At 40.7% G+C, this 72,089-nt stretch overlaps 3 protein-coding genes across 3 annotated transcripts; all 3 read left to right on the top strand.

Annotated features, from left to right (window-relative positions):
* Nucleotides 1–10,961: 10,961 nt before the first annotated feature.
* Nucleotides 10,962–14,218, top strand: LOC306948059 (lymphotactin-like; the record flags this gene model as incomplete). Its single annotated transcript, XM_079537531.1, has 3 exons — nucleotides 10,962–11,031; nucleotides 13,280–13,397; nucleotides 14,113–14,218. The coding sequence occupies 3 exons, from the start codon at nucleotides 10,962–10,964 to the stop codon at nucleotides 14,216–14,218; spliced, it is 294 nt and encodes a 97-aa protein (XP_079393657.1).
* An 11,250-nt stretch (nucleotides 14,219–25,468) lies between these two features.
* LOC306958363 (lymphotactin-like) lies at nucleotides 25,469–28,879 on the top strand (the record flags this gene model as incomplete). The annotated part of the gene is made up of 3 exons (XM_079549870.1): nucleotides 25,469–25,538; nucleotides 27,928–28,045; nucleotides 28,666–28,879. The coding sequence occupies 3 exons, from the start codon at nucleotides 25,469–25,471 to the stop codon at nucleotides 28,877–28,879; spliced, it is 402 nt and encodes a 133-aa protein (XP_079405996.1).
* An 11,175-nt stretch (nucleotides 28,880–40,054) lies between these two features.
* LOC306952791 (lymphotactin-like) lies at nucleotides 40,055–43,339 on the top strand (the record flags this gene model as incomplete). Its single annotated transcript, XM_079543547.1, has 3 exons — nucleotides 40,055–40,124; nucleotides 42,513–42,630; nucleotides 43,234–43,339. The coding sequence occupies 3 exons, from the start codon at nucleotides 40,055–40,057 to the stop codon at nucleotides 43,337–43,339; spliced, it is 294 nt and encodes a 97-aa protein (XP_079399673.1).
* Between the last annotated feature and the right edge of the window lie 28,750 nt (nucleotides 43,340–72,089).

Genomic DNA, 72,089 nt, shown 5'->3' with positions numbered 1-72,089 from the left:
AATAGGTACAACAAAACAACAACCTTTGTGCATTAAGTGCTGTTCAACAGTGTACTTGTTCACACTGTACCTGTGCCAAACAGGTACCAGGAGGGCCTGATCTCTTGTCATTATATTAAGGGAAATGGAAAAAACACCTTTGGAGAAGATCAGCCCTGTAGTAAAAAGCACCTTAGATATATCTGGATAAACAATTTAAGTCACTCAGTTCACTCAGAAAGAAGACTGTTATGTGGCTGATCAAGGAAAACATTATCATTATTATTGCTTTACCAAGATCAAGCAACTTACCCACCTTCTAACTGGGAAATTAAAATCCCTCACGCACAGGGATTTGTTACCCTTCCAATATGTTCACCCCAAAAATTCTGTCCAACAGAAAACAGCAGACTTCACACAGTCAAACCAAATTAGCTGTCAGGTTAACCAAATCCACTGTTAGCCTCACTATACACAACTCTGCAAAGCAGCCCAGATATCCCAGCACTGCAGGACCTGACGTCCAGACAGATCCCAGTACTCTGGTGTAATAACACCTTGTCTGCACTGAAGAGTTTAGACACTGGTGACAAGTAGTGAATTTGGCTGCATGGTGGTAGCAAAGGCAGGCTGGTGTTGGTGCTGGGGCACAGTCCAGTCCAATTTCCAGACAACACTTCAGTAGGTTTTGGCAGGATATCAAACAGCCAGTCCATGCTTGTGGAAAATCTTGCTAGTTTAAGAAGGAAAGGAAAACTGGAATTTGTTCTTCACAAGTGTGCCTGAAAACCAGATGTAGAGCATAGAAATAAGACTCAAAAGGAGATGTTCCTCAACAGCTGCTAAAAAGAGTTTTTGTATCTAGTTATTGTTAGACGAAAGTAAGGCCTTGCAAAACCAGCCTCGACAGTTATGCCTGTTTCTTTCCAAGAGCACGTTATCTCTGTCTAGTACACCATGCTGATTTTTAACTATCTCTGTTCTGCTTCACCAGCTTCCTGCTTTGCTTGGCTCCAGCTAGAGTGACCCACACAAAGTGGGCAGAGCACAGGGAACCTCCAAAGCACAACTGCCATCAGGATTATGAAGGCACAAAACCTGATTCTCACCTGTTTGAACTCTTTCCTCCTTCCTTCTACTGTGAAGGTGGCCAAGCAAGGACATGCCCAAAGTCAGCTAAAACTGGATTGCTGTAATAGCAAGTTCTACTAGAGGAAAATATGATTTAGTAGTTTTTCAGGCCTACAAGGACTGGCAAAGCTCCTGGCCTGACCTCCTGCATGCCAAAGACTGCTGCAGAAGTGCTGAGATGGCTCCTCCTTGTAACCTGCAGCGAGGCATTGGCAGGCCAGGGCAGGTTCCTGACCAGGAAGAATGAAGGTTGTCACAGCAGGTGATGCACGTGCTTTCCTTACAAGAGCAAGCAACTCAGTTTGCCCTTGAAATTCATTCATTAAGTCACACTTCCCCAAGGCAACTTGGCCTCTAAATCTTGAAAATCTCCTCTCCTTTCTCCAACACTTCTGCCCAGGGAGAGGAAGCTTAATGCTTGCCTGCCAGTTTCTTCTCTCTGCAATCTCAGTTCCCCCCTTGTTGCTTACATTAGCTAATTCCCCTGACCTTATGACTCAGCTTTCAGCTTTCTCTTTCCCTGAGGCAAAGCTTACATCATCAGACAAAGAATAGGTAATAAGTGAGTAGAAAAACTCAATTTATTTGGACCGGCTACTTCCATCTTCTTTCTCCAGCAATATTCCCTTAATGCATCACGTTCTCCCTCTTTCCTTTACACTTACCTGCTCTAGACCAAGAGGCTGAGTTCTTACAGAAGAATAGCAAAATGAAACCACATTATTGCCATATTCATGACACAACTACCTGCATTATACACCTTGATCTGAAGGAAGGGAGAATAGAAGTAGCAGCAGCCTCCATGACCCATCTGTCTCACCCCATTCATCCCCAGTCCAGTCAAACTGATCTTCAGCAAGAGCAGTGTTCCCTCATGAAGAAGATACACATGACTAAGATGTATTTAATCAGAGGGTACAGAAGGAGAGATCAGATGGGAGCAAGAGAGAGCTTAAAGGCTAAGTAACAAATCATGACTGTGAGGCTCAACCAAGTGGCTGATGGATTGAGCAAGGTACAAATTTGGAGAATGAGCCAGAGTTCGCTAACTTCTTAGCTCCAGTTTCCCATGAGGGAACCCTTCAGTTCTTTAAGGAGCACCTGATCTACACTTCTGTCTTCACTTCCAAACAATAAAAACATACAATTCTCACCTAAATGTTAAAAACCATAGCTAACTGCCACAGAAAAAAACTGATATTGCTAACTCAACGCAAGAGTCACAGTAGCTATTTCCTAGAGCCTTTGAGACCAAAGGCTATAGAATTTTTCTTGCTTCTAACAACAGTGCCTTATCCATGGCAGAGTAGAGGCCAAGAGAAGTCTAGCTGTCAGACAATCCTCTTCACAGCCAATCTGAGGAACAGTGCACTGCTACAGCACAAATTCTCTTCTTTGCTAGACCTTTCTTCTTTTGACATGGAGGATGCTAATTATGCTTTCCAATATTCTTCCAACTTTTTGAGAACCTCATGAGAGGAGCACTATACAAAAACAGCATCATAACTTATGATGAATTTGCTGGTTGCACATGGTGAGAGGATGCAAAATACCTCATAGAACTATAGAATTGTTTGAGTGAGAAGGGCCCTTTAGAGGTCATCTAGTTCAACTCCCTTGCAATGAACAGGATGAAGTCACAGGTGGACTAACAAAAAAAGAGCAAGAACAAGGTAGGAACTAGGATAGACAGGGCAGTTCTTAAATAGGTCACCTATTCTTGTGTGTGCCTTAAATTATAAAATTAGCAGCCTTCTTTTCTGTGTTTGAAATGAGGCCTGGGCAGCCTGCTCAGTGTGTTCCTGCTTGAGCAGAGGAGTTGGACCAGATGACATCCAGAGGTCCCTTCCAACTCAGCCATTCTGTGATTCTGCAAAAATAACTGTTTCTGTCAAAGGAAGAAGTGTAGAGGATGGAAGAAACCAGTGTCCCATGCCAATAAATAAGATCATACGTATAGAGCAAATGAGTTAATGGAAACTAGACCTGGCACAAGCACGTAAGCTTACTGGACCCTGTGGCGGGTTTGCGTGTGAGAGGAGAGTGATGGCAATCACCAGGTCTGGCATGCCTTGTTACACTGAGCAGAGTGCTGCACATATGGACATACTGAACCATAGAGGAGGAATAAAATGGCCCTTGGCAATGCCAATATCTGCTGAATTATGTGCAAGAAATGTAACAGCCATGGGAGGGAGCTCTTAATTTATGGCTGCCTTAGACATGGTAGGATTTTCTGCAGCCCTTGAGTTGAGAGATAAACTTAGGTCACAAAGGAAAAGTGAAACAGTATTTAACAGCCACAGCCCACTGTTTGAAATTACAAAGTATAACATGAATGCTAATTTGAGGAAGGTTAAGGGGGGAATTTTCCCATCCTCTCTTGCCTACCACACTGCATCACACACTGCAGTGAGCTCAAGTAAAGAATACAGACTCGAGCATTTGTCTAACACACGCTTTCCCACTCATAGTGATTATGAGGGGAAAAACCCAGAGAATGAATAAACCCCAAGGAGTCTTTCAGAAAGTTCAGAGTGGAACATTGTCAAGAGTAGGTGTCTGCTGCAGGCCTGTGTGAGCTGAGTTCTTTTTTCCTCACCATTGTCATCTAAGCCTTCATTTGCACTGTTATTCCATCACTGATACTGGCTCACTGAGAAAATGACTAAGGAAACAGAAAAGCCATATGAAAGGAAAATACTTCTTCTCAGTCTGTATTGCTTGAAAGGTACAGCTGCATGACCACCATGTTTTATTTCGTAGAGCAAGAGTAGATTAGGATCAGGTGCTGTGATCAGTTTTAAAATATATTTCAACACTTCACAGAACAGGATGTGGCCCAAAATCATCAGATTATAGTAACTAGCATGAAGAAAGGCAATGCACCTCAGCAGTGGTGTGGTTAGAAAGTGTGATAGTTCTTCATCTGAGAGACAAAGTACAAAAGTACTTCTTCAAAATGTTGTGCCTACTTGAACTGCTTTTGAAGGAAGAAAAATTATCCTCATTAAAGAGAAAAATAAATCCCTTAAATTTCTCTTGCAAAAATGCTGGAATGGTCCTTTTGTATCTCCATCACTCCTTAAAATTTAGCAAATTTGTTAAACTCTATCTCAGGAACTTGTGTAGATTTGGTTATTAAAAATGCTAATAATTATTGTTTTAAACAAATGAAACTATCTACATGCTGAAAAAATAAATAGGACAGAATCCCAAGGATTCCTTTTCGGAAATTTCAGAAAACAAATGTTGCATTATTCGTCTGTAGTTTTTTTTGTTTGTTTGTTTTTTGTTTGTTTTTAAATTCCAATTCAATTGGCCAATTTCAACTGAAGTTAGAAGAAATAAATCCCTACAAGTTTTCAAAAATAGTAGTGTCTGAATGGGAGAAAGACTCAACATGGTGCCTCCATTGTGGGGAAATGGCAGCAATGAAAGGGCATTCGCTGTCTGGCAGTAGGCAGCAGGTCTGTCAACACAGATGAACTGGACAGCCACAGGACTGCAGAGAGCATGCATGGTTTTCTCTAGCTGCTGTAAACAAATGCTGAGAAATTAGAATAATTCTTGGGTGGAAACAAGAGGAGTTAGCATGAGTTAGCCCTCAATTCCAAACATTCATTAAAACAGTTTCAACTGCAAAATTATTCCCTGGCAGTGTATGGAAAACCCTGTGTACTTGTAATACTACATGCACAACAGGTGAGACAGAGACATGCAAACACCACTTATCTGTGTTCTTATATCTCCAATTCCCCTTTTCCCCAATAACTTCAGTTCAATATATTCCCTTTGGTGACCCTCATGGAGCAAAGAAATCCAAGCTCCTGTTGACCGGCCAGGCTCTCTCCAGAGTGTGAGATACAGCTGAGGAAACTGTTCCTACTGAGAAAACATAAGAACCTGAGTTTCTTCAGTTTTCTGTGGAAAGCTCATGTTTACCTAGAAGCAGCCCATTCGTTTAGATCTGTATCCAGGGTCCACAGACATAGACAGTCTGTGGTCATACAAAAAGTCTCAATGTTCTCCTGAACACTAAGAGAGTAAGACTTGGTTTCCACACCCGTGATCCTACACAGATAAGGCATGCACAGAAAGAAATGCTAAACAAAAACTGTATTCTATGTCTTACTTGAGAAGGAAGAAAGAGGAAGCAGAAACAACAACAACAACAAAAAAGGAAGGAAAAAAATAAAGCAGTCTGAGAATATTCCACAGATTCTGAGAGGTATGTAGCCCAATTCTATAAAGGTATTTAAATATGGTACATGCTGAAAGAAGAGTCAGAGCCACCTCTATGATTCCACAGAGCAACATCCTTGCACAGCATTCAGACTTCTTCCTGGCATGGATTTCATGAAGAATTTTAACAGAAATCTTGCAGATGACAAAGAGAGATTAAAGATACTTCTAATGAAATAGTCTGACCTATGTACCAGATCATACAATAATGCGAAATCAGAAACTATATCATGCATGCAAATAAGAAGATAGAGAAACCGAGAATGAGATGTAATAGGAAAAAAATGATGGCAAGCACAAGCTACTTGAATTAAATGTAGAGGTGAAGGAAAAAATTCACTTACTATTCCAAAGTACACTGACAATTGAAGGATACCTTTTAAATAATTCATTTAAACTACAATCCTAAAAATTTATTTTTCGATTACTCATCTGCAATAAGAGAGCAGACTGAAGTAGATGTTCTTTTGAAATTTTAAGCTAATAAACAGCAGGAAAAAAAAAAAAAAGGCCAATAAAAAGCAATTAACATCTACAACTTTACAGTAACCCTCTAAGGAAAATTTGTAGCATTTTCAATTATGTAAGTGAAGAAGAGTATACATACGCACAGAGAAAAGATAAAGGCACCTAAATCTTTTTTTGACTGGGATATTTATAGTCAAGATTTTTCAGAACTATGTGTCTAAGCTGAGATTCTTCGGTTAGCTCAGTGACCCTCTGGGGCATCTTCCAGTTCCAGGGGCTGTGGAATAGTCACTAAAGATACTCATTTCTAGGACTGCCTGATGGACTTATTTGTGAAGATCTTGGCCTGACTCTGAAAGATAAGGACAGTATGAGAAGATGCAGTATGTCAGATTCATACCCTGGTAAGGAAATTCTGACATCAGGGTCAACGTGCAGCTCATTGCATATTCTTTTTCCTTCACTGGGTTTGCTGACATGAATTAGGGTATGTACAAAAATTGCTATAGTTAAAATGAACTCCTAAAACTAAGAACTAAGTGCATTCACTAGCTGGTTAGGAGCTGTACAAGAGTAGGGTCTGACTTTGCCTCCTGCTCTGCATGATGGTTCTCACATGTCCTTCTCATTCTTCTGTGTCGTTATATTTGTGAAACGGAGATAAGCTGATCTGCCTAAATAGGGGCTGGATGGCTGTGGAGAGCCCTTGAGCAAGAGTTTGCTATTGCTCTCCTCTCCCAGGGCTGTGTTTCATCTTGATTGTTGCACTTGCTGGCAGAGCTTACACAGTCAATGGTGATCTGAAGCCGATCTCTCTTCTCTTCCACATGAGAACCTGACCCAGCTGCTCCATGTCTTCATTGTGCCCGGTAATATTTACTACCTTAGTCAATACAAACAGTGAAATATTTCAGATTGGAAAATCAGCATCTTAGAGTCTCTAACCAAAAGTATTTTATTCTGCAGAGACGAAGGCTGTGGGAGTCAAGTCTTTTTAGACAGAGCAAAAGCTTAAAACTAACTGTCAAGCATCATGAACAAACTCTAAACCAAAACATGGCCAGCAGAGAGCAGTGATCCATTGCCTCATGTCCAGACAGCTGTACAGTATGTAAACTCTGTGACAGGTGGCTCATGATAATTTTCTTCTCTGCCTTGAGAGAAGCCACCAGTAATGAAACTCCATACCATAGTTATCCTGGTCACAGTCTGGCTTGGCATCTTCACTCTGCACACTGTGGAATGTAACTATAGCCTAAGAGTAGGAAAAGAACTGCTCTACACTGCACTACTGAAGAGCTTAGGGAGGATTCACTCTCAAGATAGAGCTGATTCATGAGATCAGACTTGCAAGAAATCTAGATCAGAGCTGCAAGGAAAGGGGCTAGAGCAGAATGGGATTTACAGGAGATATCAGTCCAATATTGCTGGATATGGGACACCTTGTGGCGTGATACTTGCCTGCTGCCTGAGTCTCCTGGGCCTGCTACTGAGACCTGCCTGTTTTTCCTGGACCCACTGTTGGTTGCTAATGTTTACCTACTTGCTGCATAAGGCCAGCCATTCTGTCACCATCTACACCTGCGCTCTTACTCCTGCCATGGCCATGGACTGTCAGAATAGAGCACAATGAGACGCTGCTGTATCCTTGGTGGTGACTATCCCCACTTTACATACTTTTTGATCTTTTCCTATCATTCCTATTGCCTGCCTTCCCAATCGCCCTGATTTGTAATAATCACCAACCTTTACCTTCCTCATTACTTAAATTGATAATAAACTGGTCAGATAACATTTGACCTCACTTCTGTCTCAGTCTCACTCCAGGTATATCAAAGAATACCCCCTCTCGCTTTGATAATTGGAGTGACACAGTATGTACTTGTACTGAACTACAAGAAAACATATAGCACTGCTTCTGACTAATGCAAGCTCAGAAGAGATATTCCTTCAGGCAAACAAGAATTTTTTAATCAGGAATTAGCAGTTCTGCAAGTAACCATCCATGGGCCATGTGGCAGTCCCTTACAGGATAACATGAATTTGCTGATTGCACACTGCAATTACTTCAAACACAGAAAAGTGCACAGGTAATAAGACTGTCAAAAAAAGTAGCTCTCCTATCCTTCACTTGGAAAGCAGGGACAGTAATACTGAACCACATTCAGATGATATTTCAAAATCTATCCAGTAAAAATGCACTACTTCATACGGGCACCTACATGTAGATGATTTAACCATGAATATTCCAATGACATTTTAGAGACAGTAGGATGTGTCATAAAAGACACCTTGAGCTCTCTTGTATCACTGGTATTGTCTGCACATTCATGAGACGCTCCTGTTCAACCCATACCTGGAAATCAGCTGGAGCTCATAATTTAGAGGAAGGTTTTGTGGTTAAAATGTGAATACAGTACTGACTGCCTATATGTAGCTATAGTAGTGTGCAAAACGTCAGACCTGTAGCCAAGAGTTTGGGAAGCATCGTGGTCAAATTAATCACCTTAATCCACAATTCAGACTGTACAATCAAAACAATCGTATGGCTTTATCACAAGCTGGAAATAATCTTTTCACTCCAGCAAGCTCTGAAAGCATCCTATGTTAGGTGAACCACACAAGAGTCAATCATGCCCAGGAGAATGATCATTAGCATTCAACTTACTTAGAGCTGAGAAGCAGTAATAGGAAAAGTCCAGTGGGAACTTATTAGTATTCTTCTTAATATGAATTAGCAGCAAGAAACTAGAAAGACCAGACATCTGATCTTGCACTTAGCTTTTACAGAACCGCAAATATATTAGATTGTGGGGAAAAGTGAGTTTATTCACAAGGTTTGGGGACTCCATATTATCAAACTCTTCTCTAAAACAGACTTTACTGGACATAAATCAGGTTCACCGGACAGCCCTGAAGGCCACAGCAAATAAGAAATATGAAGATCGGGAAAATTTGCCACAAAGCAATTTTTCCATCCCACCTCAAGAATGGTGAAAAAAATGAAGAACAAACAGGCTTTCTAATGCTACCTCAGGGATGAATCTACAAACTGCAAGAGCAATTGTAAGGGACTCTTTTTCTGAGCTGGTTCTCTTTCCGTACAGCTGGTGACCCTTTCACTCAGAGCTGTGGGTGCAGTATCAGTGAGTCTATATATTCAGGTATGCACCATACCAGTGAGAAGTGGGGGAGCATCCCTTCTCTTTGCACAGAAAAAAATGTGGTCATCAATGACAAGGTTGCTACCTTGCGTCTCAAAGCTGCCACATACCAACAAGTTGAAATATCTCATCCTAGGAGTTATTTCAGGCAGCGTTCAGCAGCAGTGCTTGGACAAAGAGTTAACATTAAGTTTCCCCAGCAGCACTGCTCAGGTCAGTGCTACTCCTCCTCTCTGTGGCATTACACACTGACTTCAGGTGCACTGGGTAGAAGCTTTGGCTTCAAAGCTTTGGGTTCAATTTTCCATTTTGGTGCAACTTATGTTGGTATTACAGGTAGATTTAACAGCCATTCAAACCAAGCAGCAAGTATCTTACATCTGCTTACAATCTACTTTTTCCATTAATTTTCCTTAGATTGCATAACACAGATGAAAGAATCAAACTGTAAGGAACAAATATTGTGCATGTATGGGCCAGTAAACCAAGCAGCATGTTCTTAAAGAAGCTGTAAGAGCTACAAGTTGTTCCTGGTCTTACAGGTCAGCCACTACAACGTAGGAGCCAAACACGTGAGCTCACTTCTTTGCTCCATCTTAATTTTTCTGAGCAATCTTGGGGAAGGACTGTACTTCCCCCTGTAGAGCAATTTAGACTGAGGTGACCAAGAACTTGAAAAGCTGGAAGTAGCTTGCTGAGAGGAAACAACAGACTCCCATCTGCTCCAGGCACTGTGCTGACAGCTGTTCTAAACCACTGCCTTCTGTCTCATGCATCAGGCACCTGGTTCTCACCTATTGATACCAGGCCCAGCTGGGTCTCTGAAGGCGTGAAAAGTGTGGCTTCTCTAGTGGGAAGGAAGACTTCTCCTCAGAGGCTCCAGATAACGATGTCAGCTCAGGTCCTGCCACATGTGGTGCCTGGAGTTTCACAGCATGCTAGGAAAACATGCAAAACCTCTGACACGCAACAATGCTGTCCAAGACCACCTGACCACAGCATAGGAAGGACACACAGCACAGGGTAATTTGACTGCACAGACCGTGTAAAAGGACACCTCTGACAGAGGCATAAGTGGAAAAACAAGTTGACAGGCCTGCTACTGACGCCACGTTTACACAGAAGCGTAGTGAACCTTTTTCCTCTCTCCTGTGAACTGTGCCTGATGGCTTGGTTATTTTTCTATCTCCTTTCTTTGTAACAGAGTGTAATATGAAAAGACTTAGGCTTAATGAATTCTTATTCCTCTTTGAGGCCACCCCTAACATAGATCTGGAAGGCTAGCAGGAGAGTGGAACTGGCTCTCTATAACAGTAAGCTCATTCTTCTTTTTCCAGAGCATTCGTTGTATCTGCTTTGAATCGAAATTGCAGAGAAAACAGAAGATTTGGCAAGCTAAAACACACACGTGACATGGGATTGACAGCACTCCAAAGCTGCATCTTAAGTTATACATTAAAGTGATGAACAATCTACGGCTACTACGGAAAAAGCCAAATTGTTCCTGTTTCCATCATCCATTAGCTCACAATTCCCTTTTCAAGCAGTCCACTGGTCAAAGTGGTAAGCCTGAATGTTATTCTGTACCTCTGTGGTCAGCCTTAGCTGCAGCAATGTAACTTGAGGCATGAAAGTACAGGAACATTTTTTAAAGGTTTCCACTACAGAGCAAGAGCTCTCACTTTTTGCAGCTTGAAACGAACCCAACTTGCAGCACAGAAGCAAGTGCAACCACAGTGGGGTTTGAGCAGGAAAAGCCTTCACAGGGGGGCTAGTGAAGGATGGGTGGGGAAAGGAGGTGGTTCTGTCACCAGAAAAAGTACTGACACTCAATTTTTTCCACTTGCACTCAACCCCACCATGACGCCCCAAGAGTGAACACAAGAACTGACCACTGAACAACAATATATAAGCTCCGTGAGAGGTGCCTCACCATAACCACTTTCTTCTCTGCCTCGAGAGAAGCCACCAGCAATGAAACTCCACATCACAGTTATCCTGGTCACAGTCTGGCTTGGCGTCTTTGCTCTGCACAAGGCAGAAGGTAAGTGTACAACCTAAGAAAGGAATTGCTCCTCACTGCACTATTGGTCTGAAGAGTCAGGCAGGATTCATTCTCACGCAGAGCTGATGCATGTGATCAAACTTGCAAGAAATCCGAATTAGAGCTGCAAGGAAAGGTGCTAAAGCAGAAGGGGATTTATGGGAGATTTCATCTGATGTTGTGTTGATTAGTAGGTTGGCTTCTACCTCAATGCCAGGAGAGTTTTCTATGCCTTATAATCCTTACAGAGTTTCGGTGCCTTCTCTCTCAAAACCGTGAAAGCTTGAAGATGCAATGCAATGTGACAGATGCCCCGTCCTTGAAGACGTTCAAGGTCAGACTAGAAAGGGCTCTGAGCAACCTGATGTAGCTGTAGGTGTCCCTGTTCATTGCAGGGAGTTGGACTAGATGGCCTTTAATGGTCCCTAAGTTCCCTCCAGCTCAATTTTGTGATTCTATTACATATATTATCTCAATTTTTATTTAAACTCATGAACAATTTTGATGCCCTGAGATGTTAGAAGTTATTCCAGTTCTGCATGTTGAATATTTCCTTCTTTCTAAACAAGTATTTTGGAGTGAACAGATAAGAACAAAAAATGCAAAGAAAACAGGGTATTTATACAAGGTTTTCTCTCCTCCAGGTTTCATATAATTTAATATCTTGTTGGAGATCACTTACGTGCAGTGAAATGAACCATGTTTATTAGTCTCATACTGAATGAGTTTACAACTAGTGATGTCTATGTCCATGGCTTCTGGATTAGGCCATGTGTATCATGTAAACGTACTACATGTAGCACACTTACACAATTAGCTTCAGGCAAAAGAGCTCAGAAAAATCACGGAAAACACTCATGCAAGCCATCTGCAAACCCACAAAAGCACGCAAATATAAAAACACATCACAAAACCACATGAAAACCAAACTGAGACCTGCTAAGCATTCATAAAACGACGTATCCACACACTGAGTATGATATCTTAGTGCCTCTAGAGCTGGATCTTTCTACATTCTCATAGTTTGATTAATGCTGCTGCTGTTCATCTCAGCAACACGTGGCTAAGTGCTACCAACTGACAGTTCGTACTGCCATGCTCCAGGATACGTGGTTTGGTTTTGTTCTCAGTTTTAGAGAAGTTCTGTGGGTATTCTTTGCGTTATTTTTCATTCCTTTTTCCTGGAAATGATGCAGTAGAAGGGATACTAAGGCTGTAGTATAAGGGATATTTTCAGGGATTATAAAAACCGTCCAACTACCTTTGAGCTCTTTAATGCTACATTTTACAAAAGCAATTTGAGGGCTGTGGTAAGGTATGTTCTTGTACTGAACTGCAAAAAACATACGGCACTGCTTGTGACTAATGCAAGCTCAGTAGAATCTTCTTCAGCCAAACAAAACCCCAAGAGTCAGCAGTTCTGCCAGTACCCATGCACTGGCCATGCTGCAGCATCTCTGCAGGCTGTGTTTGCTGAATGCACATTGCAATTATTTCAAATTTTAAAAAAAGCTGACAGATAGTAAGACTATCCAAGGAAGATGTGACGGTTAGCAAATGGTACCTGAACTACTTTTGGGCTTCTCAAGCCAGCTTCTCTATACATTCCTCAAGAAGAAACCTCAGAATATAGTCACGTTCTCTTTGTCCTGTTGTGCCTTTCCAAACCTATCTATCTTTGATGGGTGAAGGAAAACCAAAAGCAGAAGCTTCCAGTAATATATATGTGCTTCACTTAAGCAGCCATTTCTTATTGCCACTATGTAATGTCACAGCTGTGCAGAGAACGTTCCACAGAATACGTCCTAGTTATTAAACACAACTGCATTTCCCTGAAACACGTGCAAATGTTGGAGGAAGGAGGGGATTGGTTAGCACTCTACTAGGTCTGATACTAGATTTGCAGCAAGCGTGCAATGCAGTCAGCATTCTGCCAGATCAATCTCCTACCTTTCAAAAGTTAGTATATGTGTATCGAAGTGTTTTGGTGTGTTTTTAAATGCTACCTTTGGATGCCCATTGAGAAAGAAGAAGCTTTACTTACTTTTCCTTCACATGGATAGCAGGGACAGTAATGCTGAACCACATTCAGATGATATTTCAAAATCTACCCAGTAAAGACGCTCACGTTCAAACCATAGCTGGAAATCAGCTGGAGCTCATAGCTTAGAGTTTAATTTAGTTTTGTGGTTAAAATGTGAATACAGTATTGACTGCCTTTGTCAATCATCTGTTCTTCCCCTTGCAGGGAGTGTTGCAAGTCAGTCAATGCGCAAATTCTCCTGTGTAAATCTGTCTGCACAGAAAGTGGACATCAGAAGCATCATCAGCTATGAAAAGCACAAAGTTCCAGTAGAAGCTGTCATGTAAGTACCTAATGCACAGCCCACTTCCAAACTCAACTATGCAAACAAGCTTCCATCAAAAAGGGAAAAGATATCAGAAGACACATCACAGCCCAGCTTGCAGACTCAGGCTCGTTCAGGTCACTATTCTAGTTCCCTGTCAAGCAGTCAATCATCTACCCAGAAGGGGAGAGACAAAAGGTATTTGATGACAAATGCTGCTCACAAAAGGTGGCAGAAGTCTCATTATACAACTACATCTTTCTGCCCAAAAGGTAGAAGAAATCTTAGCGAGGGCTTAAGGCAGATGTGAGCAAATGTTGCTCACAAAAGCTGGCAGAATAACTGTAACGCCTGGTAGGAGATGTGTTTGGCCTCTGTATTGCACATATAGTTTCTAATCAAATCCAGGACACCTATTCCTAGGAAAGAACTCAGCATCACAATTTCACATAAATTCTCAGATTATAAGGAATGCTACATTTTAAATTAATTACCAGCATGCATGCATGTAATCACATACATTACATACTTGCCCATGCCATGAATAGGGAACTGATATTGCTAGCTGCCATTACGCCAAGTAACCGTTTTAAACTCTAGCATGTGATATGGTTTTACCACACTCATACTCATGTCAGCAGTAAAAAAAAAAAAACAACAAAAAAAAACAGAATAGCAAAGCTGGCTTTGGAGACCAGAACTTAATGGGTGCCTGGCTTTCCTTCCTCTGCAGGTTTATCACCACAAATGGTATCAAGATCTGTGTGCACCCAGATCAGAAATGGGTGCGGTTAGCTATGAAAAAAATAGACCAAAGACGTACTAACAGAAGAAGATAATCCTGTCCTTGGCAGGCACCTGAGGCCAACAAAATGGAAGAGTCATCACTGCCACATACAACAGGGAAGAAAGCCTTGGTATCCACTTGTAATCCCTACTGGCAATAAATTCTCTGAACGAAAGTGGACTCGCAGGAATCTATTAATCACTGGTTGAATGTCTGCTGACTTCTTGTTATAGCTGCACTCTGTTACACCACTTATTGTCTGAAATGCTTGTCAATATTTATTTATAACTGAATGTAGGTATCTTCTCATCTTTGCTGTCATGACTAGTATAGGATTTAAGGGTAATCCGCAGATGGTTTGACATGTTTTAGGGAAGAAAATTACTTCTCACAGAGATGGAAAAGAGCAGCCCTCCAGAATGATGGGGGGGTCAATGTTCTCACTGTGTGCCGAGATTCAGAAGGCTCTATATGATTTTACGGTTACTCAAACTTTCATAAACTATAAGAAATAGTGTCAGGCAATCACCTGAGCAGTGGAGTATTCACAAGGAGATCCTTGGGCTTTCTATTCGTACATGTATTATTGCACTGTTAGCTCTGATTTTAGACTCAGGTCATGGAGATGTATGTGTACTTTCACCAAGGGATGACTGGAGCAAATTCAGGGCAAGTTTAAGAATGCAATGCTAGTCAGACTCGTACTTGGGAAGACTTATCCTACTCTCTGACATTCATTAGGTTATTTCAGTTACATCTTCATTTGAAACAGAACTCGGGAAAAATAAGGAATCTTGGAATAAGCAAGAACAAACCGTGGCTGGAGTCAGTGCTTCACCCACTCATACGAATTCCCTGCCCAGAAAACAAAGTATTTGTACATGTCTACTGACGTTTTAAACTCAATATATTCTACTAATGAATTTCAATACTTTTAATAAAGTTACTCGAAGCCTCAAATCAGACCATACATTTGTCTGCTTGCATGTAGTGTGGACTGTTGAAACACGTACTGCGTTGACAGCTCAACAGTGAAGTCATTTGGGCAAGCCAGCAAGAGCTGACACTGCTTCCCCCTCAAACAATCTGACTCTGGGCTTCCTATATCATATTTCAGCTGTAAAACCCTTGACATGAGACAACACCTCATCAAAAGTTTGGGTACTTCAAGTCACGCCTCAAACAACCCAATGACGACCCTCACATTATCAGAAGCAAATACACAGGAGCTCTGGGTAAAGAGAGAAAACTGGTGTGCAGAGAACTTGAGCGCTGGAGGACAGCTATAAGCACAGAGACTTCAGGCACAAACTTTCCACTGTATTACCCACGTGCATGTAGCCTGTATTGTGCCTAAAACACGGGCTTTTCATTACAGAACCTCTCAGCGATACACATGAAATTACAGCACACCCAAACAACGCTACAGAAATAAGATCACGTTCCTCTAAAAGCCAGCCCTGAGTGCTTCCAGCTCTGGTCAGATTTGCACATAGAATTTCTCTCCTGTGGCTCACGTCTCGCCATGGCTCAGTCCTATGAAGGGAAATGCGTTCACATTTCATTATGCAGGACAGAAGGTTTTAAAGCAGTGCTACTGCTCAGGTAGGAAAAAGGATGACTGCATACATCACACTGCACAACAGAGATGAAGTCCTCAGTATCTGCACTAGAACATAGAACAAATCTTACAACAGGCCTAGTAAGAAGAGCTTTACAGGTTTAAAGCAGTACTGAGATGTTTCTGGAACATGCCAACATATAAATCAGCTTTCCATCATTTTGAATTGCCTAAGAGAAGACTCCAGTCCCTCATACTGTAGACAACAGAATCACTTACGTTCTCTTCACCATTATCAGAACATTAGCAGTCTACAAAACAAGGTTACCTTTGAAAGTATCTCTGTGGTATGTTGTCTCAGACAAATACAACCCGCTCCCACTTATGAGAGCAGAACTGACTTAAAATACTATTCTGGCAAGCAGGACTTTAAAGCTCGTACTCAGTAGAATCTTATCACAGAATTAAGCTTTAGTTGAAAATATTATTTTTTATTTTGAGAACCGTAACTTGAGGATATATTAATTAAACATCACACAGAAATTAATATTTTATATCTGCTCATCTTCATCACAGTTCATGAACTAATTAATAAGTGCTTCTAAGAATGAATCATCCTCCTTAATTGCACCTTGTTTGTTACAAATTGCAAGATCTGTAATGATCCTTCTGCTGTTCTTGGGAGAAAACTATGGCTAGCCAGTACATTCCACATCTATTTCTTCCAAGTCACCAAAGACTTCTCTCTCTTTCTCTGCCTATTTCACCCCTGTCCTTACCGTAGTTCCAGGTCTGTGCTATTTTTGTCATCTCTAGCTACATATAACCTCAAGGTTTATTTGTACTAGTACTGCTCCTGCCTAGTTCTTTTCCCAGAGGCTCTCAAACTGCTTCTGGAAAATAGTACTAAAACCTCTTCTCACACACACACACACACAAAAAGGCAAGAACAAAATGAAGACCTAGAGTGCTGCCACTGTGTTGGAGGCAAGTAAGGGCCACGTTCCTTAGAAAAAATAGGAGGCTCCAAGGTACCTTTCAAGATCTGGAGCTGTGGTTGCCCTGATGACCTCCTTGCACCTGCCTGCCCACTCATTTCTTCCCCAAGTGAGGTAGGGAACATGGTGACTGCTTCCGTTTCTGCTCATCCTCTGCTAGACATAGTTCAGTAATATGAATATTGATTTTCTTTGACTCCTTTTGTAAGAACTGTGGTTCCTTTTGTCAGAGGGGACTCTCCAAATACATACGGCAGAGCAGCGGGCAACAATGTTTGAAACAACCATTTGTCTTCTGCCACACCAAAGGGACAGAAGGGATGTTCTTTGAAAAGACCTTTAGCAGAGAAAAAAACAGCAGACAACACGGTGGACTCAAGTACACTAAACATTTATAGCATCACCATCTTCAGAGAGGGTAAGGACACACTCTGTCTGTGCATGGTGGCTTTTTGCATAAAAAATTCTTGGGCAGCAAATTTTTGTAACTGCAGTGATACTGTTTTCACTGTTTATAATTATGGAATTGGAAAGATAAATTTACAGTAACAACCAGCTCTCACTGAAAGCATCATTATAACAATCTCAAACTCTCAGTGATGAGCTGATTCCTTGATCATGTTTTTTTGCATACCTTCAGTCTCCATTATTTGTGTTTTCACGAGTTGATCATATTTTAACAGGTTGGTCAAGACTCTATGTAAGAAAAAGAGAAGTATTTCTGTACAGATATTAATGCATCAGTGAGGCTACTCTGCCAAATACTGTTCCATGACATGATGTTCACAGTAATTGAGGAGATACAAATATTTTCCTTTTCTCTTCCCTGTGAAGCAATGCATCACATGGATTTTGGAAACTCAAACCCTGTATTTAAATCAGAAATGAATTAGTTACTTAACCCAAGTTACTGAGGTTTGCTGCAGAAGACACTAATTCAAATTTTATGGTAAGCCAGTACAGTAGAAGGCGAGGGGAAAGGTAGGGAAATAACAAATAGAAGAGCAGTGGTGAGGGGTTGTTGCAGAGAAAGCAATATGTATTAGCTGCCATTGTGTTTTTCTGAAGTCTTTTAAATACTCACTTTCTCCCTTGAGTTATTGCCTCTGTTTGTTGCATGCGTCTTAGGGCAAGTTTCTCATTCCCTTGAGGTAGTAGAGGCTTAAAAGATGTGCTGCAAACCTAGAGGTCCTAAGCTTCCACTAGTGAATTTTTAGGAACCAGTAACACCAGTACACTGCTAGTGGTTGTCAGTAATTCAGAATGCAAGTTTTAGCTGGGCATTTGATTTCCATGGAGTGGTAAGAATGCATAGTGCTACAATGGGCATCATTGCTGCTCACTCCAGTCAACTTGTCTGCTCTCTAGGTATGAATAAGGCCCTTCTTGCAGCAATACTCATCCTGTTTCAAGGGCACTCTGCTGTTTTCTCTTTCTGCCTGTTGTGATGTCTGTGCACTTACTAAGAGCTATTTATGTCTGCTGTTTCCCACCCCTTCCTATCAAGCCATCCATGCCTTCAACTTGTACTTTGGTTTAGGAGATCTGAGAATAAGGGAACAGACCTGTTGAGACAGCTCCTACAGAAGCTGCACAGATTTCAGAAATATTCTGTTTTCATGGCATTGTTTACCTTCCCCATTTCAATTAGGAGTTAAAAGCAGCATAGAAGAAACAGAATGCATCTAATGCCCAAGTAGTGAAGAAGAACTATTTTTCCTAATCCTTCTAACTGTCTGGTCAAGAAAACATAAAAAAAATTGAGCCCACAGGTTCACACTAACAAAAAACAGTGTTTCCACATTTGTACAATCTGCCTGCATGCTTCAACATTTCAAACAGGAAAGAAAGTATGGCAAGCAAACTCTTCTGCTAATCATTTCACCATAGTTAGAGAGAGTATACATCAGGCTGTAAGAGATCTCATGTAGAGCATGACTAGAGCAAACCATTCACCTGATCTTCAGGAAGGCTGAAAAGCATGTTTTTGAAACAGTGAGTAACTATCCCAATACCAAGTATGTGATTGCAATTTAAACAAACGTCCCAAATTCAAGAAGTTCATTTGAGACATTTCCAGAGCATGTGCTCTGGTTGGAGTTCCACTTCTTTCCTCTGCTCTGTTCCTTCAAAGAGATCACAGAAAACAGTCTCTAAAATCAAGGAGGGAAAAGGCCATAAAAGCCATTTTACTTTTAGTATCCCAATAACTGAGACAGATCTGAAAACTTCCCCTTTGTCTCTTGTTTCCTGAGCCTTCAAGTAGGTTTCTCAGGGGGGAAAATCTTTCTTTCCAAACTGCTGCCAGCTCCCACAAGCCAGCCACTCTGAGACTGGTAGAGTTACCTTATCCTCAGTGTTGGTGACCTACATTGCTTAGCACCTTTCTGTGCTGTGCGATAAGAAAATGACTGTTACTAGGGCTCCAATCTGATTCCAGGCATAATCCTACCAATAAACAAACTCTGAACAGGAATTGCCACAGCATGAGCTGCCAATTCATGTGATACTATCCTTAGGGTGCCCTTTTTAGTGTCCTGGACTGATGGGGTTTGATTTATTAAGGCCTTCTAGCACAGCATCTTTCATGAGGACTTGTAAAATATGGCAGACCTCCATTTCAAGATTGTTACCATGCTAGAAAAAAGTTATCTGGTAATTATTTACTGCATAGTAACTGATACTTTTAGTCATAGTTTGTATCAAGAAGAAAAACGGAGTCCCATTGAACGTTTTATAACTCACAATACCTTAAAGTGATTTTTAATATTTTTTTCATCTGTTTTCCAATTTGCAAAGTCATCCACTATGGAGGATGGCTTCATGAATGGATTAAAACTGGATTGAAATTCAGTCCAGCTCAAAGCCTAGTAATTACACAGGAATAGCCTTGAGAAATGTTAGTGTGTAGTCACTTCAACAAATGCTGATAGCTACAGTCTGAAATGCTAAACTCTCTCCCAAAGTCAAAGAAAAAGAGATGTTTCCAAGATGATGAAAGGATCTAATTCTCAGACTAAACTCAAGATTGATCAAATCAGAGATTTCAGATAATAGCCTAAAATCTACAATTTCATTCTGTTGGCTAAAGAGTGACACTGATGCACTTACACCCACTTTTTTGATGACTAAATTTAGGTGAGATAAAACTCTTCTGACTATTGTCTTTTTTTTGATAAAGCTGAAATTTGTAACTAAAGATTTTACTTCCTGATTTTCTACATAAAAAGATATATTGAATATCTTAATATTCACTAGATCTCATTGATCTACTAAGTTGCTTTTAAAAATTAACAGTGTAAGAATTTTGGTTTAAGACATGTATTTTATAGGTTTGGATTTAACTTGTTAAATGAAAAGTTCCCCTCCTTTCAATTGGAGGGAAAAAAACTAGGATAAACTTCACTTTTAAACTCAGTCTTTTCTCATTCCTCCCTTTTGCGACTACTCACAGTGAATGAAATTCAGCCTTTAAATCTATAACCATAAGAAATAGTTGACAGAGAAGATATTGGAAAAAAGCTTTATGACTGCAACAAAAGACTTTAGTAGACTATAACTGGCTTATTTCATCTCAAAAATCATTTAAGAGATCTCAGTACTTCAGCTGACAGCCTGGATTTACAGAAACAAATCTGCAAACTCTCCAAAATGTTTTGTTTTGAAGCCCCACAAACTTCCCTGTGGCTGTCTATTTCTGCCCCCACAAAAAAGGCATGATTCCCAGTGTGACTTGTGGAGATGATTATGTCCTGCAGTGTCTTCCCCACTTTTCCTCAGGTGCCCACGCACTTTGTGGTATCAGACTGAGCTGCCCGGAGGCCAGGAGAAAGTAGGAATGCTTTGATGAATGCCATTCCACAAAGTGAATGTGCAGTGCCCCTTCCAGAGCTGTTTCTAAAGATATCACTGAGAGTGACTGCTGACTTACACAGCCTAGGGTGGTTGGGGCACCTCATTCCCATTTCCATTAACAAGAATATCTTTTCCCGAATGCATGCTCTCTTTTTCTTTCAGTAATTTCCTGGTCAAAGAGTTAACCTTGCTATTCTGTGTCTCTGCGGGGCACTTTACGTACAATATTCAAAATCGAGGTAGCGCAGTACAGCAGAAAAGTAGCTAAAATAAAACTTACTTCAGAGAACGTCAACCACAACACGGCTTGAGCAGGAAGAACCTTTCACAAGGTGGCCGCCAACAGGTAATGGACAGGAAGGAGGTGGTTCTCTGTCACCAAAATTCACATTTTCTTCGTATGTAACCCGCTCCCACCACAAGTAGCCATTTTGGCAAAAAGAGACATGACCACTAGATAGCAACACAAACTCCATTAAAAGGGGCTCACGTTAATCCCTTTCTTATTTGCATTAAAATAGATACCACCAGAAATTAAACTCCGTATCACAGCTATCCTGGCTACTTTTTGGCTTGGTAGCTTCACTGTGCACAACAACGAGATACACAGGTCTTTAAGCCAAAAGGAAGACAGGAATTCCCAACACCATTGCACCAGCAGTCTGATAAGAGCAAACTCTCAGCTACAAAACACAGTTTTTCAACATAGTCACCACCATTAACTATGAATTCTTGCCACCAATAAACAAGAGCCTGCTTCTCATCCTTTAAAAAACTCCATAGCTGTCTGGAACATGACTTGTCTTTCACATCACTGTCTCTACTGGCGAAACACACCATCCACTGCCTCACTATGCTCACATCCACCGTCTGGTCTCCATAAATGTTCACCAACTGCCAAAGAACATCGTCAATGGGTGCTTTTTTTTTTTTTTTTTTTTTTCCTGATTGTAGGATTGCTTCATACACATTTCCATGTCAGGTGCCATTTTGTCAGATGGCCCCTCTGCTGCCATCTGTCACATAGTAACAAAATATAAAGAAATGTTTGTGGGAAGGCTCAAGCTCTGCTGTCATACCACAAACATCTGCCTCTGATGTTGTCAGCCAACACAATAAAAGAGAAGACATTACTTTTGGAGCAGCCATCATGGTACACAAACTACAAACACCAACTATGTGGAACCGCTATTCACTAGGTAGGAAGGAAGTCTCTGTACAAACACAGGCTCCGTTCAACACTACATTTCCACTTGAATTTTTGGGGAATAACTACTATGGAATGTTAATATAACTCTCCAGCTGTAATTGCACCTTGTGACAGAATGCCTGCATCATACCGGCCATTGCTAGAGGTGTGGAAGGATGGGGTTTGTTGTGCAAAACAACAGCTCTTTGAGTAAATTCATGCTTGCTGAATAAGCCAGAACAGCTCCTTGCAACCACAGCATATTATTTCACTCATAAAGAGTGAAATAAACTCATAAAGACTACACTACAAAACAGAGCCAAGGCAAGCTATTGAGCCTCCATTATGTATAACGTTATCCTACTGAAGTTCCCAGCAACTACACTAGAAAAAATAGATGTTATGGGAAGCCCAGTAAGATGAGCTTTACAGGTTGAAAGCAATGCTGAGATATTTCTGGAGTATGGGAATATATAAGCCTATTCATTTCATTTTGAATTGCTGAATGGCTGTGGAGAACCCTTGAGCATCTTGAGTCTCTGTGTGGAGGAAAAGTTTGAAGTTCTCTCTTAAACATCTTGAACAAGCTCTAACCCAAAACACGTGGACAGCACAGACTAGTGCCCCACTGCAACATGCCAAGCCGGCCGAGCTCTGGGAAACAGCTTGAGTAGCACTCTAGGAAAAGCCTCAAGGCTGCAGACCCCAGTCAGAAACGGTTGTTCCTGCAACCCTAAAGGTCTTAATTTTGGTATTTATTAGTCACATTCCAGAACCTTGCCTTCAGTTGTAGGTGACTGGTTTTCTCCCCGCATTTTATAAGAAGCCTAAGATATGAATTTAAGGCCTGTTATTTTCTATAGATGTGAAGGCTCCAAAGGTTAGGTACTGATACATCTGTACATCCATATCTGCACTATCCACTGAATATCCACTGTAGGCATCTGCTCTCTCTAGCCAAAAAGGACACTTGTTACCCATGAGATACAGCAGAGAGGGAAGGGCAGCTATAGTAGTGTGCAAAACGTCAGACCTGTAGCCAAGAGTTTGGGAAGCATCGTGGTCAAATTAATCACCTTAATCCACAATTCAGACTGTACAATCAAAACAATCGTACTTATCCATGGCTTTATCATAAGCTAGAAATAATCTTTTCACTCCAGCAAGCTCTGAAAGCATCCTATGTTAGGTGAACCACACAAGAGTCAATCATGCCCAGGAGAATGATCATTAGCATTCAACTTACTTAGAGCTGAGAAGCAGTAATAGGAAATGTCCAGTGGGAACTTATTAGTACTCTTCTTAATACGAATTAGCAGCAAGAAATTAGAAAGAAAAGTGGGGAAAAATGAGTTCCATGCAACATTGCATCATCAGAGATCACTAAATATTCACAAGGTTTGGGGACTCCATATTATCAAACTCTTCTCTAAAACAGACTTTACTGGACATAAATCAGGTTCACCGGACAGCCCTGAAGGCCACAGCAAATAAGAAATATGAAGATCGGGAAAATTTGCCACAAAGCAATTTTTCCATCCCACCTCAAGAATGGTGAAAAAAATGAAGAACAAACAGGCTTTCTAATGCTACCTCAGGGATGAATCTACAAACTGCAAGAGCAATTGTAAGGGACTCTTTTTCTGAGCTGGTTCTCTTTCCGTACAGCTGGTGACCCTTTCACTCAGAGCTGTGGGTGCAGTATCAGTGAGTCTATATATTCAGGTATGCACCATACCAGTGAGAAGTGGGGGAGCATCCCTTCTCTTTGCACAGAAAAAAATGTGGTCATCAATGACAAGGTTGCTACCTTGCGTCTCAAAGCTGCCACATACCAACAAGTTGAAATATCTCATCCTAGGAGTTATTTCAGGCAGCGTTCAGCAGCAGTGCTTGGACAAAGAGTTAACATTAAGTTTCCCCAGCAGCACTGCTCAGGTCAGTGCTACTCCTCCTCTCTGTGGCATTACACACTGACTTCAGGTGCACTGGGTAGAAGCTTTGGCTTCAAAGCTTTGGGTTCAATTTTCCATTTTGGTGCAACTTATGTTGGTATTACAGGTAGATTTAACAGCCATTCAAACCAAGCAGCAAGTATCTTACATCTGCTTACAATCTACTTTTTCCATTAATTTTCCTTAGATTGCATAACACAGATGAAAGAATCAAACTGTAAGGAACAAATATTGTGCATGTATGGGCCAGTAAACCAAGCAGCATGTTCTTAAAGAAGCTGTAAGAGCTACAAGTTGTTCCTGGTCTTACAGGTCAGCCACTACAACGTAGGAGCCAAACACGTGAGCTCACTTCTTTGCTCCATCTTAATTTTTCTGAGCAATCTTGGGGAAGGACTGTACTTCCCCCTGTAGAGCAATTTAGACTGAGGTGACCAAGAACTTGAAAAGCTGGAAGTAGCTTGCTGAGAGGAAACAACAGACTCCCATCTGCTCCAGGCACTGTGCTGACAGCTGTTCTAAACCACTGCCTTCTGTCTCATGCATCAGGCACCTGGTTCTCACCTATTGATACCAGGCCCAGCTGGGTCTCTGAAGGCGTGAAAAGTGTGGCTTCTCTAGTGGGAAGGAAGACTTCTCCTCAGAGGCTCCAGATAACGATGTCAGCTCAGGTCCTGCCACATGTGGTGCCTGGAGTTTCACAGCATGCTAGGAAAACATGCAAAACCTCTGACACGCAACAATGCTGTCCAAGACCACCTGACCACAGCATAGGAAGGACACACAGCACAGGGTAATTTGACTGCACAGACCGTGTAAAAGGACACCTCTGACAGAGGCATAAGTGGAAAAACAAGTTGACAGGCCTGCTACTGACGCCACGTTTACACAGAAGCGTAGTGAACCTTTTTCCTCTCTCCTGTGAACTGTGCCTGATGGCTTGGTTATTTTTCTATCTCCTTTCTTTGTAACAGAGTGTAATATGAAAAGACTTAGGCTTAATGAATTCTTATTCCTCTTTGAGGCCACCCCTAACATAGATCTGGAAGGCTAGCAGGAGAGTGGAACTGGCTCTCTATAACAGTAAGCTCATTCTTCTTTTTCCAGAGCATTCGTTGTATCTGCTTTGAATCGAAATTGCAGAGAAAACAGAAGATTTGGCAAGCTAAAACACACACGTGACATGGGATTGACAGCACTCCAAAGCTGCATCTTAAGTTATACATTAAAGTGATGAACAATCTACGGCTACTACGGAAAAAGCCAAATTGTTCCTGTTTCCATCATCCATTAGCTCACAATTCCCTTTTCAAGCAGTCCACTGGTCAAAGTGGTAAGCCTGAATGTTATTCTGTACCTCTGTGGTCAGCCTTAGCTGCAGCAATGTAACTTGAGGCATGAAAGTACAGGAACATTTTTTAAAGGTTTCCACTACAGAGCAAGAGCTCTCACTTTTTGCAGCTTGAAACGAACCCAACTTGCAGCACAGAAGCAAGTGCAACCACAGTGGGGTTTGAGCAGGAAAAGCCTTCACAGGGGGGCTAGTGAAGGATGGGTGGGGAAAGGAGGTGGTTCTGTCACCAGAAAAAGTACTGACACTCAATTTTTTCCACTTGCACTCAACCCCACCATGACGCCCCAAGAGTGAACACAAGAACTGACCACTGAACAACAATATATAAGCTCCGTGAGAGGTGCCTCACCATAACCACTTTCTTCTCTGCCTCGAGAGAAGCCACCAGCAATGAAACTCCACACCACAGTTATCCTGGTCACCGTCTGGCTTGGCGTCTTTGCTCTGCACAAGGCAGAAGGTAAGTGTACAACCTAAGAAAGGAATTGCTCCTCACTGCACTATTGGTCTGAAGAGTCAGGCAGGATTCATTCTCACGCAGAGCTGATGCATGTGATCAAACTTGCAAGAAATCCGAATTAGAGCTGCAAGGAAAGGTGCTAAAGCAGAAGGGGATTTATGGGAGATTTCATCTGATGTTGTGTTGATTAGTAGGTTGGCTTCTACCTCAATGCCAGGAGAGTTTTCTATGCCTTATAATCCTTACAGAGTTTCTGTGCCTTCTCTCTCAAAACCGTGAAAGCTTGAAGATGCAATGCAATGTGACAGATGCCCCGTCCTTGAAGACGTTCAAGGTCAGACTAGAAAGGGCTCTGAGCAACCTGATGTAGCTGTAGGTGTCCCTGTTCATTGCAGGGAGTTGGACTAGATGGCCTTTAATGGTCCCTAAGTTCCCTCCAGCTCAATTTTGTGATTCTATTACATATATTATCTCAATTTTTATTTAAACTCATGAACAATTTTGATGCCCTGAGATGTTAGAAGTTATTCCAGTTCTGCATGTTGAATATTTCCTTCTTTCTAAACAAGTATTTTGGAGTGAACAGATAAGAACAAAAAAATGCAAAGAAAACAGGGTATTTATACAAGGTTTTCTCTCCTCCAGGTTTCATATAATTTAATATCTTGTTGGAGATCACTTACGTGCAGTGAAATGAACCATGTTTATTAGTCTCATACTGAATGAGTTTACAACTAGTGATGTCTATGTCCATGGCTTCTGGATTAGGCCATGTGTATCATGTAAACGTACTACATGTAGCACACTTACACAATTAGCTTCAGGCAAAAGAGCTCAGAAAAATCACGGAAAACACTCATGCAAGCCATCTGCAAACCCACAAAAGCACGCAAATATAAAAACACATCACAAAACCACATGAAAACCAAACTGAGACCTGCTAAGCATTCATAAAACGACGTATCCACACGCTGAGTATGATATCTTAGTGCCTCTAGAGCTGGATCTTTCTACATTCTCATAGTTTGATTAATGCTGCTGCTGTTCATCTCAGCAACACGTGGCTAAGTGCTACCAACTGACAGTTCGTACTGCCATGCTCCAGGATACGTGGTTTGGTTTTGTTCTCAGTTTTAGAGAAGTTCTGTGGGTATTCTTTGCGTTATTTTTCATTCCTTTTTCCTGGAAATGATGCAGTAGAAGGGATACTAAGGCTGTAGTATAAGGGATATTTTCAGGGATTATAAAAACCGTCCAACTACCTTTGAGCTCTTTAATGCTACATTTTACAAAAGCAATTTGAGGGCTGTGGTAAGGTATGTTCTTGTACTGAACTGCAAAAAACATACGGCACTGCTTGTGACTAATGCAAGCTCAGAAGAAACTTCTTCAGCCAAACAAAACCCCAAGAGTCAGCAGTTCTGCCAGTACCCATGCACTGGCCATGCTGCAGCATCTCTGCAGGCTGTGTTTGCTGAATGCACATTGCAATTATTTCAAATTTTAAAAAAAGCTGACAGATAGTAAGACTATCCAAGGAAGATGTGACGGTTAGCAAATGGTACCTGAACTACTTTTGGGCTTCTCAAGCCAGCTTCTCTATACATTCCTCAAGAAGAAACCTCAGAATATAGTCACGTTCTCTTTGTCCTGTTGTGCCTTTCCAAACCTATCTATCTTCGATGGGTGAAGGAAAACCAAAAGCAGAAGCTTCCAGTAATATATATGTGCTTCACTTAAGCAGCCATTTCTTATTGCCACTATGTAATGTCACAGCTGTGCAGAGAACGTTCCACAGAATACGTCCTAGTTATTAAACACAACTGCATTTCCCTGAAACACGTGCAAATGTTGGAGGAAGGAGGGGATTGGTTAGCACTCTTATTGGGTCTGATAATAGATTTGCAGCAAGCGTGCAATGCAGTCAGCATTCTGCCAGTTCAATCTCCTACCTTTCAAAAGTTAGTATATGTGTATCGAAGTGTTTTGGTGTGTTTTTAAATGCTAGCTTTGGATGCCCATTGAGAAAGAAGAAGCTTTACTTACTTTTCCTTCACATGGATAGCAGGGACAGTAATGCTGAACCACATTCAGATGATATTTCAAAATCTATCCAGTAAAGATGCACTACTTCATACGGGCACCTATATGTACGATGATTTAACACGAAGATTCCAGTGACATTTTAGAGACAGTAGGATGTGTCACAAAAGACACCTTGAGCTCTCTTGTATCACTGGAATTGTCTGCACATTCATGAGACGCTCACATTCAAACCATAGCTGGAAATCAGCTGGAGCTCATAGCTTAGAGTTTAATTTAGTTTTGTGGTTAAAATGTGAATACAGTATTGACTGCCTTTGTCAATCATCTGTTCTTCCCCTTGCAGGGAGCGTTGCAAGTAAGTCAATGCGCAAATTCTCCTGTGTAAATCTGTCTGCACAGAAAGTGGACATCAGAAGCATCATCAGCTATGAAAAGCACAAAGTTCCAGTAGAAGCTGTCATGTAAGTACCTAATGCACAGCCCACTTCCAAACTCAACTATGCAAACAAGCTTCCATCAAAAAGGGAAAAGATATCAGAAGACACATCACAGCCCAGCTTGCAGACTCAGGCTCATTCAGGTCACTGTTCTAGTTCCCTGTGAAGGAGCCATTCACCTACCCAGAAGGGGAGAGGCAAAAGGTGGAATAACAGAGAGTCTGAAGACAAATGTTGCTCATGAAAGCTGGCAGAATAACTGTAACGCCTGGTAGGAGATGTGTTTGGCCTCTGTATTGCACATATAGTTTCTAATCAAATCCAGGACACCTATTCCTAGGAAAGAACTCAGCATCACAATTTCACATAAATTCTCAGATTATAAGGAATGCTACATTTTAAATTAATTACCAGCATGCATGCATGTAATCACATACATTACATACTTGCCCGTGCCATGAATAGGGAACTGATATTGCTAGCTGCCAAGCAACCATTTTAAACTCTAGCATGTGATACGGTTTTACCACACTCGTCCTCATGTCTGCAGTAAAAAAAAAAACAAAAAAAAACAAACCACAGAACAGCAAAGCTGGCTTTGGAGACCAGAACTTAATGGGTGCCTGGCTTTCATTCCCCTGCAGGTTTACCACCACAAATGGTATCAAGATCTGTGTGCACCCAGATCAGAAATGGGTGCGGTTAGCTATGAAAAAAATAGACCAAAGACGTACTAACAGAAGAACACAATCCTATCCTGGGCAGGCACCTGAGGCCAACAAAATGGAAGAGTCATCACTGCCACATACAACAGGGAAGAAAGCCTTGGTATCCACTTGTAGTCCCTACTGGCAATAAATTCTCTGAACAAAAATGGACTCACTGGAATCTATTAATCACTGGTTGAATGTCTGCTGACTTCTTCATGTTATAGCTGGACTCTGTTACACCACTTATTGTCTGAAATGCTTGTCAATATTTATTTATAACTGAATGTAGGTATCTTCTCATCTTTGCTGTCATGACTAGTATAGGATTTAAGGGTAATCCGCAGATGGTTTGACATGTTTAGGGAAGAAAATTACTTCTCACAGAGATGGAAAAGAGCAGCCCTCCAGAATGATGGGGGGTCAATGTTCTGCATTGTGTGCCGAGATTCAGAAGGCTCTATATGATTTTATATTTTACTCAAACTTTCATAAACTATAAGAAATAGTGTCAGGCAATCACCTGAGCAGTGGAGTATTCACAAGGAGATCCTTGGGCTTTCTATTCATACATGTAGTATTGCACTGTTAGCTCTGATTTTAGACTCAGGTCATGGAGATGTATGTGTACTTTCACCAAGGGATGACTGGAGCAAATTCAGGGCAAGTTTAAGAATGCAACGCTATTCAGACTTGTGCATGGGAAGACTTATCCTACCCTCTCACATTCATTAGGTTATTTCAGTTACATCTTCATTTGAAACAGAACTCGGGAAAAATAAGGAATCTTGGAATAAGCAAGAACAAACCGTGGCTGGAGTCAGTGCTTCACCCACTCATACGAATTCCCTGCCCAGAAAACAAAGTATTTGTACATGTCTACTAATGTTTTAAACTCAATATATTCTACTAATGAATTTCAATACTTTTAATAAAGTTACTCGAAGCCTCAAATCAGACCATACATTTGTCTGCTTGCATGTAGTGTGGACTGTTGAAACACGTACTGCGTTGACAGCTCAACAGTGAAGTCATTTGGGCAAGCCAGCAAGAGCTGACACTGCTTCCCCCTCAAACAATCTGACTCTGGGCTTCCTATATCATATTTCAGCTGTAAAACCCTTGACATGAGACAACACCTCATCAAAAGTTTGGGTACTTCAAGTCACGCCTCAAACAACCCAATGACGACCCTCACATTATCAGAAGCAAATACACAGGAGCTCTGGGTAAAGAGAGAAAACTGGTGTGCAGAGAACTTGAGCGCTGGAGGACAGCTATAAGCACAGAGACTTCAGGCACAAACTTTCCACTGTATTACCCACGTGCATGTAGCCTGTATTGTGCCTAAAACACGGGCTTTTCATTACAGAACCTCTCAGCGATACACATGAAATTACAGCACACCCAAACAACGCTACAGAAATAAGATCACGTTCCTCTAAAAGCCAGCCCTGAGTGCTTCCAGCTCTGGTCAGATTTGCACATAGAATTTCTCTCCTGTGGCTCACGTCTCGCCATGGCTCAGTCCTATGAAGGGAAATGCGTTCACATTTCATTATGCAGGACAGAAGGTTTTAAAGCAGTGCTACTGCTCAGGTAGGAAAAAGGATGACTGCATACATCACACTGCACAACAGAGATGAAGTCCTCAGTATCTGCACTAGAACATAGAACAAATCTTACAACAGGCCTAGTAAGAAGAGCTTTACAGGTTTAAAGCAGTACTGAGATGTTTCTGGAACATGCCAACATATAAATCAGCTTTCCATCATTTTGAATTGCCTAAGAGAAGACTCCAGTCCCTCATACTGTAGACAACAGAATCACTTATGTTCTCTTCACCATTATCAGAACATTAGCAGTCTACAAAACAAGGTTACCTTTGAAAGTATCTCTGTGGTATGTTGTCTCAGACAAATACAACCCGCTCCCACTTATGAGAGCAGAACTGACTTAAAATACTATTCTGGCAAGCAGGACTTTAAAGCTCGTACTCAGTAGAATCTTATCACAGAATTAAGCTTTAGTTGAAAATATTATTTTTTATTTTGAGAACCGTAACTTGAGGATATATTAATTAAACATCACACAGAAATTAATATTTTATATCTGCTCATCTTCATCACAGTTCATGAACTAATTAATAAGTGCTTCTAAGAATGAATCATCCTCCTTAATTGCACCTTGTTTGTTACAAATTGCAAGATCTGTAATGATCCTTCTGCTGTTCTTGGGAGAAAACTATGGCTAGCCAGTACATTCCACATCTATTTCTTCCAAGTCACCAAAGACTTCTCTCTCTTTCTCTGCCTATTTCACCCCTGTCCTTACCGTAGTTCCAGGTCTGTGCTATTTTTGTCATCTCTAGCTACATATAACCTCAAGGTTTATTTGTACTAGTACTGCTCCTGCCTAGTTCTTTTCCCAGAGGCTCTCAAACTGCTTCTGGAAAATAGTACTAAAACCTCTTCTCACACACACACACACACACACACACACAAAAAGGCAAGAACAAAATGAAGACCTAGAGTGCTGCCACTGTGTTGGAGGCAAGTAAGGGCCACGTTCCTTAGAAAAAATAGGAGGCTCCAAGGTACCTTTGAAGATCTGGAGCTGTGGTTGCCCTGATGACCTCCTTGCACCTGCCTGCCCACTCATTTCTTCCCCAAGTGAGGTAGGGAACATGGTGACTGCTTCCGTTTCTGCTCATCCTCTGCTAGACATAGTTCAGTAATATGAATATTGATTTTCTTTGACTCCTTTTGTAAGAACTGTGGTTCCTTTTGTCAGAGGGGACTCTCCAAATACATACGGCAGAGCAGCGGGCAACAATGTTTGAAACAACCATTTGTCTTCTGCCACACCAAAGGGACAGAAGGGATGTTCTTTGAAAAGACCTTTAGCAGAGAAAAAAACAGCAGACAACACGGTGGACTCAAGTACACTAAACATTTATAGCATCACCATCTTCAGAGAGGGTAAGGACACACTCTGTCTGTGCATGGTGGCTTTTTGCATAAAAAATTCTTGGGCAGCAAATTTTTGTAACTGCAGTGATACTGTTTTCACTGTTTATAATTATGGAATTGGAAAGATAAATTTACAGTAACAACCAGCTCTCACTGAAAGCATCATTATAACAATCTCAAACTCTCAGTGATGAGCTGATTCCTTGATCATGTTTTTTTGCATACCTTCAGTCTCCATTATTTGTGTTTTCACGAGTTGATCATATTTTAACAGGTTGGTCAAGACTCTATGTAAGAAAAAGAGAAGTATTTCTGTACAGATATTAATGCATCAGTGAGGCTACTCTGCCAAATACTGTTCCATGACATGATGTTCACAGTAATTGAGGAGATACAAATATTTTCCTTTTCTCTTCCCTGTGAAGCAATGCATCACATGGATTTTGGAAACTCAAACCCTGTATTTAAATCAGAAATGAATTAGTTACTTAACCCAAGTTACTGAGGTTTGCTGCAGAAGACACTAATTCAAATTTTATGGTAAGCCAGTACAGTAGAAGGCGAGGGGAAAGGTAGGGAAATAACAAATAGAAGAGCAGTGGTGAGGGGTTGTTGCAGAGAAAGCAATATGTATTAGCTGCCATTGTGTTTTTCTGAAGTCTTTTAAATACTCACTTTCTCCCTTGAGTTATTGCCTCTGTTTGTTGCATGCGTCTTAGGGCAAGTTTCTCATTCCCTTGAGGTAGTAGAGGCTTAAAAGATGTGCTGCAAACCTAGAGGTCCTAAGCTTCCACTAGTGAATTTTTAGGAACCAGTAACACCAGTACACTGCTAGTGGTTGTCAGTAATTCAGAATGCAAGTTTTAGCTGGGCATTTGATTTCCATGGAGTGGTAAGAATGCATAGTGCTACAATGGGCATCATTGCTGCTCACTCCAGTCAACTTGTCTGCTCTCTAGGTATGAATAAGGCCCTTCTTGCAGCAATACTCATCCTGTTTCAAGGGCACTCTGCTGTTTTCTCTTTCTGCCTGTTGTGATGTCTGTGCACTTACTAAGAGCTATTTATGTCTGCTGTTTCCCACCCCTTCCTATCAAGCCATCCATGCCTTCAACTTGTACTTTGGTTTAGGAGATCTGAGAATAAGGGAACAGACCTGTTGAGACAGCTCCTACAGAAGCTGCACAGATTTCAGAAATATTCTGTTTTCATGGCATTGTTTACCTTCCCCATTTCAATTAGGAGTTAAAAGCAGCATAGAAGAAACAGAATGCATCTAATGCCCAAGTAGTGAAGAAGAACTATTTTTCCTAATCCTTCTAACTGTCTGGTCAAGAAAACATAAAAAAAATTGAGCCCACAGGTTCACACTAACAAAAAACAGTGTTTCCACATTTGTACAATCTGCCTGCATGCTTCAACATTTCAAACAGGAAAGAAAGTATGGCAAGCAAACTCTTCTGCTAATCATTTCACCATAGTTAGAGAGAGTATACATCAGGCTGTAAGAGATCTCATATAGAGCATGACTAGAGCAAACCATTCACCTGATCTTCAGGAAGGCTGAAAAGCATGTTTTTGAAACAGTGAGTAACTATCCCAATACCAAGTATGTGATTGCAATTTAAACAAACGTCCCAAATTCAAGAAGTTCATTTGAGACATTTCCAGAGCATGTGCTCTGGTTGGAGTTCCACTTCTTTCCTCTGCTCTGTTCCTTCAAAGAGATCACAGAAAACAGTCTCTAAAATCAAGGAGGGAAAAGGCCATAAAAGCCATTTTACTTTTAGTATCCCAATAACTGAGACAGATCTGAAAACTTCCCCTTTGTCTCTTGTTTCCTGAGCCTTCAAGTAGGTTTCTCAGGGGGGAAAATCTTTCTTTCCAAACAACTGCTGCATGATTTCCATCCTGCTGCCAGCTCCCACAAGCCAGCCACTCTGAGACTGGTAGAGTTACCTTATCCTCAGTGTTGGTGACCTACATTGCTTAGCATCTTTCTGTGCTGTGCGATAAGAAAATGACTGTTACTAGGGCTCCAATCTGATTCCAGGCATAATCCTACCAATAAACAAACTCTGAACAGGAATTGCCACAGCATGAGCTGCCAATTCATGTGATACTATCCTTAGGGTGCCCTTTTTAGTGTCCTGGACTGATGGGGTTTGATTTATTAAGGCCTTCTAGCACAGCATCTTTCATGAGGACTTGTAAAATATGGCAGACCTCCATTTCAAGATTGTTACCATGCTAGAAAAAAGTTATCTGGTAATTATTTACTGCATAGTAACTGATACTTTTAGTCATAGTTTGTATCAAGAAGAAAAACGGAGTCCCATTGAACGTTTTATAACTCACAATACCTTAAAGTGATTTTTAATATTTTTTTCATCTGTTTTCCAATTTGCAAAGTCATCCACTATGGAGGATGGCTTCATGAATGGATTAAAACTGGATTGAAATTCAGTCCAGCTCAAAGCCTAGTAATTACACAGGAATAGCCTTGAGAAATGTTAGTGTGTAGTCACTTCAACAAATGCTGATAGCTACAGTCTGAAATGCTAAACTCTCTCCCAAAGTCAAAGAAAAAGAGATGTTTCCAAGATGATGAAAGGATCTAATTCTCAGACTAAACTCAAGATTGATCAAATCAGAGATTTCAGATAATAGCCTAAAATCTACAATTTCATTCTGTTGGCTAAAGAGTGACACTGATGCACTTACACCCACTTTTTTGATGACTAAATTTAGGTGAGATAAAACTCTTCTGACTATTGTCTTTTTTTTGATAAAGCTGAAATTTGTAACTAAAGATTTTACTTCCTGATTTTCTACATAAAAAGATATATTGAATATCTTAATATTCACTAGATCTCATTGATCTACTAAGTTGCTTTTAAAAATTAACAGTGTAAGAATTTTGGTTTAAGACATGTATTTTATAGGTTTGGATTTAACTTGTTAAATGAAAAGTTCCCCTCCTTTCAATTGGAGGGAAAAAAACTAGGATAAACTTCACTTTTAAACTCAGTCTTTTCTCATTCCTCCCTTTTGCGACTACTCACAGTGAATGAAATTCAGCCTTTAAATCTATAACCATAAGAAATAGTTGACAGAGAAGATATTGGAAAAAAGCTTTATGACTGCAACAAAAGACTTTAGTAGACTATAACTGGCTTATTTCATCTCAAAAATCATTTAAGAGATCTCAGTACTTCAGCTGACAGCCTGGATTTACAGAAACAAATCTGCAAACTCTCCAAAATGTTTTGTTTTGAAGCCCCACAAACTTCCCTGTGGCTGTCTATTTCTGCCCCCACAAAAAAGGCATGATTCCCAGTGTGACTTGTGGAGATGATTATGTCCTGCAGTGTCTTCCCCACTTTTCCTCAGGTGCCCACGCACTTTGTGGTATCAGACTGAGCTGCCCGGAGGCCAGGAGAAAGTAGGAAAGCTTTGATGAATGCCATTCCACAAAGTGAATGTGCAGTGCCCCTTCCAGAGCTGTTTCTAAAGATATCACTGAGAGTGACTGCTGACTTACACAGCCTGGGGTGGTTGGTGCACCTCATTCCCATTTCCATTAACAAGAATATCTTTTCCCGAATGCATGCTCTCTTTTTCTTTCAGTAATTTCCTGGTCAAAGAGTTAACCTTGCTATTCTGTGTCTCTGCGGGGCACTTTACGTACAATATTCAAAATCGAGGTAGCGCAGTACAGCAGAAAAGTAGCTAAAATAAAACTTACTTCAGAGAACGTCAACCACAACACGGCTTGAGCAGGAAGAACCTTTCACAAGGTGGCCGCCAACAGGTAATGGACAGGAAGGAGGTGGTTCTCTGTCACCAAAATTCACATTTTCTTCGTATGTAACCCGCTCCCACCACAAGTAGCCATTTTGGCAAAAAGAGACATGACCACTAGATAGCAACACAAACTCCATTAAAAGGGGCTCACGTTAATCCCTTTCTTATTTGCATTAAAATAGATACCACCAGAAATTAAACTCCGTATCACAGCTATCCTGGCTACTTTTTGGCTTGGTAGCTTCACTGTGCACAACAACGAGATACACAGGTCTTTAAGCCAAAAGGAAGACAGGAATTCCCAACACCATTGCACCAGCAGTCTGATAAGAGCAAACTCTCAGCTACAAAACACAGTTTTTCAACATAGTCACCACCATTAACTATGAATTCTTGCCACCAATAAACAAGAGCCTGCTTCTCATCCTTTAAAAAACTCCATAGCTGTCTGGAACATGACTTGTCTTTCACATCACTGTCTCCACTGGCGAAACACACCATCCACTGCCTCACTATGCTCACATCCACCGTCTGGTCTCCATAAATGTTCACCAACTGCCAAAGAACATCGTCAATGGGTGCTTTTTTTTTTTTTTTTTTTTTCCTGATTGTAGGATTGCTTCATACACATTTCCATGTCAGGTGCCATTTTGTCAGATGGCCTCTCTACTGCCATCTGTCACATAGTAACAAAATATAAAGAAATGTTTGTGGGAAGGCTCAAGCTCTGCTGTCATACCACAAACATCTGCCTCTGATGTTGTCAGCCAACACAATAAAAGAGAAGACATTACTTTTGGAGCAGCCATCATGGTACACAAACTACAAACACCAACTATGTGGAACCGCTATTCACTAGGTAGGAAGGAAGTCTCTGTACAAACACAGGCTCCGTTCAACACTACATTTCCACTTGAATTTTTGGGGAATAACTACTATGGAATGTTAATATAACTCTCCAGCTGTAATTGCACCTTGTGACAGAATGCCTGCATCATACCGGCCATTGCTAGAGGTGTGGAAGGATGGGGTTTGTTGTGCAAAACAACAGCTCTTTGAGTAAATTCATGCTTGCTGAATAAGCCAGAACAGCTCCTTGCAACCACAGCATATTATTTCACTCATAAAGAGTGAAATAAACTCATAAAGACTACACTACAAAACAGAGCCAAGGCAAGCTATTGAGCCTCCATTATGTATAACGTTATCCTACTGAAGTTCCCAGCAACTACACTAGAAAAAATAGATGTTATGGGAAGCCCAGTAAGATGAGCTTTACAGGTTGAAAGCAATGCTGAGATATTTCTGGAGTATGGGAATATATAAGCCTATTCATTTCATTTTGAATTGCTGAATGGCTGTGGAGAACCCTTGAGCATCTTGAGTCTCTGTGTGGAGGAAAAGTTTGAAATTCTCTCTTAAACATCTTGAATAAGCTCTAACCCAAAACACGTGGACAGCACAGACTAGTGCCCCACTGCAACATGCCAAGCCGGCCGAGCTCTGGGAAACAGCTTGAGTAGCACTCTAGGAAAAGCCTCAAGGCTGCAGACCCCAGTCAGAAACGGTTGTTCCTGCAACCCTAAAGGTCTTAATTTTGGTATTTATTAGTCACATTCCAGAACCTTGCCTTCAGTTGTAGGTGACTGGTTTTCTCCCTGCATTTTATAAGAAGCCTAAGATATGAATTTAAGGCCTGTTATTTTCTATAGATGTGAAGGCTCCAAAGGTTAGGTACTGATACATCTGTACATCCATATCTGCACTATCCACTGAATATCCACTGTAGGCATCTGCTCTCTCTAGCCAAAAAGGACACTTGTTACCCATGAGATACAGCAGAGAGGGAAGGGCAGCTATAGTAGTGTGCAAAACGTTAGACCTGTAGCCAAGAGTTTGGGAAGCATCGTGGTCAAATTAATCACCTTAATCCACAATTCAGACTGTACAATCAAAACAATCGTACTTATCCATGGCTTTATCATAAGCTAGAAATAATCTTTTCACTCCAGCAAGCTCTGAAAGCATCCTATGTTAGGTGAACCACACAAGAGTCAATCACACCCAGGAGAATGATCATTAGCATTCAACTTACTTAGAGCTGAGAAGCAGTAATAGGAAATGTCCAGTGGGAACTTATTAGTACTCTTCTTAATACGAATTAGCAGCAAGAAATTAGAAAGAAAAGTGGGGAAAAATGAGTTCCATGCAACATTGCATCATCAGAGATCACTAAATATTCACAAGGTTTGGGGACTCCATATTATCAAACTCTTCTCTAAAACAGACTTTACTGGACATAAATCAGGTTCACCGGACAGCCCTGAAGGCCACAGCAAATAAGAAATATGAAGATCGGGAAAATTTGCCACAAAGCAATTTTTCCATCCCACCTCAAGAATGGTGAAAAAAATGAAGAACAAACAGGCTTTCTAATGCTACCTCAGGGATGAATCTACAAACTGCAAGAGCAATTGTAAGGGACTCTTTTTCTGAGCTGGTTCTCTTTCCGTACAGCTGGTGACCCTTTCACTCAGAGCTGTGGGTGCAGTATCAGTGAGTCTATATATTCAGGTATGCACCATACCAGTGAGAAGTGGGGGAGCATCCCTTCTCTTTGCACAGAAAAAAATGTGGTCATCAATGACAAGGTTGCTACCTTACGTCTCAAAGCTGCCACACACCAACAAGTTGAAATATCTCATCCTAGGAGTTATTTCAGGCAGCGTTCAGCAGCAGTGCTTGGACAAAGAGTTAACATTAAGTTTCCCCAGCAGCACTGCTCAGGTCAGTGCTACTCCTCCTCTCTGTGGCATTACACACTGACTTCAGGTGCACTGGGTAGAAGCTTTGGCTTCAAAGCTTTGGGTTCAATTTTCCATTTTGGTGCAACTTATGTTGGTATTACAGGTAGATTTAACAGCCATTCAAACCAAGCAGCAAGTATCTTACATCTGCTTACAATCTACTTTTTCCATTAATTTTCCTTAGATTGCATAACACAGATGAAAGAATCAAACTGTAAGGAACAAATATTGTGCATGTATGGGCCAGTAAACCAAGCAGCATGTTCTTAAAGAAGCTGTAAGAGCTACAAGTTGTTCCTGGTCTTACAGGTCAGCCACTACAACGTAGGAGCCAAACACGTGAGCTCACTTCTTTGCTCCATCTTAATTTTTCTGAGCAATCTTGGGGAAGGACTGTACTTCCCCCTGTAGAGCAATTTAGACTGAGGTGACCAAGAACTTGAAAAGCTGGAAGTAGCTTGCTGAGAGGAAACAACAGACTCCCATCTGCTCCAGGCACTGTGCTGACAGCTGTTCTAAACCACTGCCTTCTGTCTCATGCATCAGGCACCTGGTTCTCACCTATTGATACCAGGCCCAGCTGGGTCTCTGAAGGCGTGAAAAGTGTGGCTTCTCTAGTGGGAAGGAAGACTTCTCCTCAGAGGCTCCAGATAACGATGTCAGCTCAGGTCCTGCCACATGTGGTGCCTGGAGTTTCACAGCATGCTAGGAAAACATGCAAAACCTCTGACACGCAACAATGCTGTCTAAGACCACCTGACCACAGCATAGGAAGGACACACAGCACAGGGTAATTTGACTGCACAGACCGTGTAAAAGGACACCTCTGACAGAGGCATAAATGGAAAAACAAGTTGACAGGCCTGCTACTGACACCACGTTTACACAGAAGCGTAGTGAACCTTTTTCCTCTCTCCTGTGAACTGTGCCTGATGGCTTGGTTATTTTTCTATCTCCTTTCTTTGTAACAGAGTGTAATATGAAAAGACTTAGGCTTAATGAATTCTTATTCCTCTTTGAGGCCACTGTAACATAGATCTTGAAGGCTAGCAGGAGAGTGGAACTGGCTCTCTATAACAGTAAGCTCATTCTTCTTTTTCCAGAGCATTCGTTGTATCTGCTTTGAATCGAAATTGCAGAGAAAACAGAAGATTTGGCAAGCTAAAACACACACATGACATGGGATTGACAGCACTCCAAAGCTGCATCTTAAGTTATACATTAAAGTGATGAACAATCTACGGCTACTACGGAAAAAGCCAAATTGTTCCTGTTTCCATCATCCATTTGCTCACAATTCCCTTTTCAAGCAGTCCACTGGTCAAAGTGGTAAGCCTGAATGTTATTCTGTACCTCTGTGGTCAGCCTTAGCTGCAGCAATGTATCTTGAGGCATGAAAGTACAGGAACATTTTTTAAAGGTTTCCACTACAGAGCAAGAGCTCTCACTTTTTGCAGCTTGAAATGAACCCAACTTGCAGCACAGAAGCAAGTGCAACCACAGTGGGGTTTGAGCAGGAAAAGCCTTCACAGGGGGGCTAGTGAAGGATGGGTGGGGAAAGGAGGTGGTTCTGTCACCAGAAAAAGTACTGACACTCAATTTTTTCCACTTGCACTCAACCCCACCATGACGCCCCAAGAGTGAACACAAGAACTGACCACTGAACAACAATATATAAGCTCCGTGAGAGGTGCCTCACCATAACCACTTTCTTCTCTGCCTCGAGAGAAGCCACCAGCAATGAAACTCCACACCACAGTTATCCTGGTCACAGTCTGGCTTGGCGTCTTTGCTCTGCACAAGGCAGAAGGTAAGTGTACAACCTAAGAAAGGAATTGCTCCTCACTGCACTATTGGTCTGAAGAGTCAGGCAGGATTCATTCTCACGCAGAGCTGATGCATGTGATCAAACTTGCAAGAAATCCGAATTAGAGCTGCAAGGAAAGGTGCTAAAGCAGAAGGAGATTTATGGGAGATTTCATCTGATGTTGTGTTGATTAGTAGGTTGGCTTCTACCTCAATGCCAGGAGAGTTTTCTATGCCTTATAATCCTTACAGAGTTTCTGTGCCTTCTCTCTCAAAACCGTGAAAGCTTGAAGATGCAATGCAATGTGACAGATGCCCCGTCCTTGAAGACGTTCAAGGTCAGACTAGAAAGGGCTCTGAGCAACCTGATGTAGCTGTAGGTGTCCCTGTTCATTGCAGGGAGTTGGACTAGATGGCCTTTAATGGTCCCTAAGTTCCCTCCAGCTCAATTTTGTGATTCTATTACATATATTATCTCAATTTTTATTTAAACTCATGAACAATTTTGATGCCCTGAGATGTTAGAAGTTATTCCAGTTCTGCATGTTGAATATTTCCTTCTTTCTAAACAAGTATTTTGGAGTGAACAGATAAGAACAAAAAAATGCAAAGAAAACAGGGTATTTATACAAGGTTTTCTCTCCTCCAGGTTTCATATAATTTAATATCTTGTTGGAGATCACTTACGTGCAGTGAAATGAACCATGTTTATTAGTCTCATACTGAATGAGTTTACAACTAGTGATGTCTATGTCCATGGCTTCTGGATTAGGCCATGTGTATCATGTAAACGTACTACATGTAGCACACTTACACAATTAGCTTCAGGCAAAAGAGCTCAGAAAAATCACGGAAAACACTCATGCAAGCCATCTGCAAACCCACAAAAGCACGCAAATATAAAAACACATCACAAAACCACATGAAAACCAAACTGAGACCTGCTAAGCATTCATAAAACGACGTATCCACACGCTGAGTATGATATCTTAGTGCCTCTAGAGCTGGATCTTTCTACATTCTCATAGTTTGATTAATGCTGCTGCTGTTCATCTCAGCAACACGTGGCTAAGTGCTACCAACTGACAGTTCGTACTGCCATGCTCCAGGATACGTGGTTTGGTTTTGTTCTCAGTTTTAGAGAAGCTCTGCAGGTATTCTTTGCGTTATTTTTTATTCATTTTTCCTGGAAATGATGCAGTAGAAGGGATACTAAGGCTGTAGTATAAGGGATATTTTCAGGGATTATAAAAACCGTCCAACTACCTTTGAGCTCTTTAATGCTACATTTTACAAAAGCAATTTGAGGGCTGTGGTAAGGTATGTTCTTGTACTGAACTGCAAAAAACATACGGCACTGCTTGTGACTAATGCAAGCACAGTAGAATCTTCTTCAGCCAAACAAAACCCCAAGAGTCAGCAGTTCTGCCAGCACCCATGCACTGGCCATGCTGCAGCATCTCTGCAGGCTGTGTTTGCTGAATGCACATTGCAATTATTTCAAATTTTAAAAAAAGCTGACAGATAGTAAGACTATCCAAGGAAGATGTGACGGTTAGCAAATGGTACCTGAACTACTTTTGGGCTTCTCAAGCCAGCTTCTCTATACATTCCTCAAGAAGAAACCTCAGAATATAGTCATGTTCTCTTTGTCCTGTTGTGCCTTTCCAAACCTATCTATCTTTGATGGGTGAAGGAAAACCAAAAGCAGAAGCTTCCAGTAATATATATGTGCTTCACTTAAGCAGCCATTTCTTATTGCCACTATGTAATGTCACAGCTGTGCAGAGAACGTTCCACAGAATACGTCCTAGTTATTAAACACAACTGCATTTCCCTGAAACACGTGCAAATGTTGGAGGAAGGAGGGGATTGGTTAGCACTCTACTAGGTCTGATACTAGATTTGCAGCAAGCGTGCAATGCAGTCAGCATTCTGCCAGATCAATCTCCTACCTTTCAAAAGTTAGTATATGTGTATCGAAGTGTTTTGGTGTGTTTTTAAATGCTAGCTTTGGATGCCCATTGAGAAAGAAGAAGCTTTACTTACTTTTCCTTCACATGGATAGCAGGGACAGTAATGCTGAACCACATTCAGATGATATTTCAAAATCTATCCAGTAAAGATGCACTACTTCATACGGGCACCAATATGTACGATGATTTAACACGAAGATTCCAGTGACATTTTAGAGACAGTAGGATGTGTCACAAAAGACACCTTGAGCTCTCTTGTATCACTGGAATTGTCTGCACATTCATGAGACGCTCACATTCAAACCATAGCTGGAAATCAGCTGGAGCTCATAGCTTAGAGTTTAATTTAGTTTTGTGGTTAAAATGTGAATAAAGTATTGACTGCCTTTGTCAATCATCTGTTCTTCCCCTTGCAGGGAGCGTTGCAAGTCAGTCAATGCGCAAATTCTCCTGTGTAAATCTGTCTGCACAGAAAGTGGACATCAGAAGCATCATCAGCTATGAAAAGCAGAAAGTTCCAGTAGAAGCTGTCGTGTAAGTACCTAATGCACAGCCCACTTCCAAACTCAACTATGCAAACAAGCTTCCATCAAAAAGGGAAAAGGTATCAGAAGACACATCACAGCCCAGCTTGCAGACTCAGGCTCATTCAGGTCACTGTTCTAGTTCCCTGTGAAGGAGCCATTCACCTACCCTGAAGGGGAGAGGCAAAAGGTGGAATAACAGAGAGTCTGAAGACAAATGTTGCTCATGAAAGCTGGCAGAATAACTGTAACGCCTGGTAGGAGATGTGTTTGGCCTCTGTATTGCACATGTAGTTTCTAATCAAATCCAGGACACCTATTCCTAGGAAAGAACTCAGCATCACAATTTCACATAAATTCTCAGATTATAAGGAATGCTACATTTTAAATTAATTATCAGCATGCATGCTTACCCATGCCATGAATAAGGAACTGATATTGCTAGCTGCCAAGCAACCATTTTAAACACTAGCATGTGATACGGTTTTACCACACTCGTCCTCATGTCTGCAGTAAAAAAAACAAAAACAACAACAAAAAAAAAACCACAGAACAGCAAAGCTGGCTTTGGAGACCAGAACTTAATGGGTGCCTGGCTTTCATTCCCCTGCAGGTTTACCACCACAAATGGTATCAACATCTGTGTGCACCCAGATCAGAAATGGGTGCGGTTAGCTATGAAAAAAATAGACCGAAGAAGTACTAACAGAAGAAGATAATCCTGTCCTTGGCAGGCACCTGAGGCCAACAAAATGGAAGAGTCATCACTGCCACATACAACAGGGAAGAAAGCCTTGGTATCCACTTGTAACTCCTCCTGGCAATAAATTGTCTGAACAAAAGTGGACTCGCAAGAATCTATTAATCACTGGTTGAATGTCTGCTGACTTCTTGTTATAGCTGCACTCTGTTACACCACTAATTGTCTGAAATGCTTGTCAATATTTATTTATAACTGAATGTAGGTATCTTCTCATCTTTGCTGTCATAACTTGTATAGGATTTAAGGGTAATCCACAGATGGTTTGACATGTTTTAGGGAAGAAAATCACTTCTCACAGAGATGGAAAAGAGCAGCCCTCCAGAATGATGGGGGGCCAATGTTCTGCATTGTGTGCCGAGATTCAGAAGGCTCTATATGATTTTATATTTTACTCAAACTTTCATAAACTATAAGAAATAGTGTCAGGCAATCACCTGAGCAGTGGAGTATTCACAAGGAGATCCTTGGGCTTTCTATTCGTACATGTATTATTGCACTGTTAGCTCTGATTTTAGACTCAGGTCATGGAGATGTATGTGTACTTTCACCAAGGGATGACTGGAGCAAATTCAGGGCAAGTTTAAGAATGCAATGCTAGTCAGACTCGTACTTGGGAAGACTTATCCTACTCTCTGACATTCATTAGGTTATTTCAGTTACACCTTCATTTGAAACAGAACTCGGGAAAAATAAGGAATCTTGGAATAAGCAAGAACAAACCACGGCTGGAGTCAGTGCTTCACCCACTCATACGAATTCCCTGCCCAGAAAACAAAGTATTTGTACATGTCTACTGACGTTTTAAACTCAATATATTCTACTAATGAATTTCAATACTTTTAATAAAGTTACTCGAAGCCTCAAATCAGACCATACATTTGTCTGCTTGCATGTAGTGTGGACTGTTGAAACACGTACTGCGTTGACAGCTCAACAGTGAAGTCATTTGGGCAAGCCAGCAAGAGCTGACACTGCTTCCCCCTCAAACAATCTGACTCTGGGCTTCCTATATCATATTTCAGCTGTAAAACCCTTTACATGAGACAACACCTCATCAAAAGTTTGGGTACTTCAAGTCACGCCTCAAACAACCCAATGACGACCCTCACATTATCAGAAGCAAATACACAGGAGCTCTGGGTAAAGAGAGAAAACTGGTGTGCAGAGAACTTGAGCGCTGGAGGACAGCTATAAGCACAGAGACTTCAGGCACAAACTTTCCACTGTATTACCCACGTGCATGTAGCCTGTATTGTGCCTAAAACACGGGCTTTTCATTACAGAACCTCTCAGCGATACACATGAAATTACAGCACACCCAAACAACGCTACAGAAATAAGATCACGTTCCTCTAAAAGCCAGCCCTGAGTGCTTCCAGCTCTGGTCAGATTTGCACATAGAATTTCTCTCCTGTGGCTCACGTCTCGCCATGGCTCAGTCCTATGAAGGGAAATGCGTTCACATTTCATTATGCAGGACAGAAGGTTTTAAAGCAGTGCTACTGCTCAGGTAGGAAAAAGGATGACTGCATACATCACACTGCACAACAGAGATGAAGTCCTCAGTATCTGCACTAGAACATAGAACAAATCTTACAACAGGCCTAGTAAGAAGAGCTTTACAGGTTTAAAGCAGTACTGAGATGTTTCTGGAACATGCCAACATATAAATCAGCTTTCCATCATTTTGAATTGCCTAAGAGAAGACTCCAGTCCCTCATACTGTAGACAACAGAATCACTTATGTTCTCTTCACCATTATCAGAACATTAGCAGTCTACAAAACAAGGTTACCTTTGAAAGTATCTCTGTGGTATGTTGTCTCAGACAAATACAACCCGCTCCCACTTATGAGAGCAGAACTGACTTAAAATACTATTCTGGCAAGCAGGACTTTAAAGCTCGTACTCAGTAGAATCTTATCACAGAATTAAGCTTTAGTTGAAAATATTATTTTTTATTTTGAGAACCGTAACTTGAGGATATATTAATTAAACATCACACAGAAATTAATATTTTATATCTGCTCATCTTCATCACAGTTCATGAACTAATTAATAAGTGCTTCTAAGAATGAATCATCCTCCTTAATTGCACCTTGTTTGTTACAAATTGCAAGATCTGTAATGATCCTTCTGCTGTTCTTGGGAGAAAACTGTGGCTAGCCAGTACATTCCACATCTATTTCTTCCAAGTCACCAAAGACTTCTCTCTCTTTCTCTGCCTTACTGTAGTTCCAGGTCTGTGCTATTTTTGTCATCTGTAGCTACATATAACCTCAAGGTTTATTTGTACTAGTACTGCTCCTGCCTAGTTCTTTTCCCAGAGGCTCTCAAACTGCTTCTGGAAAATAGTACTAAAACCTCTTCTCACACACACACACACACACACACACACAAAAAGGCAAGAACAAAATGAAGACCTAGAGTGCTGCCACTGTGTTGGAGGCAAGTAAGGGCCACGTTCCTTAGAAAAAATAGGAGGCTCCAAGGTACCTTTGAAGATCTGGAGCTGTGGTTGCCCTGATGACCTCCTTGCACCTGCCTGCCCACTCATTTCTTCCCCAAGTGAGGTAGGGAACATGGTGACTGCTTCTGTTTCTGCTCATCCTCTGCTAGACATAGTCCAGTAATATGAACATTGATTTTCTTTGACTCCTTTTGTAAGAACTGTGGTTCCTTTTGTCAGAGGGGACTCTCCAAATACACACGGCAGAGCAGCGGGCAACAATGTTTGAAACAACTCAATCATTTGTCCTCTGCCACACCAGAAACAAATCTGCAAACTCTCCAAAATGTTTTGTTTTGAAGCCCCACAAACTTCCCTGTGGCTGTCTATTTCTGCCCCCACAAAAAAGGCATGATTCCCAGTGTGACTTGTGGAGATGATTATGTCCTGCAGTGTCTTCCCCACTTTTCGTCAGGTGCCCACGCACTTTGTGGTATCAGACTGAGCTGCCCGGAGGCCAGGAGAAAGTAGGAAAGCTTTGATGAATGCCATTCCACAAAGTGAATGTGCAGTGCCCCTTCCAGAGCTGTTTCTAAAGATATCACTGAGAGTGACTGCTGACTTACACAGCCTGGGGTGGTTGGGGCACCTCATTCCCATTTCCATTAACAAGAATATCTTTTCCCGAATGCATGCTCTCTTTTTCTTTCAGTAATTTCCTGGTCAAAGAGTTAACCTTGCTATTCTGTGTCTCTGCGGGGCACTTTACGTACAATATTCAAAATCGAGGTAGCGCAGTACAGCAGAAAAGTAGCTAAAATAAAACTTACTTCAGAGAACGTCAACCACAACACGGCTTGAGCAGGAAGAACCTTTCACAAGGTGGCCGCCAACAGGTAATGGACAGGAAGGAGGTGGTTCTCTGTCACCAAAATTCACATTTTCTTCGTATGTAACCCGTTCCCACCACAAGTAGCCATTTTGGCAAAAAGGGACATGACCACTAGATAGCAACACAAACTCCATTAAAAGGGGCTCACGTTAATCCCTTTCTTATTTGCATTAAAATAGATACCACCAGAAATTAAACTCCGTATCACAGCTATCCTGGCTACTTTTTGGCTTGGTAGCTTCACTGTGCACAACAACGAGATACACAGGTCTTTAAGCCAAAAGGAAGACTGGAATTCCCAACACCATTGCACCAGCAGTCTGACAAGTTCAGGATTCATTCTCGGCCAGAGGTGAATCAGTGAAATCAAACCAGCAAGGACTGTGCTGTAAGCATCTGCAATATACGACTAGCTGGTTTTGTATGGCGTATGCAATTACAAGTTAATTTGAAAGGTTAACAAGTTAATTTGAAATCCTCACCCAGGAGGGGAGTAAACTCTTCAAAAGGGCTGACAATAGCAGGACTAGGGGAAATGGATCCAAGTTGAAGGAGGGAAGATTTAGGTTGGACGTTAGGGGGAAGTTCTTTACGAGGAGAGTGGTTAGGCCCTGGAACGGGCTGCCCAGGGAGGTTGTGGATGCCCCGTCCTTGGACGTGTTCAAGGCCAGGTTGGACGGGGTCCTGGGCAACCTGATCTAAATGTGTATGTTTGGTGGCCCTGCTAGGCAGGGGGGTTGGAACTACGTGATCCTTGAGGTCCCTTCCAACCCGGGTGATTCTGTGATAGGTCTTGCTGAAACTTCTACAGTGCACTGCACGTTAGAAAGCAGAAGCATAACGGCTGCTTAGCTTTGCTTCTCTGCTAGTCCCTTACTACAGCATGCTGCAAGATGAGGACTGGCCTCCAGTGGATGCAAGATGCCATGAAAATACCAGGCAAAAGATGTGTTAACAAAGAACTCTGCAGCAGTCAAAAGTGCCCCAAAGCCCTAACACACACAAAAGACACAAGATCCAACACAGTTAGGCAAAGACCCCCAAGAGCACCTCCCAAGGACTGCCTACACAGAAGTAACAATGCAAACAGCAGCTAGCTGAACACGGTATCAAATGTAGCAGGACATATATAGCCTACTCCAAAAAAAATGCCTCCTATTTATCTCCATGGAAACTACAACAGACACGAAGAGCACAATATTTGACAGTGCAAACTCTCAGCTACAAAACACAGTTTTTCAACATAGTCACCACCATTAACTATGAATTCTTGCCACCAATAAACAAGAGCCTGCTTCTCATCCTTTAAAAAACTCCATAGCTGTCTGGAACATGACTTGTCTTTCACATCACTGCCTCCACTGGCGAAACACACCATCCACTGCTTCACTATGCTCACATCCACCGTCTGGTCTCCATAAATGTTCACCAACTGCCAAAGAACATCGTCAATGGGTGCTTTTTTTTTTTTTTTTTTTTTTTTTTTTCTGATTGTAGGATTGCTTCATACACATTTCCATGTCAGGTGCCATTTTGTCAGATGGCCCCTCTGCTGCCATCTGTCACATAGCAACAAAATATAAAGAAATGTTTGTGGGAAGGCTCAAGCTCTGCTGTCATACCACAAACATCTGCCTCTGATGTTGTCAGCCAACACAATAAAAGAGAAGACATTACTTTTGGAGCAGCCATCATGGTACACAAACTACAAACACCAACTATGTGAAACCGCTATTCACTAGGTAGAAAGGAAGTCTCTGTACAAACACAGGCTCCTTTCAACACTATATTTCCACTTGAATTTTTGGGGAATAACTACTATGGAATGTTAATATCACTCTCCAGCTGTAATTGCACCATGTGACAGAATGCCTGCATCATACCAGCCATTGCTAGAGGTGTGGAAGGATGGGGTTTGTTGTGCAAAACAACAGCTCTTTGAGTAAGTTCATGCTTGCTGAATAAGCCAGAACAGCTCCTTGCAACCACAGCATATTATTTCACTCATAAAGAGTGAAATAAACTCAAAAAGAACTCATAAAGGACTTATAAAGAATGCTGCTTATGGAGCTGAAGAGAACATTTTGTTGTTGAAACTTTGAAATGTATTTATTTTATTTACTGAAACAAAAGGTAGGCAAAACAATTTGAAAATTCATCTTCACCTCGGCCAGTGATTGAGTTGAGGATACAAACAGCTTATCCCACAAAAATCCTGAAATATTTAAATGCTTCAACTGTCTGTATTTGCATTTCATATTAAAATCTTAGAAAATATTTAAATTCCACATTTAATTCAAAAATACCTTTGAAAGCCTGAAACTTAAAGAAATGATTAAGATTACTTTCCTGGAAAATATTTTTTAAGTTTGTGCCTTGGTATAACTGGAGTCCAAACGTGGAAAGAGTATTCTCACAAAAGCTCCCATATCCTGGCATTGGTGCTAACATGGTGTGGGATGAAACATTAAACATATTAGCTGTTACAACTAGTGAAGGATGTGGAAAATCTGAAATCAGGCTGAGGAACTAAGTTCCAGTAATTCACTTCACACTGGCCTGTTACTAAATTAGTCTTAGCCCCTACTAACTAAGTACCAAGAGCATTTAGGAGGGCAAGCACAGAAATGGAGGTGATTATAGATATTTGAGGGCAGCAGAAATAGTGTTCTGATTCATTTTTGAAGCCACTTGACATTTACACATACAACAAAGTGGTGGGCTGTCAATAGAGGGCTAATGGAGGGGAAAATACATCAAAGAGGGAAGCCACAATGAACAAACCAATTGTTGCATGAGGGTGGCTGGGGAAGGTCCAACAAAATCTCATTTTTATTCAACAATTGTGGAAATTATCTTGCAGGACACAGCTTGCTTCAGTGTTCAGTGCACTGCTATGATCCCAGTCAGGCACTGCTCTCAAAAGAAAACTAACACAAAACAACTACCACCACCAACAAAACACAGAGATACCACACTCACTGAAGAGCAGGGAGAAGAAGTGAGCACACTTAGCTGCATTTTCGAATTGTAACTTAATACAGTGAGATATTATTTATGATCACCTAGCCACAATATACCTTTGAGCAAATGTATAAGAGCTGCTCAGGCTTACACTTATATAATTAGTTCTTTGATTAGAGAACTTAGCAACTAAAGGAAGAAGAATACCCTTAAACCTAGGAAGCTTGTAATTCTGGGAGTCAATTAAAAATATATTTAACAAATCAAGTAACGTCCAATTATTTCCTAACGAACTTAAAAGACACTGCTAAATGAAATAGGATGCCCCTAGGGAATGCAAATTCCCTTTGTAACAGCACATCATCAGAGGATGAAGGGATGGAAGGAAGGGAAAGTCTGTATTGTTGTGGTTTAGGCCCATGTTCAGTTAATGACATCTGGAAGAAAACATTATCACCTTAACACTGCAATTAGTTCATCTCCCTTCTCAGTTCTATTATCTCAGATTAATCTTCTATGGCCATGCTCCCTATCTATCCTCACTGTTTCATGGTAATAAAAAAAACAAACAAACAAACAAAAAACACCACTATCCTGTGTTTCAGCTGGCACAAATCAAGGATGGGTTCATGAAGCCTCCTATTCTAAGTATATCCACTGTCACAAGGGGCTTTTTTTTTGCCACAAGAGCAGTCTTTGCAGGCATCTCTGGAAGAGAAGGAATGCTTTCTAGAGCACGGCAAATAAAAGCAAAAAAACTCATCTTCCAAGTTTTGTAACTTTCTTGAAAATGCTGCCAGACTCTCTTTCCAAATGCTAGATCTCATGGACTAAACATGCAGAGCTATTTATTTTTCTAATTATTATCTTTCAGCTCAGCTGTGATTCTGGGACACAATCAAGTTCTTCTGCCTGTTCATTTGGTGCTATTTATTATTTGGCAAATACCAATTACAGCTTTTTGGTCATCCCTGTGACAGACAAGTGTTGTTGGTACTCCTGCAGTCAAATGGAAACCAGATTCAGAATTATTCACTTGGCCCAGCAGCACCAGATAATTACTACCCTCTTATTTGGACTAAATTCCCTTCAGTGCCGGCACATATTTAGCAGAGTACAGATGAAGAACTTGTTGAATTTGGCCCAGCAATTTTCATTTGCCAAAATCATGATTGCTGTAGCTGATTATTTCTATGGGAACTCTTTACTGTTGCTCAAGTGGGGATTATTGGAAAGTGTTTCACATTTCAAAAGAAATGATTCTTATCTTATGGAGCTGGATGTGGGAGACTAATGCTACTTTTGAGATTGTTTGGATCAACTAACCTTCAGCCCCTTTTCTCTATCAAGCTCTCCTGTGAACTTCTTTAGCACTGTATGAATTTCTACCTTCCTGCTTCTGCTCCTGAGTGGTATAGACAACCACAGTAGCACAAAATTCACGTTTACTTAAGTAAGTGTTATACTTTCAAGTCTCTACATGCAAGCCAGTACAGTCAGCGAGGAGCCAGCAAACCTCCACACACAGCTAGGTAAGGTAAGAAGGCAAAAGAACTACCAAGTATGAAATAATAATGCATGAGACTGCATTTCCATGTGAGCTACTTCATCTCTCTTCCTGGTCTCAGACCAAGTCAGCTGGAATTACAGACACACAAAGAAACATCTCCTTTACTCTACTTAGGTCAGATTCTTTGGTGTAAATCATGGATGCCCCCATTAACTTTCCATTCAGCTGACATAAAATAGTCCTGCAGTTTAAATTCACAAATTACAACCATAACTGCTTCATTCCACTCCGCTCTTCACTCTGAAAACATGTGCTGAATTGATATTAAGTTTACAGGTCAAGAAGGAAGTCCAAGCATCCGCACAAACTCCTGCAGGCATACCCTCCCCATTGAAATTGCTAGTGATGTTCAACCCTTCTGTGAGAAAAAGGAGCATGCCTTTGGTATGCCCAGTGACTATCGAGGTTGCATATGCTTCCTCTGGGATGGAAGGTTGAACATCCCTTTTATCAGAGCCTCTACAAAGCCATTATGCTAGTGACCGTCTTTTTCTAACTCTACTTGCTTAACTAAACATGAGCAAAATTCTCCTCCTTACACAAATGATTCCAGTGTTGTCAAAAGCACTTTTTTTCTTCTTTTTGTTAGCTATATAGCAGGAGAGTTCTCCACTGAGAAAACAGTAAGTCGCATATTGATGTGATGAGGAAAACAACCTACATTCTAGTGTGTTCTGTGCTGATAACAAACGATTCAGACTTGAACCCAACTTGAGTTGTTACTGGTAACAAGGAATATCCTTCATAACAATTAAACTATACAGTCCACATCTGAAAACTAAGAGTTTTGTTTAGCAAACCATGATACATGGGGTTTGTTTGATGTATGAGAGATGTTAACAGGCTAAAAGAATTGTACACCCTTATCAATAGCATTGTCATACTTTCAGTAGATAAGTAGAAGCAGGGATTTGAGAAGACACCTGGCAGCCTATTAACCATGAAGCAAGCACTTTTGGCCAGCTGATGGACAGCAATCCATGCCAACACTGCTTGTGGACATCACTGAAAGGTCTAGAGCTATCTCAAGGACCTGGAACTGACCTTGCTGCAGAATCTCTGGATAAACTGAGCTGCTGATCTCTTGGCTTTTTCTATGTTTCATAACATCCTCTGGGTGTTTTCCACAGTTTTCACAGCTTGCTTTGGGCAGCATGGATCTAGATTTTATAAAGAATCTCTGTTCTAGCTCTTTCAGCTGATACCCATTAAACTGTATTGTGAATCCTGAGAAGGAACACTAGGTTTGAAGGTGTTCAGGCAGAAAATGTGCATCCGGTTGGAGGCAGGCCTGTGTGTCTATAGATCATCTCAATACCTTTATACTGAATCATAAAACCAAATTACTTCTCATATGGGGGACAGCCTCTGTGGTCACCAGCTTGTGACTAACAGGAAAAGCAGCCAAAGGCTGTAACAGTAAAGATGCCAATAGTGTTTCTATAGTAATCTTTACAAGCTTTATTTTTTTTTTTTTTTTTTTTTTTTTACAGCTGAGAAGGTAGGATAGTATATGCAAGGCTGAAAATTCAATCTGTGCTTGTTTTGTGACTGCAGTGCACTTTCCAGCTATGGTCAGGTGACTCAAAAATATAATATTCTCTCCCTTCTAAACCATATAATGAGCATCAGAGAAAAGCCAAGCTGGCAACATAAATAAGATGCCTGCTGCCGACAAGAAAAAGATGCTTTATTTTGAAATACACGTACCAGCTATCTGCCAGGGGCAAACAAGCCCTTCTTCCCTGTTTATTTATGTAATGAATGCTAAGATAAACTTGATTCTCTCTCATTTTCAATTCAAGGCAGTCCATTGTTTTTCTTCATATCATTGTGTTACCCATTGTTTAGCAGAGTACAATAAATGGAAGAATTTTATTCCACCAATATTCCTTTGTTGGCAATCTAGTACAATAGAATTTTATTACCATTAGTTTGCACCTACACTATCTTTCACCAAAAGCACCTTGTTACAAATCCTTGTGAAGCAAAGGCTTACTTCTTTCATGTGAATGCACAAAGAATTATATGAGTACTGAAATTGAGCAGCTGTGTGAAACTGTTCAACAGCAGTGCCCCCCAACAATTCAGCATAGAAAGAAAAATACTAAGGGCTTGCGGGTGAGCTGGAGAATTATAAAGCATTATCTTGAAATCAGTCTAATGGAGACCAGCGCTGACTTGAAGCTTCACTATTCCAAAACTGTAACTAGAGCACCACATGGCTTTTCTAACATTGAAAAATATGATCAAAATTCAATGTGGAAATGCTGCAATTAGAAAGATTTTTTGTGATTCATTGCCTGGCTCCTTCCCACTAGTCAAAAAAGATTCCAAGAGACTCTCCATACGGACTCCAACAGGATTTCACAAATTTCCATCAAGATCAGAGTTGTCTCAAGGAGACCAAACTGCACCAAAAACTCAGTGGTACATGCTGTAGTGAGAGATGGGAAGTGCAGATACTATGGCCTAACTGTTTTCTCAGAGTTTCTGTTGCCCATGCCATGGTGCCAGCAGGGAAGACGGTGATACTTCAGAGCATCTGTGATTCTGACTGAGTAGATCATGTGTGAGTCGCATGTGGCCGCAAGACAGCCCATGTTCCACCATTTTCTTGAAATAGTGTGCTTTGAAAAATCCATCATTCCAGATCATGAAAGTTTTGGGATCCCTGACACTAGATAAGCAGATAATGTAGGATTCCTCAAACAAATGAAATGCCGGACACACAGACTTTAACATTTGGACCCTGAAAGTCCAAAGAATCCTTGCTCAAGTCAGCATGATCATGGTTTATCAAATACACTCTACTTACCAAGGCATCCCAGTTGTCCTTAAATTTGCGGCAGCAGCCTGCAAAATCCCTAGAACTATAGCCAGGATGTGTTTTAAAATAAAATGGCTCCATTTTTTTTTTCACCTCAGGATTGAAAAAATGTGGTTGTAAGGCAAGTTCTAAAGTTGTGCTTTTTTTCCTTTTTCCCAATGAAAACAAAACACTTTTTTTCCTTTATTTTATGATTTCCCATGAGTCAATAAAGTTGAGTTTCTACTCCCCCTAGCTGTAAAACGTAATAACACATCCACAGGCTTTCCTATCTGACCATGCATTGTTGTATAGCGAATCTCTATTAAGACTTAATGGCAACACCAGCAGTTACGTATTGATAAATCTTACATACTTATCATGTAATGGTTAAAATAAAACAGAATTTGAGTAGTATACCTATTGTTAAACTGCAAGTAAGCATTAAAGCTAGCAACAGGTCAAGAGTCTTTGTTCCAAATCATTCTTAATAGCCTTGGAAAATACTCCAGTCTGCAGATTCTTGTCTTTATTACTGTTTTCTATAGCAGTTCATCTAATTAAAATATCTTAAGCACTACACAAGAGTTTCAAGTTGTTTAAGTCATCTGTTGCTTACTTACTGTTTAGTGGATTCTCGAACATGTCAGGTCTCAGCCACCTCCAGAAAAGATCTATCAGAGACCTCTGATCCATCTGAAATGCAAGAATTTTCTTACTACCCATTCAGTACAGATCCTTTTTATTCATTTTCCAAACAATTTTGTATGTATATTCACATCAAAGGACAGAAGCATTTCCTATATCTAAAAAGAACCCCAAACAAATGATGAACAAAAGTGTGTAACATAAGAAAGAAAAAAAAAATGTTTTGATCACATGAGATTGACAGTGGAGTTGATTCTGTTTTGTGCTTTGATTCATTATAATCCTCAAAATAGAATGAATGTTAAGTAGAACTGAAGTCCTGCATAAATCTGTCATCAATCTGTATTCCAATTCTGTGGTGTCAAGCACTCATTTTGCACAAGAATTCATATCTGAGTGTGGAAAGGGAGGCTGTGAGCAAGAGAAGTGTTTTCAGAGTTCCTCACTACTTTTTTTTTTTTCTTTTTTTTTTTTAAACTCTGTAAATCAATGACTTTTTTTTTTCCTAAGATTCAAATTTCAGGAAGGGAAAAAAAGAGTCTCAAAAATGTGATAAACTATTTGTCTTTTTTCATTAGGTCAGTGGTACATTCACTAAAAATGCAGAACATCTCTAGCCAGAGTGGCTAAGTACTTTTTAGTTTAAACTTCATTTCTAAGATGGCAAGCCGTAAGGTAATTCATGGCAGAGCTTTTGAAAACTTCCTTTAAGGTATTGCAGCAAGCCCTCCTACGTTGTCTAAGTTAAAACTCAATAAATACACTGAAATCTCTCTTTCTGCCCTTTTGTACATACTTTTAGAAACTGAGCATCCCATCTCAAATGACATAACTAAAATGCAACTGAATGCACTGACCCTTGGTGAATCCACGACAACAGAATCATTTTCATTGGGGGCAGTGTTTTTGAACTGCTGGCTATTTTTGAAAAGAACTTTAAAAGAAATTGTGTATTAGACAGATACACACTATCTAGACAGAAGCACACATTATTTTTACCAGATGAATTTTCAGAAATAACCAGCTTTGTTTCAACCTCCTCTATGTATATAAATAGCTACAGGCATGGTAAGATCCTTACCACTGCACACTGCCAGAATTTGTTACATCAGTCCACAAGGTATACTGATATAATAGATCTATAAATAGAGATTTAACTAGCCAAAGTCTCCTTGTTGCTGACATTCCAGCTTAACTTTCCACAAAGGAGCTGAATGGACTGCTCAGCTGCACAGTGATAACCAAGATTTTTGTCTTGAGCTTTTCCAGTGAGTAGGCAAGGGTGTTTTCCCTTGGCAGTCTATTTCAGGTTCACAAGCATGACTGCTCTACTGTGACTTATTTTAAAGCTCTGTCAGCAGATTCCTCATCTCAGGCTCTGAAATCTGAAGTTTAGTCCCTCTAGCCTTCCCAGAGGCAGCGGATGCTCTCTGAAAGCTTTTATAATTCCATGATGGATAAAAGCCCATTAAAAATGCAGGTATTTTCCCAATATTAACATAGGCTTTAAATGGAATGAAAAAAAATAGTAACAGCTTAGAGTGCTGAATTGGTACTTTCCCTTTGCCAAACCACTGGCCTGTACTGGAGATCAGCTTCTCTCTTCAGTCTCCAAAAAGGCCATCTTATTTTCTCTCACAGGAGCTGAGCTTGTACTCTGCTGATGTAGAGCGCTACAACTGTGGCTACATCTCAACATTACTTTTTTTTATTTGTCCCTAGTTCTCTCCTGGCAACTGTCCCTTTCCTTCGGCAGCACTAAGTGAAAGGCAGCTCTAAGGACAGATCCCCACACCTACACAAAACTCTACAGGAAGCTGGCTGCATTTTGTGTGAACACAAGGTGAGTCTTGTGCAGAACTAGTGTAAGATGACATAGGGGAGGGGCCTTCTGTGATTGCTTTCCCCATTCTTTTTCCTGCTTTCTGTTCCAAACTCATGCTGCTGTCCCAGTCATTTCTGCTGCTTTCCTCGTTACCTTCTTTCAAGTTATACCTCTTATTCTACCACACACCTATACACAATACTCAGGTTTGTGAGTAAAGGAGGGTTGGAAGGATATTGGAAGGGCAATCATGAAACGTCAGCTATATAAAACCTGAACACATTTACCTCAGTGAAGCCAGAAGTAGGACTGAGGAGGTGAGCACATCCCTAAAGCAGCCTTTGGATTGAATTTCACTGATTCATTTTTATGCTTGGCACTTCCTTTGATAAATGCTACAGAGGGAAAAAAAATAACAGATAACATCAACAGTTTATTAAGCGACATTCTCCAGAGGAAAATAGCACTTGCTTCATTAATGAAATATCTCTAGGGAAACCATTCTGAATTGTCCAAAGAAGCTTGAAGGACTCCTCTTAAAACTATAAATGCAAAGGAAAAAACAAAAGAAACCAAAAGGCTAGCATGAGAATCTAGCAGAGCCTATCAATGGCCTTTTGTTCCATTCTTGAAACATAACTACATAAAGCAGTGCTATCCCAGGACCCCCAGAACAAATCCATTCCTGCACACTGTTCTCCAACTCCCCATCTTTACTAAGCCCACACAAAATTTAGGCATACAGTAAAGAATATCCAGTCATACATAAGCCTACAGAAATACGATTATAGAACAGATCCCACGAAGTACTTTGAAGGCTCTCGGCTTCGATCACTAGGGATGATTTCCAGAGAAGTATGAACTGGAGACTAAGAAATTACAGTCTTCTCAGAATTTTATTTATGAGTGGGGAAAGACCTGACAGTTTAATATGCTGCATAAACAACAGATCAACACTTGGTTCCCGTAAGTTAGAAAGAGTTTGTACTCAAGGAGCAATAGCAGGAACTATTTTAGTCTTCAGCAGTAGTAGTTTCAATATTGCAATGAACTGGGATACACAGACAATGATCCAAGTTAGAGACAATTTTTTTAAATATGATCAGTCCCAACAAAATGCACGTTCAACATTAACTAAGTCAGGAACACTTAATAAATAGCAAGTTGAGCCCATATGACTTATGACATATGACATATTTTTAAAAGAAATTTCTTTGATGTGAAATCTTACAGATATAAAGATTAAAGCCACCTCCACTCCGTGCCTGCCTGCATTTCTACCTGCCTATACAAGTTTACTGAGACCAGGTGAGGAGTCCCAGAGTTGGCCAGATCCATCTCTGCTGTAATTCCACCAGCTTTACTCCAGCACAGACTAGTCTATCTGTCTGCAGTTCCAGCTCTCAAGTGCAGCAAAGCAGAGAAAATCCATTTTCGTTAGGAATGTAAATTAACGCACCAGACAAATATGCCTCACTGGAATAGCTGAGACAAAAAGGCACATATATCTATCTGCCAGTTCTGTTACATGACCACGAAGTCCAGCAAACAGAGGGTGAGCAGCAAGAGAAAGGTGACATCTTATCTCTCTGGAGCATGATTTACCAGAGCTTATCTGCTAGAGTCCCGGAAGACAGAAATAAAAGAGCAGGGCTGGGAAACTGCTACCCCAGCTCCCTTTGTGACAGCTATGGGAAAAAAAAGTCTCTGCAAACTGTATTCCTGGGCACACTTCTAGACCTGACTTTCTTGCTCAGTACTGGTTGTTTTTAAAATGTTACTTTTCCAAATGTAAAGGAGCAGTAGAAGCAACACTGTGTACTTACAATAATGAATTTCAACTTCTGTGTATTTGTATGAAAGGCTGACATTTCTGAGGGAAGGAGCTATTCATTAACAGTCAAACATTCTATATTTTCACTGAAAAGAAAAAAAAAAACAAAAACAAAAACACACCAATATCCTGAATCAGAAATTTTCCAGTTTGGATTTCAGTGGAGCATCATGAAAAGTCAACTTCTTCCTAGTGCTACTGGTGAAAAATTATGATGTATCACCAAACAAATAAATAAATACAACTGCCCCAAGATAGTCTTTAGATTCATGTTAGCAAGATAAAATTGAAAAGATGACTATTTTTCCTGGATAGTGCATCCACAATCCTTTCACTTCAGCAGTCTCTGAAAGCTATGCATCTGTTCCCAGCTCCTTATTATTAGCTGCTGACAATATTTCTACAGCAACACCACCAGACTCAGACTTACAGAAGTTTTAAAAGGTCCTCTGTCTCCTATGAAGAAGGCTTGCGCAAATCAGATTAATTAAGGATAAATAAGATTCTATGCAAACAGAGGAGAGTTGGACGAAGGAGCTCCGCAATGAAAAGCATATCCATAACGTCAGAGCTTGAGTAACCTTCCCTAGGGGTACTGTGGGACAGTAAGCACCCTGGAGTTTAGAGCCAAGCCCTCATCAAGGTTTTAAGAAGGCTGAGGTAAACGTACAAAGGCAGAAAGATGTGCTGCACAAGTTCCAAATCTTCCAAAGAAGGGCTGACCTATAGAAACATGGGGCCTATCAGTCAGAAAATACAGCATGCTTGGCACAGGAGTAGGATGCCTACTGTTAAAAGCAGAAGAACCAGAGAATACTCAAAGACACCAGCTCAAAGCTGAATGAGAAAAAGGCCCCATACGCTTTGTAGAACAAGCTCTGAGAAGGACAGTTATTACACGCTGTCCACTTAGCATTAACGATTTTTCTAAATGTTTAAAACTTAAAAGCCACTAAAATATGAATCAAAGAACAAAAAAATCATTAAATGCAAAATTTAGAGTTACTGTCCACTCTGATCTCCATTAGTACATTTCTTAATGGAGCTCATGTGCTTGAGTAGAACAGGATGCGCTTTTCCCCTTTCCTACACTGCCCTTGTCTACCAGGCAGTCTGCTCTGCCTTGTCTGCCCTGAGCAGGGACCTTTCCTACCTGCAGCCCTTTCTGTCTTCACTCTTTTTTTTGGAAGTGTCTGAGGCAAGGGCTGCCTCCCAGACTCTTCTAAGGACTGAGAATCTCCCCACAGGAGATGCAGCTTCTGATGCAATAAGGCTCAGATCTCCATATGTAACCTGCTATCATACAGCTATGATCAGCAATAGAGGTGTGCTAAATTCATTAGGACTCTCATTCAGTTTAAGCCATTTTCTAGGAAGTACCAAACCACACAAAGCATACGTGATATTCAAAGCACTCATTATGTTTAATTCCAAAAGGGGCTTCTGTTTAATACTGAGTTAATAAGAGCACCAGAAAGAAAAGCTTCAATTTAGGATTCAGGTACAATTCATGTCCAAAACAGCCTGGAAAGAAGAAACAAGAAATATCAGACCAATCAGATCTTACCATGGCAAGAAACAAAAAAAGTAACAAATGTACAGCAAATACAAAGATCTAGGGGGAATGAAGCAATAAAAAGTCCAGCTGCATCTTCAGTTTTAGATCTTACTTTAAGGATTGTATTTTCTGCAACACGAAGTCTAAAAATCCCCATTGCATCAGTATGGGGTCTGGACTTGCAAGCAAGTCACACCCTGCACTGCCAGAGTTGTATGGGTGTCCGTGAGTAGGCTCCTACTCCAGCACACACCAGATAGTTTTTAAGTTTAAAAGACATCCCAGATAAAACTGTCCTTTGTACCTAACAGCCAGAAAATGTCGACAACATACATCTCTGAGCTCCAAATGTTAGCCTGCTTCTTCAATTTTAATTCCCTTTCTTGGATACTTTGTTTGCAGCTTCTTGCACGTACATAATGCTAACACAGTAACTTATTTTACTAGTGTTTTGGATTATTATTTCTCTACAATCAAGAGAAAATGCTAGAGAACTCTCATTTCAACATTCATTTGGCAAAGAGAAAGATTTATTTGATGACAGATGACATTTTTCCCCCAGCAAGATTAGAGTGCGCACGGATTCTTCTACTGCTTCCAATTACCCAGGCCATTTGTCAGGAGAGGGTGGCAGTTCAAAACTCACGACTGTAATTAGTTTCTTTTCTGACATCCCAAAGATGTCCGTTCTGATGTTAGATCTGCACCAAAAATGGAACCGTTTATATACCGCTTCAATCCAGCCAGGCTTCCACTCTCTACCAGAGTGCCTGGTATGTCACAGACCAAAAAACAGAAGCGTAAACATAAAAGAAACAGGTCTGTTCTCCAACAGCTGACAGAACAAACATTGCTGGAATGTACTTTATGCAAACTCTATATACAAATAAGGAATTATTTTTGCTGTCAGCTTGACTTTCTCCTAGCTTTTTATCTTAAAAGGAAAGCTGCAGATACTGTTCTAAAAAGAGAAAGGCTCACAGATTCATGGCAGTCTGCTAAAAATTAGATCGACTCAGGCACTGTTTAATCTGCAGGGAGGTATTTTCAATGAGAAGTCACCCTCCTCTTTGATCAGCAGCTGCAGGTGATGAATACCTCAGCGCCGCTTAAGCAGCAAGAAGAAAACTCTTGCAGGCTTACTGCACAGCCAAGCAGAGCCAGCTGAGGGCATTTCATCGGTACACATCAAAGCAGCTCGGATGCCCAAGGATGAGAGACCAGTGACAAGCCACTCCTGCCATGGCAAGGGGTGGGAAGGAGGAAGGAAAGAAGCTAGAATAAGGAGGTGTGGGATATCAAACCCAGCTGCTGCAAGGCCAATGGCACCGTGGGTCAAGGCTTACACCTCTGGCAGCAGCAGAATCACAGGGCCTTGGCACAGGACAAGCAAGCAGTCCCCTTCCTGCTGACAGTAGCTGACTTAACCTTCGGCAGCTGCCTGCTTCCTACACCTGCAGCTGGCCATGTGAGGAAGGATAGGTGATGATAACTCAGAGTTTCAGTTACTCTTGGAGGTCATCCATTTCTCAGCATCCTGTTTTACAAGTGGAGTATACACTGGTGCTTCTGTACCTTAGGACAAGGCACAGTGGCATTAAGTTACAGCAGGAGAGGCTTAGGCTGGATATTGGGAAAACTCTTCTCAGAAGGAGCGGTGAGGCACTGACACAGGCTGCCCAGGGAGGTGCTGGTGTCACTGTCCCAGAAGTGTTCAAGAGCCACATAGATGTAGCACTGAGTGATGTGGTTAGTGGGCATGGTAGGGATGGGATGACACTCGGACTAGGTGATCTTAGAGGTCTTTTCCAACCTTAATGATTCTGTGATCCATTTAGGCCTTCAAATTCAGCAGTAGAAGCCATGCAAGCCAGGATTAACTGAGGAACAATAGACATGTAGCACTGCAACTGCTCATTCCCAACAAAACATTTCATTATCTTAACTGTCAATAAACATTATCTGTGCCTAAAACAATATTGAGTGGCTTACTAATAGTTAAAAATGTGCTAGGGAAAAAAAAATCTCCAATAATAAAGGGAGAAAAACTTTACCCACCATTAAGACAACTAATTGCAAATAGGAAAGAAAAATCTCATTTCAAGCTTACCCCTCTGGTTTAATGTAAAAGAATAATTTTTCTTGCAGTTTAAAACAGAACTCCTTTATATCTTAGGTTCAAAAAGTAAGAAAAATAGAAGTATTTTAAGACAAATGGAAATAAAAATCACCATCTCACAATATTAATTTGACCTGTAAATTTTCAGGTGTCTTTTGCTCTAATGAAGTACCATTTTCTAATTGGTTTAATTCGAAGACAGCATTTTTCCAGTGGAAATTTTCTGTAAAGTTACTACTGTGACAGCAGCAGACCAGCCTACAGAGTTCTGCAGCTCTTACTTCACCTTGTGCAGAACTGTCATGCTGCACATTGACACTTCCTCCAAAACTTTCCCTTCCACCTTCTTGCCTGTCCTATTTGTGCTCCTCCCCACTGCCAATACTTACTTTGGGTTTCTTTTCCGTATTCTCTCATCAAAACCAAATACTCATTTTTTACCCCAAAATTAGTCTTTAATACAAGCAAAAAAACCTTACAACTCTACTCAGTGCATTTGGATAAAAAAACTTTTTTTTTTTACTTGTCAGAAAAGAACTTTTTGGCATTGGCAAAATGAAAGATTTCAGGTTTCCACTGTAAGGGGATAATTTGAAGAAAGCATCCTTAAACAAAGCAGCTTCCATTAATCAAAAAAAGATAGAAAAAAAAGAAAAGAAAGAGAAGAAAGAGGAGGAGGAGAACAACAACAACAGAGGAAATAAAAAGTATTTATCCCTCCAACTGAGCATTTACTCCAAACCAGGAAGATTTTTGTGTGCACAGTGTATAACCATGTATATGTGTGTGTGTGTGTGTGTGTGTGTGTGTGTGTACATACGCACACATACATGCACACACACAAGCCAACTTTCCAAAAGCCTCCAGGACCTTTGTGCGAATCACTTCTAAAGAATAAGAAATACTGAACACCAGTATTAGCAGTATCTAAATACAAAAGGTGTATTGTTCTCACCACTAGCTGTTTGCAAGTAAAACCACACGTTTACATGCTAGAAAGGAAGCAGGAAACCTCTACAATACTTGAGGAGTTAGACATATTTTGACAGGTATATTTCGTCTATTCTCTGCTTTGTACCTCTTTCTATTTTCAGACAGTCTATGACCTAGGTTACAGTAACTTCTGACCTTCTAAATTAGCATTAGCAAAGATCTGGGAGATATGTAACTTGCACAGCATTAAGAGATGGAGACTGGGAGCTTTTTTTAAAAGCTTCTTACAAATTAGCAACTTCCAATTCTAATTACAAACACTTTTGCTGGAAAATTTGAATACAGGAGCCCATCTGGATTTGCTGTTTGAATCATAAGCCTCAGCCGTCACCACTGAATCTCAGAACTTGCTACTAGTTTTCACTGTGGGTTGAATCAAACCCTAAGTCTCTCCAAGTACATTTTTAAGATGAAGAACCACATGAACTGACACTATTGGTGTGGTTTAGGTATCGTAACAGACAATAGTTGTACAAAACAAAACCACAATGCCTCCAAAAACCCCACCTGAAGGCCTCCCAAGCATTTGTACATTTCCATGAGTTAAAGCGAAAGCCGTTTGGAGAATGGAGTAGGTGTGGAAATGACTCTAAATCAGCCTCAGCTATAACCACAGAGCTGGAGCATCTGTGACGCTGGTGAGACAGACCAGGCAGCCAACAGCATGCAAGGGCCCTGCCTGCAGTGGGAGCCCTGTGCTATGGGCAAGACAACCCTGTTCTCCTGGTTGCTGAAGGAGGAGGCACTCAGTGGAACAAGCAAATAGGCTTAAGTCTTTCACATAACCAAAGACAGAGGAGTGTCTTCAATCATTTTTCAGTCCAGTAGGCAGCAGGGCATTCCCCAGAAAGTGTGGAAATGTGTGCATACATCTACAAGTATGCAGCTCCCATGCGCAGGACATATTTCCTCTGCCTTTTGACACCCACAGAGAAGGTGGACACATCTCTGATAAATCCCCTCAGCTCCCTTTTATAATTCAGCACAGGAGAAACCAGTACTTCTACGATGTCATTCAGTTACCTGGATCTAGAAAACTACTTTTGGAAAGGGAAAAATAAACCACTGATGTGGCTCTTGTTTTCTGTATAACAATGAGAGTCAAGGCAGCTGTGCTGGGTTATATGGACTACGACTAAAATCAGCTTGCAGAGAAAAGCAGCAGCGTGTACAGTAAATCACTGTGCCTCCCTTTTAATAAGGGGGCTGTAAACTACCATCAAGATAACTATTTCCTCCCATCTAGTGGTGGGACCACATTTTAAAATGTTCCTCCCATCTTAAATGACTGAATTTTGAAACAGCCGAAGGCCGAACTCAGTATCACTGTTCTGCAAGTCCTACAAACCAGGTCTGAGAGTCTGGAAACAGTCCTCACTTCCCAGTTCTTTGCTTTAACCTCTTGACCACATTATCTCTGCTTTGAGAAGTGCTTAAAACATACGAAAGATGCAAATCTACCATACTAGTCACTAGCTAGTTATTTATAGATTGACTACTAGGGGTAGCCTCTTCATGATTATAGCATGGGATTATTTTTAGCCCTCCTAAAGAGCCTTGTTACTCATCTGCAGAAACTGCCATTGATATTTCACATCTGCTTCATGGTCAGCTTTAACTGTTTCACCAAATGCAAGTGAAGGATGCTATATTTCTGGACTGGGAACAAATTCTGAGGTGATAACCCAGCTGTGTGACAGATTCCCAGCAACGTCCAGCTGAACACTGTGGCAAAATGCTTTGCAGCCAGTCCCCGCTTTGCTATACATGTTAAAATCAAGCCACATTCCTAAAGGAACAAAGTCTGAATTGTGTTATACTACAGACTGTCATGTTCTTCAACTTAAAATGGCATCTCCTGTTTAATTTTGGAGATGTTTTTCCAGATTTTTTACGTTTGGGCTTTCAAAAAAAAAGTTCTGTTGCCAGAAGAAGAAAAAGTTCCCAACGTACATTTCCTAGAAGAGTGTACCCACTTCGTGTATCCATTTTTACACTCTGTTATCTTCCATACTTATTTTCCTCCAGGTTTTTAAACTCAATTGATTCAAATGCAGAAAAAACTCTTGTGGCCTTAGGTAGTATTCTCTCAGGTCACTAGTTTGAACTGAAATAGGCTTAAAAAGCCAAGCACATACAGCTGAGAATTTGTAGAGCACAAACAGATGCACAAAGTATATCTCATACAGACCATAAGCAGTATGCTGAAAAGCCTGTTAGAATGCTGACTGTAAAATCATTTACAAGGCTAAATACCTCTATATAGCACAGAATTCAGACAAGTCACTGTGCACTGAAATGATGCCTGATGAGCCAAAAAAGCTATTTTTAATTACCTGCCTTTCCTTCTTAGATACCCACAACGATGGTACATTCCTATGAACAGTAATGCTACTAAGATAACCACATCTCTTCCCAGCAGGCATGAAGCCAAAGTGAAGTTTCAGTACACCAAATAGACAGTTAAATAGACAGCCACGTTAATACGTCATCTAGTCCAAATACAATTCAGGCCTTTTCCAGCAAAGAAATGCTTGCAGCATCAGTCTTACCATGATATGCTCACTCTTATTTCCCTTTTCTTTTTCTTGATAAAAAACGTATTTACAAAGAAGTGATGATACAACTGTATCTACTCTCTCTCATTGACTCCAGATCCAGATCTAGATACGTTTCTTAGCTCTCCTCATATTTGTTTGCTACTCTCCTGCTTCCTTATCAAGACTTAGAAACTACAGGAGAAAAGGGATTTTTCGTAAGAAGTCAGTCTAGGGATGGACTGAAAAACGTGATGTGAATCAGAGAAGATTGATTACAAAACTTTATACAATAGAAAAACACAAACTATTTCTGTGTCAGGGCAGGCAATATGCGGTCTCATCGTAACTGATGGGAAGGGGTCATTGAATATGGTGTCTAGGTCATTTCATCGCCTTTGGCTTTTCATCTAATGGCATGATTTCATTCTTCCAACTTCTGTGTTGGCAGATTTTTTATCTGGTTTTATAACAAATAGAAGGAAAAGAAATGACTGATCCTGTGTACAAAATTGCCTTTGCCAAAAGTAAAATTCAAAATCAAAGCAAACAAAGCCTGCAGCTGCTCCCTTGTTTCCCATGCCAACAATAACCAGTTACAATAAAACTAGATTACCTGAAACAGAATCCAAAAGAACCACATCTTCAGCATAAATAGATTAACAGAAGTGAAAACATGTTAACGAGGAATTTTTGATTCACCCTCATCTTGAATCACTGTCCTTTACCCACCAAATCTGGCAATGTACTGTTAAAATAAAATCTTAAAAGCACCTGTAACAATCTCTTTCTGAAGTCTTGCTCTTGTGCAATTTACATTTAGAAACTGAGCCATCCCCACTCGCTCTATACAGCTCTATGCCAGTGCAATGCAGTGAAGATCAAACTGTTACATATTCCTCCACGAATCCATCCTTTGGAAAGTTTTGTTGTTGTTGTTTTATTCTTTAACCAAACAAAAAAGTCCACAGTAACAAAAGCCCAGGGGCTTGTCTCAGACCCTCTTGGAATCAGAGAGCAAAAAGCCAGAAAAGCAACAGACACAGAGAGGTCACCACTGCAGTCTTCACAGTGAAGATGGTAGTATCATATCAATTTGTCCTTAAAAAGCACATCTGAATTTATGCCCTCCATGGATTTTCAGTGCCCCTTACCCAGAAATTGCAAAGCTATTTCAGCAGAGCTATCAAACTGAAGTTCTTCTAACTTCATTTTACAAGCTGGCTTTCACAGGATGTGTTTTGGGAACTTGCAAAGCATCTGCAATATGGTAAATGTTACCAAACACAAAGCACCTCCAAATGTTGCCAGGTCAACACATATGCCTGTCATCTTAGGGAACATGGCAATTCTTTGCAAGTAACTGGATTTAACCTTGGAGAGGATTATTTGTTTAATTTTCAATTAAAAATAAAACCTCACAAACATCCTCACTTACACTTGGACATTCCTTCATAAAGAAATTGGAAGAAACATTAGGTTTTGCAGGTAACAGCAATAAAATCTGCTACTTGCTCTTTAGCTTGAATTTTCAGGGATAGGGTGACTCCAGGTAACATTTCATCATTACTATACTTGGTTTCTGAACTACACTCTGGTAAGGTGGCAAAATTATTAATATTCAAGATTCAAGAAGTCTGAGCATGAAATTTATTGTAATAAAAGATACGCTGCTTTTGACTAAAAGCTAGTAGTTTGTGATTATTTACAACCTCTACTTCTACAATATAATACTAGATGTACCAATTCTACTGGCTCACTCAGTGGAAGTTCATCTCTATCAGACGTGGGGACTGGGCCTTGTTAACATGTAAAGGATCAACTGAAGTCCATCCCTTCCATGGATGAACACCTGGCTTTGTTAACATTTGAGGTATTTTTTCCTCACCCCTTTCTTTTCTTATAATCCAGACCCCTGCAATCACTTAGAAGAGAACAGAAAATTAGAGAGGGAAATACAGCTCAAATGTTCTCTCACTATGATTATAATTATTAAAGGTTCTGTCTGACTTGCTTTAAATTGTATTATGCTCCTGGATTCCCACTATTCTCCAGCACTAAAATACTACAAAATTAACTGCAAAAGAGATGTTGCTAAACAGACAGCTACCTAAAGGCAGGAAGATGCAGCTGTCCTAGGAGAAGAGAACAGCTATCCCAACTACAGGCCACAAAAATAATCTCTGCAAGATAGAAGAAAAGGTAGGTTGCTGGGTTTTTTTAGCCATAAAGACTACATAGAACCCAAGAACTGTCCAGTGGTCAGAACCACAAGTAAAGAATTAAATTAGTCTCTCATTTGATGAGTTCTAACTTATCATAGAATTGCTTGGGTTTGAAGGAACCTCAAGGATCAAATTCCAACCCTCCTGCCACAGACAGAGCCACCAACCTCCAGATCTGGTGCTAGACCAGGTTGCCCAGGGTCCTATCCAGTCTGGTCTGGAACACCTCCAGGGACAGAGTCTCTCTGGGCAGCCTGTTACGGCACCTCACCACTCTCATAGTAAAGAATTTCCCCGACATCCAATCTAAACCTTCCCTCCTTGAGCTTAAAACCACTCCCCCTTGTCCCATCACTGTCTACCCTTGTAAAAAGTTGATTCCCCTCCTCTTTATAATCCCCTTTTAAATACTGGCAGGCTGCAATGAGGTCTCCTTGCAGCTGGGCTGAAAAAGCCCAGCTTCCTCAGCAGATCTTTGTAGGTGAGGTGCTCCAGCTCTCTAAAACTTCTGGAAGCCCCATGTTTCAGAGAGCATCCTCTATAATCTAGATGCTAAGGAAATAGTGTGCATGATTTGAACTCTATGTTTCAATCTTTCCATGATGATTCAACACAAAGGCTTTACCCCAAGCCACTATATAAAAACCACAGATACTAGTTGGAAGGGAAGCAAAATGAACCTGCACACACATTTCTCTGCTTCAACCATTCAGACAGTCATCCATTCTTATGGGTAAGTCTCCTCAAAGCGCCACTTACTTATTACCTCAGAAGAAGCCTTATGATACCATTCTTCTATCCACAATTCTCCTCCTCTGCAAGCCAAAAATATCACTAGGCACATAAAGTGTCAAAGCCCAATATTTCCTTTACTACCTCACAGCCTTTTCATGAACCTCCCTGCACACAAACCCTTTCCCACCCATGCACTTCACACAAATCCTTCCCCACATACTCTATCTCTCCACTCAGCTACCACTCATCCTCCAAGTATACTGCATCATAGATTGTATTTTCCCCCATCTTACCACATACTTCACACCATGCAGAAATGGTATTTTCTGGTCACAAGGCTGCTGTGCATTTCAGCAAGCCATGCTTTCCCCTACGAGACTGAGTTCCTCTTACTGTCAATTCTGCTACAAATTCATTAATAGCCAACCCACATGGAAGTCCTGCCTTTGAATCCCAGCTCCATTATTTCATATAACTCATGCCAAGCAAACTCTAGTGATGACAAAAAAAATGAGAAAATCCTTTGATAAGCAGAAAATGAAAAAGGCAGAAGTAACAATATAAGCAGATCTGGAACGTGATACAGAGGATTTTCTTCCTAAATGAAAATTACCTCTCTCTATGAAGAGGTGGGGCCCCCCCAAAAAAGTAGAAGTAGTAAAGATCATTTACTACAATTTCCTGTGGTGTCCTTTTCTGATTCTGCTTTGGGCCTGTATAACCTGCAAGCAGGGTAACCCCTCTCATTTCGCATATAGGAAATGTAAGCAAAAGAAAGACAGGAGTGGCTCTTTCGTGAAAAATCTGTGCTGGAGATGGACGTTTATATAGATCACAGTTACTCTCATCAGAGGCCGATGGCAGATATCCATGTGTCAGTTCATTCTGACTGGACTGAGTACACCAATTCATTTCACATAGGCCATCAGAAAATGATTTATGACTATCAGATATTATCATTACATGTGAAATTCAGAGTAATTCATGGCAAGGACTAGGCCATGAAGGGGTTTGTTTGCTATTCTCTAGCCAACCAATCTCCTCTAGATAGCCACACAAATCCATAAAACATGAGAAGTGTCCACAACAGTGTGCAGGTGAATAATTCTCCAATATATGAATGTGAATAGTATTTCAGGGGAGATGAAGTTTCAACAGAAATGAATAAAACATTAGAAACTCACAAAACATCTGAAATGTCACACTAGCTTCTTGCCTGAACATTCCTCTCAACTTTACCAGCAAAAACAGATAACAATCTCTTCCCTGAAGAAATGGAAACTCTGTACAGGTCTGGCAAATACACGGGATTGGCTGAGAAATCAATGGTAACCTTTCCCGTCCTTTATAAAGGGAAAGTCTAAATAGTCTTTACAATCAAATTTTGGAGTGCACTTAACCATCTCAGAATCATGAAGTAGATAAGGAAGGAAACAAGAAGCAGCTTTCCTGCAGGGATGTGCAGAAGCTCAGGTTTATAAAGTGCTGTTGACTAAAAATTGAAGAAATAAGCATTTCAATCCTAAGTGATACCAGAAATTTCTTGGTACAACTAACAGACAGTTTGCAGCTCCAGAATTTATTTCTGTGTATGGTTCAGTATAACTCTAGCAGGCTGATCTCTGTACACAGCTTAAGTTCTTCCTTTCATTTGAGATACTCACCTGTAAAAAACTTCAGGCTTAACTTTGCATTTGTTGTGGAATGAACATCACTCAACAGCACCTCAGCATCATCCTTAGTAGACAACGTATACATACCTAGTAATATCCTAAATAGCAGGGGTAGAAAAACTTACACGTCTCTCTCGTAATTTCAGACAATTCCTTTTCCATTTGTATAAGTTAGTAGGACTTGAATGAAAGCCTACCAACAGGACAGCAAATACACAATGCAAGTTGCAGGACTTCTGGTGGAAGCATAAGCAGTTTTCAGAAAAACAGGAACCAGACTAGCTGTGTCAAGATCCTGCCTTTCATTCCCCAAAATATACACTTGACACAATAATACAATTCTAGCTAGTGAGAAATGACTGAACGTTTGTTTTCCTGTTTTTGTTTTTGGTTTTTTTTTTCCTTGAATAAAGTCAGACATCTGATCATAAGACACTAAGACAATTCGTGAGGTACTGGGCCAGAATGAAAAGCTGCGCAAGAAGAAAAAAAAATGAAATTTACACCATTACATTAGGATCCTTAAAATTGCTAAGTAAGCCATCAACCCATAGCAGTGCTAGCAAGGTACATAACACTTGACTGACAAGCCAGTTTGCTCCAGCAATTGATCTTTCTAGTGCTGACATATATTATAGTTAGTATTAGCCTGTATCAATACATATTAGCAAATGGAGTAACACGGATGGTCTTACTGATCCGAAGACAGTGAAGTACAATTTTCAGATAGTTACTACATGCCTGGAACCCATTAAGCTTTACTGTAATACAAGACTCTCAGCAGAAAAATATATTGTTTACTTTGTATGCTCAGAGGCACAGTTAGTAGCTCTTAGCCTCTGCTCCCACTGATTAACCATAACGGTAGCTGTAAATAACAGTTCGCTGCAAGTGCAGAGTACAGGCTGCAAATCAATAAATGTAGATGCTATTATATTTTAAAACAATTAAATGTTCTTTTCACAGAAGAATAGCAGCCACTCAGAATTCAAGTAGATTGAAGGAGTCATGAAAACTTGATATTCCTTATTGGTGTGGCACTGAACACAGTGAGTATCCTGCACTCAGTAACAATCCTATGAAATCTTGACAAAATACCTAGAGACACAATCTGCAGCAGTGAGATTACAGCTGTTCCATTCTAGAGGAGCAGAACTCCTTTAGAGCATCAGCAGATGTCAGAGTTCTTCCTCTACTACAGGAAAACAGCAGACTCGTGACAAAGCTTTATTGCTTTCCCCGTCCAAACACTGTGACTCCTTAATATTCACTTTTCTTTTGAAAGAGTCACAAATGAAAAAAGAAAAAATATCCAACTGCTTATTTGTTTATAATTGTCTCATATCACACAAAAAAAAATGTGGAAAAGAAAAAAGAAAGATTTTAAAGTCAGGAATCAAGTCCTTAACTAGTAAAAACAGACTAGCTTCAAGTGCCATTTTTCAGCAGCTAAAGATCTAGTCAGCCTTTGTTTTGTTTCCTCAAAAAGAGATGCTCTACACTCAAAGAACATCTCATAAAGCTGCTTCAGAGATTGTGTTCAATTTGCAAACTAATGTGGTAAACACATATACAAGAGGTCTGACTTCGAGATAACAAATTTCATCATTTCTTCCCCTCAAAAAAACCCCAACTAAATACATCAGACTAATGTCTCAAGAAATGGATGGATAAAAGTTCTATACAAGTCATCAGCACACACTAGTCAACAATCCCCACCATCTCCTTTAGGATTAGTCAAGCACAAAATTCTTCTGAAAAACGTGTCCCTAGGGTGTTTTGCATAAGCTCTAAGGTAAGGCCATCTGAGTACCCAGCCAGACCACTAAATAAAAACAGAACTTAAAACTGCCAACCAGTACTAGCCTGCACAACA

This window comes from Tetrao urogallus (assembly GCF_951394365.1).
Source record: "Tetrao urogallus genome assembly, chromosome: 1".
NCBI classification, from domain to species: Eukaryota; Metazoa; Chordata; class Aves; order Galliformes; family Phasianidae; genus Tetrao; species Tetrao urogallus.
Note: the sequence above shows the minus strand (reverse complement) of the source record. Positions and strands in the feature narration are given on the sequence as shown.